General features: G+C 36.3%; 2 protein-coding genes across 10 annotated transcripts; both read right to left on the bottom strand.

Moving 5' to 3' along the window:
* Positions 1-11,455: 11,455 nt before the first annotated feature.
* Positions 11,456-12,615, bottom strand: LOC137814377 (uncharacterized). The gene is made up of 4 exons (XM_068617081.1): positions 12,435-12,615; positions 11,987-12,202; positions 11,753-11,903; positions 11,456-11,618 (listed from the first exon to the last, which is right to left on the bottom strand). The coding sequence occupies exons 1-4, from the start codon at positions 12,613-12,615 to the stop codon at positions 11,456-11,458; spliced, it is 711 nt and encodes a 236-aa protein (XP_068473182.1).
* A 3,584-nt stretch (positions 12,616-16,199) lies between these two features.
* On the bottom strand, positions 16,200-43,554 carry LOC137818510 (solute carrier family 40 member 2). Of its 9 annotated transcripts, XM_068621977.2 has the most exons (9): positions 43,216-43,554; positions 42,571-42,721; positions 41,789-41,985; positions 41,021-41,500; positions 40,597-40,768; positions 40,264-40,401; positions 40,010-40,120; positions 24,313-24,376; positions 16,200-16,718 (listed from the first exon to the last, which is right to left on the bottom strand). In XM_068621977.2, exons 1-9 carry the CDS (start codon positions 43,329-43,331, stop codon positions 16,615-16,617), a joined length of 1,533 nt encoding a protein of 510 aa, XP_068478078.1. In that variant the 5' UTR covers positions 43,332-43,554; the 3' UTR covers positions 16,200-16,614. The 9 variants fall into 9 exon arrangements, with proteins under 9 accessions (XP_068478078.1, XP_068478080.1, XP_090152769.1 ...); XM_068621979.2 differs by lacking the exon at positions 24,313-24,376 and having other exon boundaries at positions 43,216-43,534; XM_090296643.1 differs by lacking the exon at positions 43,216-43,554 and having other exon boundaries at positions 41,814-41,985.
* Between the last annotated feature and the right edge of the window lie 19,098 nt (positions 43,555-62,652).

The raw sequence follows: 62,652 nt of genomic DNA, 5'->3' as shown, positions 1-62,652 counted from the left end.
TTATCGAATTTGGCAATGAAGTTGTTGATCGTATGGTAATAGCGCTAGAGGAGGGGCTCCCTCACCTCGAATTTGCCTCTGACTTGGGCGACTACCAATTGGGAGTCGCTTTTACATGTGACCTTGCGCGCCCCGAGGTCATGAGCTAAACTGAGGTCGGCCAGGATGACTTCATATTTGGCCTGGTTGTTTGTTGCCTTGAAGGCAAATTGCAATGCTTGCTCAATCAGCAGGTCGCCCGGTCCCTCCAAGACGACACTTGTGTCGCACGAGGTTTTGTTGGATGACCCATCAACATATATCGTCCATGTCGTAGGGGCGTCAAGCTGTGGTGGCAGCTCTGCCGAGAAGTTCGCTAAACACTGGGATTTGATGGCGCCTCTCGGTTCGTACCAAATGTCGAATTCTGAGAGTTCGACCGACCATCTTATCATTTGCCCTACAAGATCGGGTTTATACAATATTCTATATATTGGATAGTTGGTCTTTACCATGATGGCGTGATTTTGAATGTATGGTCGCATCCTCTTCGGCATTAGGACCAGTGCTAGTGCCATCTTTTCTATCAACTGGTATCTAGTTTCGATCGCGTGGAGCGTGCGGCTAACAAAGTACACTGGATGTTCTTCATAATTGATGTCCTATACGAGGGCGGCGTTGACCGCCTCTTCTGATACGACTAGGTAGACCATGATCGACAGATCGGGTATTGGCTTCTGAATGACGGTCGGTGATGACAAAAATTCCTTGAGCTGGGTGAAGATGCTTTTGCATGCCTCATTCCAGCTAAACTTTGCAGTTTTGCAAAGCATTTGCGCCATGGGTCTCATACCTCTGGCTAGGCGGGGGACGAACCTAGACAACGCTCTCAACCGACCGAGTAGCTGCTGAATCTCCTTCAAATTCTTTGGGCTTCTCATCTCAGTTATCGTCTTGCATTTGTCAGGGTTGGCCACGATTCCTCTATGAGTCAGCATGAATCCCAAAAACTTTCCCCCCTCAACCCCGAACGCGCACTTCTCGGGATTGAGGTGCATGTTGGTCCTCTGAAGAGTATCAAAGACTTCTTGCAAGTCCTTAATGTGTTGGTCGCACGAGTCGGATTTGACAACGATGTCGTCCATGTAGACCTCCACGCTTCTGCCGATCATTCCCTTGAAAATCTTTTCCATCAACCTCTTATACGTTGCCCCAACGTTCTTCAGGCCAAACGACATTACCTCGTAGAAGTAGTTTCCACCATCATTTGTGAAGATTGTTTTCTCCTTCTCTCTCGGGTGCATGCTTATCTGGTTAATACCTTGTGTCCTGTCACCCCATCGACGAGCCGGTCGATGTTAAGCAGTGGGTATGAGTCTTTAGGGCATGCCTTGTTTAGATCTTTATAGTCGACGCACATTCACCATTTGTCGTTCGACTTGGTCACCATTACCACATTGGCTAACCAGGTAGAGTATCGGGCCTCACGAATGAACCCGACCTTCAGGCACTTCTCGGCCTTGACTCTGGTCGCGAGTCTCTTCTCTTCACTGTGGTTTCTTTTCATTTGCGCGACAGGACGTGTTTCCTTGTATACTGAAATTCGATGTGTGATGATCTCGGGATTGACGCCTGGGACGTCAGCGGCCGTCCACACGAAAAGATCCACATTTCTCTTTAGGGCTTGATGGATGAGTTCGGCATCAGCGGTTGCCATTGTTGTGCCGATACTCGTGTACCGCCCCTCATCAATGAGGGGGACGCTACGTAGCTCGTCCTTTGCTTCGAGTCTCGGCTCAACCTCTCACGGGTCGAAGTCGACCATAGCGACCGCATGCTCGGCCGGTTGCGCATGTCTTCGAGGGACCTTCCTCGTCCAGGCATTTTGCGCCTGGGTGAGTGACTGTTGGTGACCTTCTGCAAAGTGGGTTCCACTTGCAGGCATAACACTCCCTTGCTATCTTTTGATCCACGTGAATGGTCAAAATATGGCCCGACAGGGAGGGGAACTTCATCGCGAGGTGTGGGGTGGAGACGATCGCCCCGAGTTTGTTGAGGCCGAAGGTGGTGTACAACTCGATGTACCCCTTCGTGCCGACTCGTTCTCCCGAGAAACCGACCACGTGGTCGTCATAGGGCATCATTTCTTCTATTTGAATCCTCATTGCTTTGAAGGTCTTCTAGTAAAGAATGTCGACTGAGCTTCCCCGATCTACCAGGGTCTTCATGATGGTGAAGTTATCGATGTCGACCGATATCACCATCAGATCGTCTTGGGAGGGGTCTATCCCTTTGAAGTCATCATCTGTAAATGTTATGGGTGGCATCCTTGGTTGGATGGCCACGAAGTTCACTTGATGGACAACACGCAGGTGCTTCTTCCGCACACTATTCGTGCTCCCACCCCCGGCAAACCCGTCGGCGATGGTGTTTCTGACCTCGCGGCCTCATCTACGGTCGTCTTTGGGAGGATCGTCCCTCCTCCCGCGGCGTTCCCGGAAACGATCATCCTCCCTCGGCCTTGGAGGGGTGCGGTCTCTCTTCCTTGGTGCTTCCTCTCTACAAGGGGAACACCTGGTGGTGCGACCGACTTTCACAAAGCGACGCAAGTGCCCTGCCTAAATCAACTCCTCTATTTTTTCCTTCAAGGCCTGGTACTCCTTGGTCGAATGACCGGTGTTCTTATGGTACCAACACTTCTTGCTACGGTCGGCATTATCAGGGCTCAAAGCCCTTATGGGTGACAGGATCAGCTCGCGCTAAGGGCTTCTTACAATATTTTCCCTCTATCGGTGTTGAGGGGTGTGTATCGTGAGAACCGAGGCCCAAAATTGTCTCATTTGGGATCACCTCGTCCAGACCCGAACCTTCCCTGCCGCTCCTTCTCATCCTTCTTCTTGCCACTCGCCTCTGCTCGAGCCTGGTTCTTGAACTGGCGTAGCTCTTCCAACTGCATAGACTTGGCGGCTCGGCGCCTAAGTTTGTCCAAGCTTTTCGTAGGCTGCATGCACAAGCTGTCTGCGAAAGGACCCGGTCGAAGGACAGTCAGCATATGATGCATTGCCACCTCAGGACTGAGGTTCCGAATGCTCATGGCGACCTTTTCGAACTGGTCGATGAACTTTATCAGAGATTCTCCCTTCTCCTGGCGGATGCTGACTAGGGCAATGGACGTTAGGTGATGGGGTCGGCTCGTTGCAAATTGGACATCGAACTTGGCCACTAGCGTTTCAAAACAATCCACTGAGTTTGGAGGGAGCTTTATGAACCAGCTCAAAGCTCCTCCCTTCAAAGAAGTTGGGAAGACTCAACATAAGACCGCTTTATACAAACTCATATGAGTGGTATACACATCCATGTGCTCATCAGGATCAGTCGTCCCATCATATCGATCTCTATTGAATCCCTTCCACTTGTCTGGTAGAGGAGCCTCCATGACAAAGTCAGTGAAAGGATGACGACGGTCGGTTGCAGAAGTATTGGTTGTGTTCATCATCTTGTTGGGATGGGACTCACCATCCATCTCTAGGGTGAGGTACTTGTTCTTCGACTCCCTCTCGATCTGAGGGCCAACAGTAGTGGCGAAGGACCTGCCAACCTGGTTGGTCGGGACAAGGGACGATCCTCCTTCTACCAACTTCTTCATTTCTTGGTTCTCCTTTCAAGGGTTTTGATATCTTCTTCATCTCTGCCAGTTCCTTTTAGAGAGCCAACATCATTGCTGCTTGGTCTGCTTCGGACATTCTCTCTCTAGCCATATTGCGGGTTGATACCATCTACTACTGCTTATTCACACTATTCTCTCGGCCCCACGGTGGGCGCCAATTGTTCTCAAACGGGTTTGGGGCCTAGAGAACAATTGCTCCTGCCTCTACCTTCGGTCGGTCACTGATGCTCCAAGCTCTCTGCTTCACTTTCCTTCTTTCGATCGTTTGGCTCCACATGCGAGGGTGGTACCTGCAGAAGGCACTCCAACGCTCAAGTCAGTCGGGGTGTTAGCACTCAGGTGTCAAAGTACTGTAGATAATGACGTACCTTTCTCCTTGAAATGCGTGCTATTTATATTACCTTGATGAGCCTTCATTGGTGGGCCGGATTAGGAAGTTGGTTCATGTTTAGGGTTGCACTAAACAACTCTTAACTATGGATTAACCCTGCTGACTTAGTCAACCCTTGACTCGTTGCCAAGGGTCCGTCAGTCACGTGTCGTCATGTGACCTTTACGCCATGGGTAGATGGTTAGTTGGTATGAGTGATGGCCGACTCACTGAGTCATCCGATTATACCGGTACAGTTTTTAATTTATTAAACTAAAAAATTGTGATATGACAAAACAACCCAGCTTGGGAATTTTCTTTTAGCATTTTATGGAAGAACAAATTTTCGTAATATTATCAAATACAGTTGAATATAACTGTTCATATTTTTTTGTTTGTTTTAAACATGATTACATTTTGATTTTTTGTTTGTTTTAAACATGATTACATTTTGAGAGAATATAGGTGAAGAAAAGAAAAAATGTGTATTTTAGATATTGTTTCGCACTAGGCTTTATGAAGCCAACTCAAAGTATTATATAAAAAAATTCAGCACCTTATACAAATCATATCCTGAAAGTGTAAATTTCCAACCATATTAATCCAAAAGTAAAAAAAGGAAGACACGAGACTAATGCTTTTCCCAAGTAAATTAACATTTAAAAAACTTATTTGACATTTTAAAAAATTATTTAATATTTTTTAATTTCATATACTAGAATCACATTTATGTTTTGTTTGGATTAGAGGGTGCGAGGAGTGGAAGTGTGGAGATTTGTGAAGAAAGTTGAGGGTGTTTGGATTGAGGTATGCTAGAGTGGATGTGTGAGGAAAGTTTATTCAAATATGTGAGTGATGTGATGGTTGCAAGGATATTTTGAATTATTTTGAATTGTGTAGATTGTAAGATTACAAATTTACCCTTGTATATAAAAGAAGAAGAAATAAATTATAATTAATTTTGTGCGCATTATATTTAATTAAAAGAAATTAAATTTTTAATTATAAATAAAAGAAAAAATATTTTAAAATTCAAAGAAATAAATAAATAATTTTATATATTTAAATATAATTTTATTATTTTCCATTTTATTAATTTAAATTAATTTTGTTAATTAAGTTAATTTATTTAGATAATTTTAATATTATTTATGTTTCTTGAAAACATGTTATGTTATATATATATATATATATTTATATATATATATATATATATATATATTTATATACAAAATTATTATTAATAAGGATTTTCATTATTATCATTATCAAAATAAATATATTATAAAAAGTAAATGGTTATTTAGAACATAACATTAATATTAAGGAGTTCTCAAAATATAATATAAAGTTATTATATTTTATCCGGAAAGAGATAAACACATGTTCATTTGACTTATATAGATGTCACATATTAGTACATTATGGTCGAATGTGTAGTGAAATCTATTACATTTAACATATACTTATGATCATACCTTGATCAAGTCATTCCAAACTTCGTCCTCCGCTTCAAAACGTTTGGTGGTTTGGTTCCATGCGAAACCACTCAATCCACCAAACAAATCATTGACTTCCCTCCACCCGTCCTTCAGACTTTTTTGACGATTATTTACATGGCTTTTCTTAAGACCCGATAATCTAGCCTCATGTAGAGCCATAACAATGTTAGTATAACCCTGACTGGTCCAGCTACCGTCAATTCTGCATCCTCGACTTACCTCTTCAATCATTGAATTTAGCATAATTATATCCATGTCTGTTGTCCTGATGGTATTGAGCTCTTCTCTTTTGTGAATTTTGGGTGGTTTGCGGAAGCTTTGTGGTTTGTTGATGGAACAAGGCCCTCCTAGGAAATTCAAAAGAAAGTGGAGGGAAATTCAAATGAATTCCCTCCCAAAAATGGAGCCTAAATGAGCACATGGGGAGGGGTGTGTCTAGTTTGTATGCTCACCCCCTCCATGGGCTTTCTAGACCGGCCTTGGTAAATTTAGAGGTTTTTTTAGAAACTCTAAGTTTACCTAGGTTGGTGTTTTAGGTGCCAAAATTAATTCGAAGAAAAATTACAAATAAAGTTCCTATGCTAATTTTGACAAGAAATTAAAGTCTACTCTACACTAGAGTTTATGGCATTTGAACATGTAAAAGAACGACTTCTTGGATCCTCTTGGCCATAACTCTAGGGTTGGCCCAAATCTACCCTTTGGTGGGCTTGCATGTGGGCTTGTGCTTGGGCCTCTTCCATCATCCCCTCCCTCTTGAAAAGGATTTGTCCTCAAATCCAATGCTTCTTCTTCTTCAATGTTAGGGGGATGAATGTGGCTGGATGGTGTCCATCATCTCCTCCTTCTTGAGAAGATCTATCCTCAGATCTACAGGGTCAATCTCGAATAGCAGCCTCTTGCTTTGACAACTATGCTCGTCCTCCTGGATCAAACGTCCATTTATGGGAATCATCAAACAAAGCAAATGAGTTAGTTTGAGCAGTTGTATAAAAATCAATTTTATGAAGTTGCTATTCTTTTTGTTTTTCTATTGGCAACTTTTTACGATATTTCTTTAGGGAGGAGTTCATAATTTTCTTTTCTTTCAAAAGCTCAAGAGTTTGATTAACTCCAAAATGACTTATGAATCCTCCTTCATGTGACTCATTCACAAGGAGTTTTCTATGTGTTATTTGGGGTATGCAAAGTTTTTCTTCTTTAAATAAGTACCCCTCATAAACATAAAACCCTCCATGTGCTCTATGTTGATACTTAGCAAAAGTGGTTGCAAAATCTTGATAAAGTTTAGGTATGTTATCAAATCCAAGAATTTGGGCTCCAAGTTTTAAAAATAGGGCATGTTTCCTTGATAGAGCATCCACCAAAATATTTGTTTTGTCCTTCTTGTATTTGATAACATATGGAATTTGGTCAAGAAATCCCATCCACTTTGCATGTATTTTTAACTTGTGTTGACTCTTTAAAGATTTTAAAGACTCATGCAGGGCCCTCACAAGTGTATAGAGCTCTTTGTTATAGATGGGGTAGTTGAGGGTTGAACCATGAATTTTTTCAATAAAATATGCAATTGGGTGCCCACCTTGCAAAAACCCAACACCTATTCCTACTCCCAATGCATCACACTCTAGCTCAAAAGTTTTTACAAAGTTTGGTAAAACTAGAATGGGTGCATTGGTGAGTTGAGCTTTCAACCTTTGAAAGGCTTGCTCATGCTTCTCCATCCAACAAAATGGAGTGTCTTTCTTCACTAACTCATTGAATGGTGAAGCTAGACTTGAGAAGTTAGGATCAATTCTCCTATAATAACTTGCTAGACCATGACAACTCCTAACATCTCCTACATTTTGTTGTGTTGGCCATTCTTGGATGGCTTTGATTTTCTCGGGGTCAACATGTACCCCATTTTTGTTAGCTATAAAACCCAAAGACACTACACTATCAACATAGAAGGTACATTTATCACTATTAGCAAACAAACTATTAGTTCTAAACACTAAGAAAACCTCCCTAAGGTGGCTTAGGTAATCATAAACTACTATATATTTACATATGCATTCCCCTTTTAAGGGTTCTTTTTTTACTATCCTTGTAAGGGATGTTGTAAAATATTCCTCATTCTTTCTAGATTGACACAACCCCTCACTTGGCTTTTCTATTTCTTTCTTCTTCCTTTTCTCATTTTCTTCACTCTCACTAGTTTCTTTTTCTTGGCTACTATATTCATCTTTGTTCCTTAAGATCATAGATCTTTCATTGGAACAATGAGATGCTAATTGATCATTACCAAGGTATGTAAAACATGGAATTTTTCTAACTTGAGTGTGTGAGATATGCTTGGATAGGTTTTGGGAAAGTTCTAGAGATGTTTCTTTTATATGTTCTTCCCCTCTATGGAACTCATCCTTGTCATAAGATACATAGTATGAACTTTGTTTTCGACTTGATTGTTTTCTCAAAATTTGTTTTTCAACTTTAATGCTAAGTTGAATCAAGTCATTTAAATCTCTATAAGGTAAAAGTTCAACTTTGTTTCTTATCTCAAGTTTGAGACCACTTAAAAACCTAGCTATGGTGGTATGGTTGTCTTCGTTAATCCTTGCCCTCTTAATATATGACATCATCTTCTGCCAATATTCTTCTACACTCATATCTCTTTGATGAAGTCTTTGGAGCTTGTCCATCAACTTCCTATTGTAAAGTGAGGGAATATGGCGACATCTCAAGGCTCCCCTAAGGTCATTCCAATATGTAATGGGAGGGTCCTCGTGGAGATGTCTCTCTCTTTTTAGGGCATTCCACCAATACATAGCATCACCTTGAAAACTTAAGGTAGCTAAAGGTACTTTCTTTTCTTCACTCACATGGTTGTAAGCAAACAATTGCTCTACCCTCATTTCCCAATATAGATATGTTTCTACATAATCTTTTCCATAGAAATGAGGTAGCTCTACCTTAACCTCCTTTAGGTTTTCTTGTCTCTCTTTTCTAGCTCTCCTAGGGGATGGTTGATGATATTCATTAATCCTAAGACTTTCTTCCCCAAAAGAATCATAAACTTGAGAGTTATATGCATGAGAATGTAATTTTTTTGAAATTTGAGATTTCTCATCCTTTGCTTTAGTTAATTCATTAGTTTTGGCCTCATTCTCCAATTGTTTAGATGAAATTGATTGAATATCCTTGGAAAGTTGTTTTAAAAGAGATTTCAAGGATTTCACATCACTTTTAAGAGATTTAGAGGAGTGAGAAGACATGACTAAAACTTTGTGTTTAGAAATGCTTTACTTTAAGAAAGAAGAGGAAAGTTAATGAAGGTAGCTTCCCAGGTAAGAGAGGTGAGTCACAAAGGACTACTTAAATACCAAGTCTTGCCTTAGCCAAAAACTATCCCTCAAAATCTTCACACAATTCTTTCTTTAGGTAAATCACTTAGAACACAATGAGGATGGAGAAATCAAATTTTATGCAAGAAAACAATGCAAAGCTATCTAACAACTAAAGCAATTTATCAAAGCTTTAAACAAGGCTAAGCAAAAGCAATTAAGCGAAACTAAGCAAAACAGTTGGCGTAAGTTAAAGCAATTAACAAATGCTAAACTAGAAAGCTTAAACTAGTCGATCCTAGGTGAGGCTTCTTAGACACTTTGAGCCTTGAAGACACACTCACCGTCTAATTGCGTGATTAATCCACTAATTAACAAGAGTGAAATGTAATTACAATTCAAGAAATGCAAATAAATTAAATTGCAAAAATTAAATTTCAGCAAGGCACTCTTTTGACTTGTTGTTACTCTTATTGGTTGTGCCCTTCAAGGTGTATGGTGTATTTTGGTATTGTGTTTGTTGCTGCCCCTTGCCTTGATCCTCTTTGATTTAAGGAATTAAATTCTTCAATACAATACCTATTAAGTAAAGCTAGACTCTCCTCAAGTCAAATCCCACTCAACAAGCACCAATTGATATTTATCCACCAACAAATTTAGAGGTCAAGAAAAGAAAGCAAGAAACAATTAAAATTTAAAAACAGCACCACTGCAATTGGATTTAATATTGTGACACAACTAGAAGGAGTTCAGAATGAATTGGACAAGCAAATAAAAATAGGCACTCAAATAATGGATGGCACACAAAAGGAACCTAAAGATTGGCACTAGAATTGATTTGAAAAACCAAAACAGCACCATTGAAAATATTGTGGTCCAGAAAGCGTGACTTAAATGATTTATGTTGAGTTGGATATTTTGTATTTGTTTCTGAAAATTTAAACACAATCAATTCAGTTTCTTAACAAACTATTGGCGTTGGTTTCACTCCAATCACATGCGCCAATTAATTATGATAATATTTCCCAAAACAGTGTCCAATTACCGTCAGGTATAGTGCCAGAATGCACACTTCTTTTGTATGATTTATCTTTTTTTTCTATTTTGTTTTTTCAACTGATTCTTTTTTTCTTTTTGTGCTAACACCTCAAACTATTGAAATCCAGAGGCTCATAATTTTCTTATGACGTATTTAATTTTCATAAAGCAAAACAGCCAAAACAGATTTGTGAAAACAGAGGATTCTGAAATCTGGAATCAAAACAAAAAGATATACTTCAAAAACACAATGGAATTAATGTGATGGAATTTGTGTGGATCTTTTACACAAATATGAACTCAAACTAAAAAGAAAAATGCACCAAAGGATCAAATCAAAACAGAATTCAGATTAGGCACTCAAAACAAAACAAGAAACAAATAAATCAAGAAAAGTACTACAAAGATTTGTTGACAAACTTTGGAATCACATGACTTGACAAAACTTATAGATTCAGAAAATAAAATGACTCAAACACATTAATATGAACCGAATAGAATTTAAATCAAGACTCAAGCAACCTAAAAAAAATCAAAAACAACAACACAATGTACCAAGAATCCTACACAAAATTGAAATAAGATGCTCAAGCACAATTTGAACAAAAACTACCGATTGAAATGCATAGAAAAGCATTCAAATCATATTAAAATATAAAAAACAGCAAGACAAGATGAACAATATGAATATAAGAAGAACTCAAGAAGAAAAATACGAAGAAATACTTATCTCTTGAAGACCATAACTCTGATACCAAATGATGGTATTGAGCTCTTCTCTTTTGTGAATTTTGGATGGTTTGCGGAAGCTTTGTGGTTTGTTGATGGAACAAGGCCCTCCTAGGAGGTGTGGCTGCCTTGAAGGTGCATGAAGATTAGGGAATTTAGGGAGGTTCGGCCAGCCCCTTTGGAAGGTGAAAGGATTGAAGATTAAGACCTAAATTCTAGGCAAGGGAGAAAAGTATGGCTCAAGTTTGGCAGCATAACAATACTTAATTTAATCTTACAAAATGAGAGCCAAACACCTCAATTTATAGTGTTTAGAGGGCTGGAAATTCAAAAGAAAGTGGAGGGAAATTCAAATGAATTCCCTCCCAAAAGTGGAGCCTAAATGAGCACATGGGGAGGGGTGTGTCTAGTTTGTATGCTCACCCCCTCCATGAGCTTTCTAGATAGGCCTTGGTAAATTTAGAGGTTTTTTTAGAAAATCTAAGTTTACCTAGGTTGGTGTTTTAGGTGCCAAAATTAATTCTAAGAAAAATTACAAACAAAGTTCCTATGCTAATTTTGACAAAAGTCTACTCTACACTAGAGTTTATGACATTTGAACATGTAAAAAAACGACTTCTTGGATCCTCTTAGCCATAACTCTAGGGTTGGCCCAAATCTACTCTTTGGTGGGCTTGCATGTGGGCTTGTGCTTGGGTCTCTTCCATCATGTCCACTTAGTGAACTCTCTATAACCACCTGATGAATTTGGAGCAACATTCTTCCCACGATCCATCTAATTTACTTAAATAAAGTTAGGATGACAAACATTGGAAGAAAACAAAAAATATATTATTTCATCAAATTAATTGTTTACATAATCTTCCCACATTTTGTTTGCTATAGTGTCCCTAATATGACACCCTACCCTATAATCATGCTCATGGGCATGGCTAGGGGTTGGTTGTACATCTTCTTCTAACAATTCATGATCTACTTCTTCAATTAGAGACTCATCATTGTCGACCCTGCAAAGAAAGTTATGCAGAATACAACAACCTAAAACAATTTTTGTCATAGTATCGACATCATAATGTGGCTCAGTCCCATTGGCTATAATTGAAAATCGTTTTTTCAACACCCCAAATGTTCTCTCAATTACATTTCTAAGTGATGATGTCGAAGATTAAACAACTCTTTAGCATTTTTTGGCCCTCTTCGCGAATATTCTTTCAAATGGTATCTAACTCCACAATAAGGTGTTATTATATTTGGTTTTAACATAAAACATGCATCACCAAGATAGTATTTTCCTACAAAGATAGTGGAAAGTTGCGTTAGTATATACTACTATAACCTATTTATTGTTCTGCACACCCAATCCCCTAAAACTAACCTTCTAGAATAACCAAAGGATCGTCTCGTACCAAAGCGCCTTTTAATATCCTTGAATCCGAGGCTATTCCTTCCCAACCAGCCAGGACATATGTGAACTTCATGTTAAAGTCACAAGCTGCAAATATGTTTTGAGTTGGCCAATCTTTTCTCCCTCGAAAATGAGGTGCATCAACACGTGAAACCTTAACACGTACATGAGTTCCATCTATTGCTCCTAAACAATCCCAATGTAAACCAAATTTCATAAGTTTTATTAAACACAAAATAAATTAAACATTATACGTGATTTAAAATAATATTATCATAAACAAACCTTAAAGTAGGTGTAAAATCGACTGTTGTTAAGGATGTGCGGTTCTACAACCGTTCCATTAATATTGCACTCAAAACATTATGAAAGTGACGAGAAACTGTTTTTCCAGACCGATGAGATAAGAATGACACACTTCGATTCTTCACATTTTGCCCAATAATGTGCAGAAATTTCGCAACTTGTTCTTCCACGGTTGATCGGTATGCATCTTTAACAAGTCCAATTCCCCGTATTCGTTGACATAATTGAAGGAAAGCTTCTGGTCCCATGCGAATAATATTACGACATTGTTCAGTGTGAACCAAGTACTCCATTAATTCTTGTCTACGACGCTCTTTTTGTGGTTAGAACTGACTCATACAGTTCCTTCTAGTACGCACCGTACGTAACAAATTCAATCCAAAACCAATCATACAAAGGATCATCATTGAAGCCCCTTCAGTATTTTGTTTTTTAATTTGTTCTTGTATTTGTGAAATTAAATTCATGTTCGCCACAACAAGGTCATCATAAATTGCAACCGTTTCCTCAAAATGTACCATCTCTGCCTCATCGTAATGGCTACCCGAATTCATAATGTTATCCACGTAATCTTGAACTTTGATCCAGAACCATGATTATGGATAAGTGTCAATACAACATATTGAATGCGGTTACCGTTTCGATGTAAAACTACACCAATATAGTGACCCTAATATCTAATTTTAAATAATTATGATAAACATTCTATTGTAAATGACTCTATCATTTAATTTATCTAATATAACAAAATAAATATAGAATAACAAAATTATAATTTAATCAATCAACAAATAAATATATCTTCACTTAACTTTTTTTTTTAGGGTTTTAGTACAATAATATTTATAATATTTTAAATTACATTTACATTCAGTAACAATAAAAAATTCTATAATATCATTAATTTTTTTAATTATATTTCCATTATGTAACAATAAAACTTTCTATAACATTATTAATTTCTATAAAAACTTCTGTAACATTAACATTTATTATTTATAACATGTCAAATTTGCATTTATGCATTCTGTCAAAATATTAGCTATAAATAAATAAATGTATTATTTATAAAGAATTAAATTTTTAAAAATATAAAAATAACATTTCAAATTTTTATTTGTATTCTGTAAAAATAATAATTTCAAATAAATAAATCTATTTTTTATAAAAAATTTCATGTTAAAAAAATATTAACTATGTACACATATTATTAAAAATTCTAATTTATTATGTAACCTTTTTCTGTTTTTGTTTTTTAAATCACTAAAATATTTGATTTCATTTTTTAATAATAATATTAACAATTTATGTAAATGATGAAAAATAAATTATATATATTTCATAACATTATGGTATATCTATGTAAAATGTAAAAAAATAAAAAATATAACATTAAAAATTTGTATTTCCATTCAATAAAAATAATAATTTTCAAATAAATAAATATTTTTTTATAAAGCATTAAATGTTAAAAAAATATTAACTATCTACACATATTATTATTAAAAAATCAAATTTATTATGTAATCTTTTTCTATTCTTTTTAATTACTACAATATTTGTTTTAATTTTTTCATAATAACATTAAAAATTTATGTAAATTATGAGAAATAAATTATATGTATTTCATATACATTATGGTATGTGTATGTAAAATGTCCAAAAATATAAAATATAGCATTTAAAATTTCTATTTCCAGTAAAAATAATCATTTCAAATAAATAAATCTATTTTTTTATAAAGAATTAAATGTTCAAAAAATATTAACCATGTACACATATTATTAAAAATTATAATTTATTATGTAATTTTTTTTCTGTTTTTTTTAATTAATACAACATTTGTTTTAAAAAATAACATTAAAAATTTATATTTACATTCTGTAAAAATAATAATTTCAAAAAAATAATCTATTCTGTAAATATAAATCAAAAAATTTATTTATTAACAGCTTCAAAGTTAAAAAAAAAATAATTACTATGTACACATTCATAAATTTATTTATTAACATTGTTAAATGTTAAAAAAATCTTCTGTATATTTGGTTTTTCTGTTTTTAAATTACTGTAACAAATTTTATAATCTTTTTAATAATAATATTTAAAAAAACAGATTCAGATCTCTAATTTCAATCTATAAATTCAATTCAACTCATGTCACAAAAATAAAATATTCAAATTTAATGAAATTTTTCCATTAACAATATACAATTTTAATTTCAGATAATCAACTTAACACAATATTTAATTTATTACTAATATAACTATTTTAGTTTTCCTAAACATTCACATCTAATTAAAATCTAATTAACAAGTATTTTAAAATAATTTAAACAAATTAAATTCAAAATAAAAATAAACATCAAAACACAATTTAAAAAAAACACACATACCTCAATAGAGCAGGACGAAACCACAACACAATACAAGTCTAAGAAGATGAAACTGTGCCTGAACAAAAAATCATTCAAAAATTAAATAAAAAAACTCAAAATAAAAAATCTGGAAAATTAATAAACATAACCGATTATCACTTCCGTTTAAAACAACACATAATCGATTATCCAAAAATTTATGCCACATAATCGATTATGCATGCAGTTCAAAAACCAACATAATCGATTATGGTCATACATAATCGATTAAGTTCAATTTTGCATAGTCCCAGTAATCGATTATGTCACGAAAATATTTACAGATAATCGATTATGTCATTATCAACTATTTTTTTAAAATAATCGATTATGTGATACATTCATTTTTAGTGCTAATCGGTTATGCATAAAACAAAATTGACACAAAGTTCACATGAGGTCAGAGACGAAGAACCAAGCGCACTCTCCTACCACTATGCTTACTCACGACCCCTCTCCAAGCTCTCTATAATGTTGTCTGTGCTTTGTGAAGAACTGCTTGTGCTTTGTGAGGTTGGGAACCAACTATATAGTGCTGCATCACTCTCTTTATTACGGTCATCCACTCTCTCACCAACTTAGCTATGCATTCATTGAGCATTGAAGTTGGTCAAAGAGATTCTTGAACCATGGTCAAGAATCTCATGCGCTTGCTGAAAAGCTTTCTCATAGACCACCGTGCATGCATGTTTCCACGTTGCTGAAAAGCCATCCCATATACGTCCACAATTCACACAATACTGAGGGCACAAATGACTTTGCACTCATCCTACCTGACATTCACTCCCTCACCCTCTCTTTTTTCTCTTCACTTCTCAAAGATCCCTCATTTTGGCCAACTTTTCCCTCACCCTCACCCTCCACATATCTAAACGGGGTGACACCTCTCATCCGTTTGCGGCTATAGTGTCACTCCCAATTCAAACACAATGTTAGGGACTAAAATGATTGATCACTCATTTCATTCAAATATTAACTTTTGACTCAACCCTTTTGCTGATTTCAATAGCTGGAGTTCTCTCAGTTGACGTTACTATAAACTTTTGAACCGAACCAAAGGAAGCGTTTGGGTGTGAATTGTTCAAAATATCCAACAGCCACAATGGAAAAGGACCACTCTCCAGCTTCTTGCACCTCCGTACGTAGAAAACGTATTTGTCATTTTTTTTTTTCATTTTTAATTCTAAAATTTCAAACTCTAAAATTGTATTATTGTAAAGTTTGAAAGATATTTTTCAAATTTCAAAATACATTTAAAATTCTAAAATTTGGAATACAAAATTGTATTATGAATTCAAGAGACTGAAATATATTTTTTGGATTTGAAAATAATTTCCGAATTCTTGAATTAAAAAAAAAATGTATTCCAAATTCTAAAATGAAAATAAAAATAAAAATCCTGCATCTTATGCCAAAGGGTAATTTTAAAATTAAAATATTTAAGGAGGTGCAGAAAGAAACTACGTGAATGAAGAAATTTCCTTTCAAGTTTTGTAAATGCTTCCTTATGAGCTGAATTGTACAGTGTTTGACTCTTACAAGACTCATTCTTCTGAACGTGATCACAATATCAAACAATCTGTATTGCATCACTTACGTTGCATTTGGCATGAGATTTGCTTGAAAAGGTGAATCAACTGAAGTATTTTAGATGATGACAATGATAATAATCTTATTATCTATGAGGTGCAAATATGATACAGACATTATTTACAAGAAGAGAAGTTGTTCTTTAGGCTTAAAACCTTCATTTATGTGAACAATTCCACTCATTAGAGATCACAATTGTATATATTTCTTCAAAACGGCACAGAACTTTATCCCAATCTCAAAACCTTTGTAGCCTAAGATGCCCTTCCAAACCTTAACTTTAGACGATCAAAGTGAAAGATGTGCTTCCGCACATGGTACACATGGATGCAGTAGAGGAGTGCAGCTAATGTGACTGCTAGAAAGGATAACAAAGTCAACTTCCAAAATTCCTGAAAAGTCAAACAGATAGAAAGAAGCATGATCAACATATTTGAGATTTTGATAAGCATTAGATTCAAAGTAATACCCATGTTTTGACGATGAAAATGATAAGAAGAAAAGCTCTATCCGACTAGTTGAAGTAGGCTACAGCACCAGATGATGCTATTGAGTATGGTAACAGATCAAATCTTCAAATGAAATTCGAGGTTGGCTACAATAGCCATCTTTTAATAAATGAATTTTTTTCATTAAGTTTACACTACGGAGTTTACTAAAAAGAAATAAATTATAGCCAAAGTTATATTATTGTGATGTTGTGGGAAATCAAGTTTGTTTGGAAAATATGCTACTTTGTGGCATGAATTTTCAACCAAAGGCATTGATGTGAATGAACTTGGCTTGTTTTAGCCTTGTCATAGCTAAGCATGCATTTTATCAGTGCAGCAGACCAATTAGAAGACAATATTTCACACAGCATAAAATGTTGAAAAGGGACATTAGTAAATAAGAGATCATGTGTGTTGAGTTGTGGTTTATCCATCCAGAAAATGAACTAGATTCTATTGCATCGTTATTGTCGGAAATATGCCTTAGATGTTGTGCAATTTCTATTAATCATTGTTAGATTAGATGATATTTAAATCACAAATAAGACATTCAATCTAAATTCTATTATGCAATTAAACTGTCTATCACGAACAATCTATCAGACGGTTTGTCATGAACAAAAGTTGTAGATGCTCACAGGGTCTACTACATACTGTAGCTACGCAACATTATTAAATAATCAAAATCACAAATAAAATGATCGGCTTGAATTTTATTCTCTTATGCAATGAACAAGTCTTATCAGATCGTCTATCATGAACACGTACTATAGACACTTAAAGAGTTTACTGAATATTGTAGTTGTAGAAATATTGTTTAGAACACTCAAGATACAAGTAAAAAATTCAATTAGTTTTAGTTATCATCAAAACATATACTTCATGTATGATTTTATGGTTATCAGAGTGTTTAATGGGTCATAGATTGTCTAATTGGTCAAGAGATCATTTAGAGTCTCAACAGTTATTTTCATTCAATAAAAGTTTTATACTTGTAATTAAAAATATTTTATAGGGTTACATACGTTTTCCGTCCATGTACCAAGAATATATTTTTGTCCCTAGTCTAAATTTTAGACCTCTTGATACTTGTAGTAAGGAAACTATTGGAATAAGTCATTACTAATGTTGTTTTTACGTAACAAACAAATTTCAAACGTGGATTGTATTATAATATTATAACATCCATGTCAGCGATGAGTCAACATGAAATAACTTAACATCCTAGTCCACATTGAAAATTTGTTTATCACGTAAAAAAAACTGGCTTCCTTACTACAAGTACCTAGGAGGTTTAAAGTTTGGACTAGGAACGAGGTTTAAAGTTTGGACTAGGAACGAAAACCAATTTTTCATGAAAGTACAGGGACGAAAAACATATTTAATCCTATTTTATATTGTTTCTCCAATTAATTGTTTTTCTTTTATCCTTATACAAAAACCAATAATTGGTATCAAATTGTTTCTCTTCTTGAGGGACCATTTGAAAATTGTTGGAGATCTCACATCAACTCGAGATAAGACCAATTTAAACCATATAAGTGGGGCAAAGCTCATCTTACTTTAGTGAAGATGAGTTAGACTTAAATTTCACTATCTTAATATGGTATCAGAATCATTAAGAATTTAGCCTAATCGTGATCCATCGACTAAAGATAATGCCAAACTATAATATATAAGTGAGGCCAAACTATTGAGACCCTAGACAATCTTATGTCAATAGACCATCTATGAAGTTTTGATGATAAAAAACACTACATGTGTTTAAATATATTTACTTTATCTAAACATTATAACATATGTTTTGTTGCGGCTGATGGATATGGTAGACCATCTTGTATCTATAACAAGTATCACGATCGACGGTCTAATAGACCACATGGAATGTCAATATGGATTAAGTCATAATAAAAGTCGTAACAATCAAATTATCTCTAGATAAATATTAAGAGTTTGAAATGATTTCCAACTACTATAAAATCTATAATTAAAGGTGATTTTATGATCAATGGTCTAAAAGTTAGTTTTATAAGGAAACAAACAAGTGTATGCAATTTGATTTTAATCACAATTAACTATCATATATACGAATTTGTTTGATTTGTTTCCTTAAGCAGAACAAAGGCAAGAGCGCATGAAAGAATCAAATCAAGACTTTCTGAATCAAGCATCCAAGCTAATAATGTTGAAGATACACATTGAAGTTAGCAGAATCAAAGATTAACATGTAGATAACTTCAACAGTCATCTTTAATAATCTACATAAAGGGATCAAGAAGATGAAGAACACACAAGTGCAATAGACAAGTTGTAAAGATACCAGACAATCTATTACCCATCAGATTGAGAGTCTAAAAGTTTTGATGATAACAAAATACTATAAGATATGTTATGAAGATGAAAAAAGAACATAGACGCTAGACAATGTAATAAAATACAAGCGTTAAACCATACAATGCACGCAGATGATAACAAGTATAAACTTAACATTAGATGGAAGTGACAAACGACGGTCATACCATGCAAGAGCTATATTAAAAGGTCTCATAAAGATGGTAGACGATGTCTATAGAAGAACTCACTAGACTATGTTATCAAGCATAACACTTGACAAACGATGAGAGAATCAACAACACATCAGATGATGATCAAGTCAAACACATGGCAGATGATGATGCACAAATGAACAAGGAAGTTTCCAAACTAAGAATTCTCATTCTATATACTGTTCAAATGATTCTTATATGTTTTCAATACTCGTTTTGATATTATGAATTCTTTGAAAATGTTTTTGAGACTGTTTTGCAACCTAATTAAAGAAAGAAATAATAGGCAATGAAAGCCAGAAATAATGAGTGTTTAAAGCTGTACAAATCAAATAAAATCAAATTACTAACAAATTTGTCCTAATAAATATAAAATGGAATCTGCACTTTATTATAACATAATTCTCCTGATTATGCAACACTCCCCCTCAAGTTGGTGAATGTATATCTATCATTCCCAACTTGCAAGTAAGATCTTCGAATTGTTTTGTGGGAAGTCCCTTAGTAAACATATCTGCCAATTGGAGTCTTGAAGGGATGTACTCAGTGGCTATAAGACCATCATCCAACTTCTCTTTAATAAAGTGGCGGTCTATCTCTACATGCTTTGTTCGATCATGTTGAATCGGATTGTGTGCAATACTGATAGCGGACTTATTATCACATGCCAAACCCATAGGAGCTTCATATTTTACTTTTAGGTCATCAAGTATGATCTTCATCCATAAGAGTTCACACACCCCTTGAGCCATGGCTCTAAATTCTGCCTCTGCACTTGATCTTGCAACTACATTTTGCTTCTTGCTCCTCCATGTCACCAGATTTCCACCCAAGAACATGCAGTAGCCTGTGGTGGATCTCCTATCAACAATCGATCCTGCATAGTCAGCATCAGTATATACTTTCATGGATAAGTTTTCCCCCTTTTTGAATAACAATCATTTTCTTGGAGAGGCTTTTAAGTACTGAATAATTTTATCTACTGCCTGCAAATGTCTTTCTCTTAGATCATGCATAAATTGACTAACCACACTAACTGCATAGGCTATATCTGGCCTAGTGTGTGAAAGATAAATGAGTTTTCCCACAAGTCTTTGATATTGTGTCTTCTCCACTTTTGGGTTTTCCTCATCATTCTCAATCCTATGATTTTGCTCTATTGGCACTCCAGTGGGCTTACAACCCAACTTACCAATCTCTTTGAGAAGATCAAGGATGTATTTCCTTTGAGAAATAAAGATGCCCTGTCTCGAGTAAGCAACCTCTATCCCAAGGAAGTACTTCAGCTTCCCAAGATCCTTCATTTCAAATTGAGCAGCTAGTCTCTCCCTCAAATTTTGTTTTTCAATCTCATCATCACCTGTAATAATCATATCATCTACATAGACCAAAAGTAGAGTGAGTTTACCATTCTGAGAATGTTTTATAAACAGAGTATGGTCACCTTGGCTTTGTCGGTACCCCAAAGATACCATAGCTTGAGTAAACCTTCCAAACCAAGCACGAGGTGATTTTTTAAGACCATATAGGGCCTTCTTAAGTATGCACGCCTTATTCCCTTCATTAACAATACCATAACCAGGTGGAATCTCCATGTATACTTCTTCCTCCAAGCTTCCATGCAAGAAGGCATTTTTAACATCAAATTGATGCATTGCCCAACCAAAGTGTGCTGCCAGGGAGAGAATAATCCTGACGGTATTCATTTTTGCCACTGGAGCAAAAGTCTCCTCATAATCGATCCCATAGGTTTGAGTGTACCCTTTTGCAACCAACCTTGCTTTATACCGATCTAGTGTGCCATCAGACTTATACTTAACTGTGTATATCCACCTACAACCCACTGCTTTCTTATCTTTTGGTCTCTCTACAATCTCCCAAGTCTCATTCCTTTCTAACGCGCTCATTTCTTCATTCATGGCTCGAATCCAGTTCTCATCTTTTAAGGCTTCTTGTACCGATGTAGGGATTTTGATAGAATCAATAGCTGAAAGAAAACTCTGGTGCACAAGATCTTTCTTCTTTTCTCAAGGCAATAGGTAAATCATTTAGGTTAGGTTCAAAAGCAGTATTTAAGGTGTCCTCAAGAGTCTCACTGGTATGAGTTCTTACCTCCGGTTTAAACAATTGAAGTTGTTGTTCGACCAGGACGGGTTCTTGTTGCCTTCGCTGATATTGTTTTCCAAAATATTTGTCTTCATTATTCTTCTCTGGTAATGATGTTGGTGCAGGGTCTTTGTCATCCTCCCTAAGAACGAAATCCTGCAACAAAGGAAAAGGTGGCAACTCAAGGTCCTCAGCTTCTTGAATACTCTCCCCCTGAAGCTGAGAACTAGGAAAGAAAGACTCTGTTTCATGGAAGGTGACATCTTTGGAAATATAAACTTTACGACTTTGAGGATGATAACATTTGTACCCCTTTTTGTTGGGGGCATAACTGATGAAGACACATTTGATGGCACAAGGATCTAACTTACCCCAATAAGGACTATGAGCATGGACAAAAGCAGGACAACCAAAGACACGATTCTGAAGACTATTCAACATGGGAATAGAAGGATAGAATGTGGTTATAACCTGAATAGGAGTAACACCCTCTAGAACCCGAGAGGGTAATCTATTAATCAAATAAGTGGCAGTCAGGACTGCTTCCCCCCAGTAAGATCTAGGAACAGATGTTTGGAAAAGTAAAGCTCGAGTAACCTCAAGGAGATGACGATTTTTCCTTTCAGCAACCCCATTTTGTTAAGGAGTGTCCACACAGGTTAATTCATGAACAACTCCATTTTCCTCAAGGAACTTGGAAAGGTTTTGGTTCACATATTCTCTTCCATTATCAGAACGCAATCTCTTAATTGGACTTTCAAATTGTATTTGAATCATTCTGTAAAACTTTACAAACAAGTGAAAAACTTCAGACTTATCTTTCATGAGGAATATCCAAGTAACCCGAGTACAATCATCAATAAATGAAACAAACCATTTGCACCCGAGATATTAGGAATAGGTGAAGGGCCCCATACATCTGAATGAATAAGATCAAAAGGTTTAGAACTTTTATTACCATTGGGAGGAAAAGTTGTCGGATGGTGTTTAGCAAACTGACAAACATCACAATGAAATGACTCAGCAGACACTTTTGTAAATAAAACAGGAAATAAGGACTTTAGGGTACTAAATGGAGGATGACCAAGACGTCTGTGTTGAAGCCATATCTGAGAGGATGACCAAGAATCACGACCTTGCTGAAGATTAGAGGTGTGTGCCTGTAGTCTAGCACCCTTTTTACTTTCTTCATGCTGTAAATAATATAACCCGCCCTACTCTTTAGCAATTCCAATAGTCTTCCCCGTGGCAAGATCCTGAAAAACACAATGGGAAGGGAAAAATACCACTGCACAATTTAAATCTTGGGTAATCTTTTGAATAGACAAGAGGTTATTGGATAGTTTGGGAACATGAAGCACATTTTTTAAAGGAAATGAAGGTTGAAGGTGAATGTTACCACAACCATTAATGGGGGTAGTGGAACCATTAGCAACAGTAATATATGGCTTACCGGATAAAGTAGTGTAGGATGAAAAAGAAGAGGAATGAGGTGTCATATGATCAGTAGCACCAGAGTCTATAATCCAGATATTTTCAGTACTAGAAGCATTAAAGGATAAAAAACTAGAACTCTTACCACTCATAGTGAAGGAACAATAGCTAGATGGCTTACTACGGGAGTCCATGAGAGTTCAAAACCAATTGAGTTTTTCAGATTGGCAAAATTTGATCCTGTTCACAAAAAAAAAAAAAAAAATCCGCCGGAAAAATTTTTCGGTGGCGGTTTCCGGCGGCCGGCGGCAGTTTCCGGCGAGCAGTGGCAGTTCTGGCGAGCGGTGCAGTTTCCGGCGAGCGACGACAGTGGTGGTCGGCGGTGGTCAATGGCGGTGGCAGTAACGGTCAATGGTGCAAGGTGGTGGTGGTGGTCAATGGAGAAAGGATAAGGAAAATAGAAAGTTGCAGCAATGAAGGCTGTCCAAAAAAAAAAAAAATTGCAGCAATGAAGGCTATCAAGGAAAATGATTACAGCAATGAAGGCTGTCAAGGAAAATGATTAAGCAATGAAGGCTAAAAATAAATAAATTGCGGAAGCAGAGTCTCCTAGATCAGGAGCTCTGATACCAAGTGGAAAGAAATAGATGAAATATATTTCTGAGATATCTTACAAATGTGATTACAGTCTCTATTTATAGACTGTTTTACAACCTAATTAAAGAAAGAAATAATAGGCAATGAAAGCCAGAAATAATGAGTGTTTAAAGCTGTACAAATCAAATCAAATTAAATCACCAACAAATTTGTCCTAATAAATATAAAATGGAATCTGCACTTAATTATAACATAATTCTCCTGATTATGCAACAGTTTTTAATCAAAACGAATAATTGAAACATAAAATACAATATGTTTTCAGTATTAACATATGACACAATTGCTTTCATTGAATATACTGTGCTTTAATGATTTAGAAAAGACAAATTGATTTTGAATACAATTGTACTATTATTGATTGAATCAAAATCTGTATGAGAAAATTTTAGAAAAACATAAAGTATATATGATAATACTTTAAAGGTGTTTCGAAACATTTTATGTAATATATTCAAGAGGAATTGGACTTACACTTGAAAATATTTAATTTGAGTATGAACTTGAATATATTATTGCTCTTAAACTAAATTTGAGATTAGAAAGTGTTTATAATATTTCTGAATGTGTATATGAGAATGGAAAGATGTAATAATTCAGAAATAATCTAAGTTATTGTTTTCAATAGTAAACATGCTTTGATATAGAAATTATATTGATTGATGAGTCTCACAAAATGTTTCTAAATGTATTTTAGGATCATAAAAAACGCACATAAGTCAAATCTAGACTTTACATACTTAATGTTTTACCTTGAGAAACCACGAAGTTGACAAGCAAGATTAATGTAATCAAGCAGCGACAACCAATCATTGCCTAGAGAAAGCACGTGCAAAAAAAATCCAATTTAAAGATTTATCACAAGGCAAAGAAGCATTCAAAGCTTGTAACAGAACATTCCAAATTCAACGTCTGATACACTGAAGATTCAATACAGCGTTCTTATTCAGTTGTTTAAGGAAATTATCCAACGAAGAAGTACGTGATGATGAAGTGAAGAACAAAATCCAAGCATTGCCATATATACTCTATCAACGTTCTCACATATACAAGTATGGAAAGAAATCTCAAGTACAAAGACGTGCAAATATTTATAAGGTCAAAGTTTCCATATCAAGCGTTCAGTACACTTTGAAGATACAACGTGATAAAGATATGATTGAAGAAACAATCACACATATTAAAGGAAACAATTCAAATTATTTCACATGCTCAAGGACACACAAAATATAATAAAAGCAGAAGTTGATATATTCGCGTTTGATATGAAGAAGATGATGAACAATACACAATGATGAGGGATATAACATCAAATACTCAAGATCACAATAGTGAAGTATCAATGTTCACATTAAAGACTAAAGAAGAAACAATTCAAACTACAATTAAAGTCCAAGACGCATAAAAGTCAATCAAAGCAAGAGTTTATATATCCAGCATCCAACGAATATGTGAACAAAAAGAAGAATCAAAGCCTCAATGGTCACAATCTGAAACTTATATAAAGACCTTGAAGGTGAAGAAGACCACACAACAATTACACGAGAAAAAGCTTACAAAGCCAATTTACATTTTGAGTGTGTATAGTCTTTCTGAGAGAATATTTCTTATTTGCTTTTTAATGCATTCATATTTTGGGGAGTGAGCTACTCTCTGATCCAGAGTGTTTTCTCAGTTGTTGAGAGGTATTAGTCTTAAAGGTTTAAAATACTTGTTTCCTGGTGAGGTGTAGAATACTTGTTACCTGAAGTGATGTAGTCTTAAATGGTTTATTTAGGGTTTAGGGTTTAAGATGACTGAACATAGCCTTGTGATTGGATGAACCAGTATAAAACTCTATGCACATTTCTCTTTATCTCTTTAAAGAAATACATGGAATGTATTTCTGATGTGTTTACAAATGTGATTACAATCTAAATTTATAGACTATTTACAACCTAATTAAGGAAAGAAATAATAGGTAATTAAAGCTATACAAATCAAATCAAATCACTAAAAGATATCAAATTTGTCCTAATAAATAGAGATTGGAATCTACACTTAATTACAGAATGTATATCTATAAAGTTGGTGAATGTATATCTATCATTCCAGCTTGCAAGTAAGATCTTTGAACTGTTTTATGGGAATTGCCTTAGTAAACATATATGCCAATTGGAGTCTTGAAAGGATGTACTTTATGGCTATAAGACCATTATCCAATTTCTCCATAATGAAATGTAGATCTATCTTTACATGTTTTGTTCAATCATGTTGAAATAGATTGTGTACAATACTGATAGTAGACTTATTATCACATGCCAAATCCATAGGAGCTTCATATTTTATTTTGAGGTCATCGAGTATGATCTTCATCCATAATAGTTCAGAAACCCCTTGAGCCATGACTCTGAATTTTGCCTCTGCACTTGATCTTTGAGACAAACCGACAGATGACTAAGGACACAACAAACACTTCCCAAAAGGGTCAGTCATCTCAAGATACAAAGTCATGCCCCACCAAGCCTCGAGAAAGAATCAACAAAAGAAGAAGAAGCTATAAACCAAAATATCAGATGTTCTTCCTTTTGGTTTTCTTAAAAAATAGAATATGTTTGTAAATAATTTGGGCTCACTTTAGGGGTCCAAATAGCAAATATAGGCTAGAATAAGGTACCTTTAGCATAATAGGGGGTGTGGGTAGCATTTTAACTTGTTCCTTGGGAGATATTTTGACCTAGGTTTTAGAAGGACAAGCCTAGGATGCGGGTTTGACTTAGTCAAACCCTAAGGCTGCCCATTTTTTCCCTTTTCCCATCCTACCCCTTTAGCTTGTTCTCCAATGCTCCTTCACCTATAAATAGGAGGCCTACCTAGTGTATTTTACAAGTTGAAATTAATAGAAGAAGAGTTACTTTCCACAAATTGTGTGAGGTGTTAATGAGGTTTGAATTCCTCTTAACATTAAAGTCTTATCTTGTGAGTATTGAGAGCTCTCAAGTGGCGACTATCTTCACTTATCTTGGAGGCCAATCACACTCCAAGTGGCGTGTTCCACTTCTCAAATCCATCACATAAGTTTTGTCCTTCCTTCATCTTTTCTTCCATTGTCATTCCATTTGTACTCTTTGTATCATGTTCTTGTTTGGTTTTCCTTGTTTCCATTGGGAAATCTATTTTGGTTTCTTTTCCTTGTTCTTTAATTCCGCACCTTTTAGCATCAATTTTACCTTATAATTGTCTTTTCCTTTTGCCTTTGTAAAATGAACCTTCACATCTACTTAACCACTTGGTTAAGTTAATGTCCAATGTGAACAAACTAACTATGTTATCTGTAGGAGTTCTGAATTCGAGGTCGAATTCTCTTGAACTTGGGGGGCATGATACAACCCAAATAGCTACGAAGATGACCAAGGAAGCAAAAGACAAAGCACATGGTGAACTATCATCTTAGCGACCAATTCATAAACCCACCAAGGATCACATGAACCTCACCAAAGGAGCTGAGCATAAACCATCACACCACCAACTATTCTTCCTTTTGGTCTTCTTATAAGATACAAATATGTTGTAAATAATTGGCTCACTTTTGGGGTCCAAATAGAAAATATAGGCTAGAATAAGGTACCTTTAGCATAATATGGGGTGTGGTTAGCCATTTAGCTTGTTCCTAGCCCTTTTGGAAGCATTTTGACCTTGTTTCCAGAAAGACAAGCCTAGGATGCGGGATTGACTTAGTCAAACCCTAAGGCTGCCCATTTTTTCCCTTTTTCCATCCTACCCCTTTAGCTTGTTCTCAAAGGCTCCTTTACCTATAAATAGAAGGCTTACCTAGTGTATTTTACAAGTTGAATGAAATAGAGAAAAGTTACTCTGCACATTTTGTGTGAGATGCTAGTGAGGCTTGTCCTCTTAGTCTTTTAGTCTTATCTTGTGAGAATTTGAGAGCTTTCAAGTGGCAGCTTCCAACACTTATCTTGGAGTCATTTCATCATCTAAGTGGCGTGTTCATCATCTCAAACTCCATTTCTCATAAGCTTCCTTTTTCCTTCATCTTTTCCTTCCATTGTCATTCCATTCAATTCATAAATATGTTATTGTTTTGCTTCCTTATATGTATTCGGTCATTTCCTTTTGTTATTATTTTCATTGATTAATTTCGCACTATATCTTGTCATCATCTTCACCTTATAATTGTGTTTTCCTTTTGTCTTTGTGAAATGAACATTCACATCTACTTAACCACTTGGTTAAGTTAATGTCCAGTAGGGATTTTCCTTAGGTTTTCACTCTTAATTTCCTTAAAAATCTCAATCATAAATCTAAAGTGTGACCTAAATGAACAATCCTAAAATCAACTGACATCAACAAGCTAGAACTTTTACTACTTATGGTTAAAGAACAAGAGCTAGAAGTCTTACTAAGAGAATTCATGAGAGCTCGTAAACGTTCTAACTCTTCTTTACTAAGAGTTGGGACCTCCTCTACTACTTGAGGGAAAGGTAGGGCTGATGCACTTTCAGATTCATACTAGGCTTGATTTGCATGCCTTTGTATGGTACCTTTGAATCCTCTGGTACGTTCAAAGAACTTGTCATTTCCATGAAGTTTGAAGCACCTTTCCTTAGTATGATCCTTCTTCTTACGATAGCTGCACCAGCGATCATCAAGATTAGCCTTTGTGGGAGGCTTTCCAAATGAAGGGAATGGACCTCTTATAGGACCATTGCTAGTAGACAAAGTTGAACTATCAACAGAATTGCCCCTATCCAACATTGTTAACCTCTAAGTTTCTTCCCCTCGTACAATGTGAAAAATTTCTAAGAAAGAAGGAAGTTTTTCCATACCCAAAATTTGAATCCGAATTGGATCAAATTCAAAGTTTAGTCCAAACGAAATTTAAATATTCATACCCTTTTAAGGAACTGTGCTAGTGTGATAGAGTCATTTGTGCATTTCATTTTCAAATTATAATATTGATCTAATTCGATCCATAAGCCATTCAACATACCATATTAGTTTGTAATTGAAAGGATCCCTTCGCCTGTATTGAAGATCTTGTTTTCTATCTCGTAACATGTTGCAATATCCTTTTTCATAGAGTACGTTTGACAAAGGTTTTCCCAAATCTCCTTAGCATTGGAGAGGAACATACAATTTCGACTGATCTCTGGTTTCATAGAAGGCCATAACCAGGTCATGATAGAGAGTCTTCATCGTTCCAATCTTCATATTTAGGATTGTTATTTGCTGGAAGGTTCCCTTCTAGGTGATTCAATATCATCCTTCCCTTGAGGATAACATGAACCAATTGGGCCCATTGCAGGTAATTGCTTCCATCAAGATGATAGTTACTTTGCAACACCTGCAGATCATTGGAGCTAGGAGGGGTTGTCTTTTTATCCGACATCAGTAAGAGTTGACGATGATGAGACAAAATCGACTGGATTGCAGATCGACAAAAATCTGGTGGTGGTCCTATTCAAAAAAAACATTCGTTGGAAAATTTTTCTAGCGGTGGTGGTCAGTGGAGGTTGACGACAACGGTGAGCGACAGTGGTGGTTGGCGGTCAACAATGGTGCTCGGCTACCAGCGGTGGGAGTGGAGGTCAATGATACAAAGTGGTGGTCAACAGAGAAAAAACAAAACCTTTGCAAAAATGAAAGCTGCCGAGAAAAATAATTGCAACAATGAAGCCTAGAAAAAAAATTCCAAAAGCAGAGTCTCACAGATCGGGAGCTCTGATACCAAGTTGAAGAAATAGATGAAATGTATTTTTGAGATGTGTTTACAAATGTGATTACATCTAAATTTATAGACTATTTACAACCTAATTAAAAGAAAAAAAAATAATAGGTAACTAAAGCTATACAGATCAAATCAAATCACTGAAAGATATCACATTTGTCCTAATAAATATATAATGAAATTTGTACTTAATTACAAATTAATTATCTCCTAATTATGGAACATCTTGCTTATTTTAGTTTGTATTTTATTGTGTTAAAAATAAGTGAATTGAGTTCAAGCACCATTCAACAACCCCCTCCCCTTCTGGATCCAATTGTACCTACACAAATTTTATCAAGCTTATTGAAAACTATGTGTTCTTTGTGGGTGTGAGTTATAGCCTTGTAATTCTTCACTTTGTAAAGTTTATCCTTTGAGCTTAATTTTTACTCTCTTTTAGAGTGTTTATTGCTTTTGAGAGTTCTTAATCTCAAGGGGAGATTAAGAAAGTTAAACCATAAGTGATTGGTGTACTCGTTGTAATCATTCAAGTGGGAACCACTTAAGTTGTTTGCTTAAGGGAGAACTTAACGTTGTCCATGGGTTTGGGTGAATCAGTATAAATCTTTGTTGTGTTGTTTGCTTTGTGTGATCCTAGATAGTCTAGTTTAATTTACTGCGAAAAAAATGTCTAAGGCTTTATGCAACCCCTCCTTGTAGAGTCAATTGTTCCAACACAAACCTCAACTTATTAGGTTGTTTTTGTGAGTTAAGTTAGTCCTAAACACACTTACTAAGATGGCAAACATTCAGAGTCTATTCTAGTCAAGATTTGGGCATATCCTATCATCCGCTATCAGACCCCCTCGATTCCTATGCTCGATGTGCTCGGCATGAACACATGATGTCCTTAGTATGAGGGGATGTGTTGGAAACCCCACATTGGTTAGAGATAAAACCAATTTATAGTATTTAAGTGAGGGAAAACCTCATCTTACTGAACCTGTTTTGTAAGGTTGAATCAAATTTCTAACAATTTAATAGAGCAAACTATGATCACTAGGTTGTAAAATGGAGGTTTATTTAGAGGCTTTGGATCTTTTGGAATTTTTTTAAAAGTATTATGAAGTACTTAATCCCACCCATGGCCCAAATAAAAACCATGAGAAAAAAACTTGGAAAGCAATGGACAATCATGTCTCTTTGTTGGTGTTTCAACAACCATATTCACTAAGATCACGACTTTAAGAACACCAAAAGAAATATGGGACTATTTAAAGGGAGAATATTCGAGACATGTAAGTGCTGAACATGGAAGAGGGAATTTGATCTCCAAAGGATAAAAGATTTGAAATAATTAAAGAGTACTCAAACAAGGTATTGCTAACAAGGTAAGATTACTTGAGACCAACTTTTATGATTCAAGAATTATCAAAAAATTCTTGAAACAATGCTAAAAAGATATGAGGCACCCATAACCACTTTGGAGAATACAAAGGATCTAACCAAAATCACTCTGTAGAAGAATTACATGCCTTGTAGACCTAAGAGAAACAAAGGCTTATGAGACAGGGTCATACTATGGAAGGTGCTCTACTGGCTAAGAACCAACAAGCTAGAACATGGAAAAAGAAAAACTACAAGAAGAATCTTTCAGGTAGCAGTGAGAGCAGAGCAAATAATTACAACAAAGGTAAAGGTGAAAAGAAAAGTTACCCACATTGTCGGAGGCACAAAGCTATTATTTATAGAAACAATGATAAACCACATGTTGAAGGGTCAAAGGTTGCCAACAATAAACAACCGTATGTGAAGAGGCTAAGGTTGTTGATCAAGAGGAGGAGGATTATTTGTTTTCTGCCACATGGTTCTCCAAGATGGATCATGTCATAATTGACTTATTAATTGTAGTTGTACTAACCACATGACAAATAACAAGGATCTATTCAAGGAACTAAGCATTGCAAAGGAAAAATAGCAATCTCAACCTACTCAGTCACAAAGTTCATTTATGATGTGTTTTATGTTCCTATAATGGATAAACATTTATTGAGTGTTGCACAACTAGTTGAATGGGTTATAAAGTGTTGTTTGAAAACAAAATCCTGCACAATTAAAAATGCTATGGCAAAGATATTTTTCAAGTTAAAATGAAGAAATTTTTTGCTTTAAATCCATTAGAGGAGGAGCAAATTGTTTTTTCAATAAAAGAAGATATAACTAAATTTTGGCACAAGAAAGAAGAAAATGAAGAAGAAGAAAACAAGCTGGTTCTATAATAGCAGCCCCCAACTCTAGAAGTAGTGTTACTGAAGCAAGGTTGGTAGTAGTAAAGGAACAAGCTTACTCTGCTCAAGAGGAGTCGGAGGAGTGGAAGAGGAAGTATGATTTTGTCATTAGAGAAGCAAAATCTGCTTTAGAGAAAGTTGAAAAGGTAGAGTACGATGAGAAGTGTCTAACTTGAATTTAGAGTTGAAGGCTCAGAAACAAGGATAAGAAGTTCTGATATAGAATGTTTTCACTAATACATTAAAGAGTTGATATCATCATATCTACTGTGTGCACGACATCTCCAGCAACATCGCCTCTGCGCATGGTCGAATCCCCTCCCTCTCCCAATCCCAGTCTCAAGTCAAGCTCCATTCCCAATTCTGAGTCTGGATCTACGGCGGGACGGTTGAAGTACCTCACCGACACGCCCGAGAACATTTGGGGCTTCCTTGACAAAGGATAAATAGATATTGATTCCACTCGCCTTGCGGTAAGCTTGCTATGTGAATGTGACCTAACCGCTACCATTACTGTGATATCTCTCCAACGAACCGCCACCACCCTGTGACCTAACCGCTACCACCGCGCGACCGCTCTGCTCGATTGCCACCACCCTGCGACCTAATCGCTACCACTGCGCGACCGCTCTGCTCAATCGCCACCATCGCCGCACTCGTTCGGAGAAGACGCACCACCTCCGCGCACTCCATAGAAGACGCAAAGTTAATCTAAAAAGAAAATGAAGCGCGAAACCTAAAGAATGGAGGGAAGCAGAGCAAACGTCATGGTGAGACGCGGAGGCCATGGCCCTGGCCGTAAGTCCCCTGGGATGTCAAATGACTTCACAACATTTTTCTTCTCCAACTTCCCCAACGGATTTGGAGAGATGGATATGCTAAAAATATTCCAAAGATGAAGGGTGAAAAATGTTTTCATCTCGCGCAGACTGAATAGGTGGGGTAGAAGATTCAGATTTGTGAGGTTCTTTGATGTAAGGAATGTGGGGAAACTGGAGAGGGAGCTTGATCAAATTTATGTAGGGAATAGAAAACTCAATGTGAATGTTCCGAAATATCGTCGGCACCAAGTACGACCCAGGGTGGAGAGAATGGATGCTCGTCATCTGAACATGGAAAGGCCCAAGTATGAGCAGATGAAGACAACGGTTACAAGTGAAAACATACGTAAGAAAGGGAAGAAGGTCTGGGTGGATAACAGGGAGAAAAAATCGTTTACGGACGTTGTTCGAGGCCTTGAACGAAGGGACTGGAAGGAAGTAGGCTTTAAAACACAGACCCTAACCTTGCCTTGGATGAAGAGTAGTGTAGTTGGCCATTGCATTGCGGGTTTGGGTTTCGAACAGCTGGAAGAAGAATTTGTAAGAGGAGGGTTGAATATGGTTAGAGTGAGATCCTTGGGGGATAAGCTAGCACTCCTAACACCTAGAGAAGGAGAAAACATGGAGGAGCTAATCAAGGTGAATAGAGAGTGGTTTGATAGTCTCTATGAAAGTATCGAACCTTGGACTATGTCAAGGGTAGCGGGCGACAAAGAAGTGTGGGTAAGGTGCTATGGGTTACCGATCTCCCTATGGAATAAAGATTGCTTTGCACGAGTGGTCGGTGATGCAACCACTCTCATCTCTATCGACAATGCCACACTGTTGTGGGAAAATTTACAGTTTGCTCATCTGAAAGTTCGTTTAGGGATTGAACGTTATATAAGGGTGGCAAATAAGACGAAGATTAACGATTAGTTGCTTAGTATTTCTATTGTAGAGGAGCTTCCACTCTCCACAGTAGACCATTGCAAGGGTTGCCATCACCTCTATGAGTCTTCTGATAGTATCTCCTCATCAGATACCTATGTTGAAGAATATATCTTTTCTGTGGAAAGTGGTAAGGAAGAGCACAATCACAAGGCTGGGGAGGATTTCCGATTAAACGGAAATGAGGTCGGAAAAGGGAAAGGGGTTGGTGAAGAAAAGAATAAGTCAAAGGTTTTAAAGGAGGAGACTTCTTCTTGCAACAGGGTGTGTTAGCGGAAAGGTGATAAATCTGTCATGGATGAGGAAATGCAGAAGCAGAAGGCTTATGAGGAACCTGGGCTTGTCAACTCCTTTTATCAAACCTGCGGTTTTACCTCTTACATACCCTGTACCCATGCTGACCTGGCATGGGTTGTGGTGGACTTAGAAAACATGAATACTTTCAGAGTAAATGACACGATTTTGGGCCTAAGTAAGAAATTGGAGGCCCATGAAGTGGAGGGGCAGTCGGAAGCGAGACCTGGTGGATCCGAGTCAGGGACAAAGCTGTTGGATTATGAATCGAAGAGTGACGAAGGTAACTGTTCGGATGGTAATGGTGGTTCGCAAGGAGGGTCGAGTGTGAAGTCCTTATAGGAGGAGCGAAACGAAATGAAGAAGAGAAGCAACTCTGGTAACACTGGAATGGTGAGTGGGATGGTGAAGAAGTGCTTGACACATACAATGATAAAAAACTGCGGGAAACCCAGCGAAGACGTGGAAGACGCAATAGGGCCAGTGATGATGTGCGAAGGAGGAGCTCTCTCGCCAAGCCCAATAGAGGGTGAAGCGTCAGTGGGAAAATTCTCAAGAACCTATCAACGTCGACCCAAATTGAAAGGTCGGATGGAATTGGGAGTACCAAACTCTCATCCTAGGCGCTCTGCAAGACTACATGCAAAAATCTCGCAGGCTGGTAGCTCTATTCTGTTCAGGCAAGGTATGTCCTCTGCGTCTTTATCTGATGGGGATATTGACAACTGTAACCAATGGTTGTTTGTATCTGACCCGGTGGTGGAACCGTCAAAATTCTGGGAGATCAGTAATCGGCTAGGGATCAGGTGTCGTGGGGATCAACATGAGGTTGTCAAGGAATACTCGTGTATGGAAACAAGAGACTTGGAGTTTATGGGAATTGTCGAGGAGGGTAAGAAGGATGGGCCTTTATGATTATAGTAAACTTAAACATTAGAGGTTTGGGGAGAGGCACAAAGGCACGATATATGAGACATATTATAGGAAGGGAGGGAGCAGATTTTGTCTGTGTGCTAAATCTAAAGAACTCTCAGATGCAAGAGGCTTTTCTCTATGGGGTGATAATAAGGTGGGGTGGATGCATAACAAAGGAGACAAAGGAAATGGAAGCTTGTTGTCTATGTGGAATAAAGAAGCCTTTGAATACAAAAATCATTTGATGGGAACAGGCTTTATTATCATCTTTGGCCATTACATAAAATCTTCCTCTAGGTGTGTGGTGGTAAACGTCTACTCTCCATGCACACTGAATGGTAAAAAGAGTTTGTGGGAGGACCTTACTAAAGTAAAAATGGCTCGCCATGAACCAGCTTGGTGCTTTTGTGGGGATTTCAACGCGGTAAGAGGCAGAAGTGAAAGGAAAGGCGTTAGAGGTAGGGGAGAGTAGACAAGTGAGTTAATTGGCTATAATAGTTTCATTGACTCCATCTTTCTACTAGAGTTACCTCTAGTAGGTAAGAAGTTTACGTGGTTTAAACCTGATGGAATGGCAAAGAGTAGAATTGATAAAGTGTTTGTAAATGAAGAGTGGTTGCAGCTTTGGCCCATGAGTAAGCAATATGCATTAAGAAGGGACGTGTCAGACCACTGTGCTATGGTGGTTAAGTCTGTAGAGAAAGACTGGGGTCCCAAACCCTTCAGAACCATTGATGCTTGGTTCCTGGAGAGAGGTTTCAGCAGGATGGTGCAAGACAAATGGCGGTCCTACTCGGTGCAGGGGTATGGCTTGACAAAGATTAAAGAAAAGCTAAAACTCCTCAAATCAGATCTGAAGTCCTGGAACAGGGATGTTTTTGGCAACCTTGACACTACCAAGAGGATATTACAGGATCTGGAGGCTCTAGATTGTCAAGATTGCTCGGGGGGTTTAGTGGAAAACGATAGATTGAAAAGATTGGAGTTGGTTAGTCGCTTGAAAGAGAATGATAAGAAAATTGAATCTCTCAGTTGCCAGAAGGCGAGAGCTAACTGGTTCAAGAATGGTGATTCCTGTACTAGGTTCTTTCATTCCTCCTTGAGGTGGAGAAGGCTCAGAAACGAAGTGAAAGGCGTCCAGGTGGGGGACCATTGGTGTGAGGAACCAAGCACTGTCTGTTCAGAAGCAAAGAAGCTTTTTGAAGCTAGATTCAAAGCAACGAAAGATTTAAGGGTTAGATTGGATGAAGTTGAATTCAAGTCGCTATCTTCGACTGATAACAAGGGTCTCCTAGCATCTTTCTCTGAGAAAGAGATTAGGGATGCAGTGTGGCAGTGTGAAGGTACAGAAAGTCCGGGCCCAAATGGTTATAACTTCAACTTCATCAAAAAGAACAGGGAGTTGCTAAAAGAAGATTTTGTGGCAGCGCTGTCCCTGTTTCATGAGACGGGAAGTATCCCGAAGGGCTGTAACGCCTCTTTCATAGCTTTGGTTCCTAAAGTTAGGGACCCGTCCAAGCTTGAGCAATATAGACCCATCTCATTAGTTGGAGCTATGTACAAGATTATTTCGAAGGTTTTAGCTAGTAGAATGAAGAAGGTGTTGCCCTCTTTGATAGATGAATGCCAATCAGCCTTTGTGAAAGGAAGAGGGATCTTAGACAGTGTTCTTATGGCCAATGAAGTTGTTGAGGATTTAAGGAGAAGTGGGAGAAGAGGGTTGAGCCTAAAGGTGGACTTCGAAAAAGCATATGACTCGGTTAGATAGGCGTTCTTATATGATATGCTATCCAGGATGGGGTTTCACAACCTCTGGATCGCATGGATTAAAGGATGTCTGGAATCCGCCATTGTGTCTGTGTTAATCAATGGGAGCCCTACGGAGGAATTCAAGCAGACTAGAGGGTTAAGGCAAGGAGACCCACTTGCACCCTTCCTTTTCCTAGTTGTAGCTGAAGGCCTTGTTGGGATAGTTAGAAGTGCTAGAAAACCACTTTGCTGACAGGCCTCAAGTTTGGAAGGAAGGAGATTGAGGTGTGCATCCTCCAGTTTGCGGATGACACTATTTTTCTTTGTGAAGACTCCTTCAACAACGTGGTAACCTTGAAGGCCATCTTAAGGGGGTTTGAATTAGCCTCAGGGTTGAAGATCAACTTCCATAAGTCAAAGCTTGCAGGCATCAATGTTCAAAGTAGTGATGTAGCATGTTATACAAAGACGTTGAACTGCAAACAAATGGGAGTACCGTTTAAATATCTGGGCCTTGAAGTGGGAGGTAACCCCAGGAAGAAGCAGTTCTGGGAACCGGTCGTTAACAAGTTAAAAGCGAAGCTCAATGTGTGGAAAGGGAGATTTTTATCCATGGCAGGGAGAATTTGTCTTATCAACTCTGTCATATCTGCTATACCTCTATATTATCTCTCCCTTTTCAAAGCCCCTGACTTAGTCTATAAGAGGATTACCTCTATCCAAAGGAGATTCTTGTGGAGTTGGGGGAAAGAAAGCAAGCCAATTTGTTGGGTTAGTTGGGAAGATGTGTGCAAACCTAAAGAGGAGGGAGGATTGGGTTCAAGAGAAATACGAAAGTTTAACCATGCTCTCCTTGCTAAATGGAGATGGCGTTGTATCTCTCAAGAGGAGGGAAGGTGGAAGGAGTTATTGGACTCAAAGTATGGGTTGGAGCCTGGAAGCGTCCATACACTAGTCAAACTCCAATCTTGGTGGTGGAAAGATCTCTATAAAGCATGCATGGAGGGAGGAGGAAAATAATGGTTTCAAGAAGAACTAAGCTAGAAACTAGGGTGTGGAGACAAAGTAAAGTTCTGGGAGGAGGTGTGGGTTGGGAGCTCTGATCTCAAATCCTTGTTTCCTAGACTGTTCTCCCTATCCTTAAACCAGGGGCAAACAGTGGGTGAAGATGGCGTGTGGATTAATTCGGATTGGAGATGGAGGCTGACATGGAGGCGTGCCAGATTTGAGTGGGAATCATCACTGGAAGCAGACCTCTTTACACTGCTATCAGGGGCACTAATGAGAAGGAATGACGTGGATGTGCAGGTGTGGGGGAAGGAAGAACCAGGCCTTTTTTCTGTGAATTTTGCTTATGAGTGTCTTGCCAAGCAGTCTCGCGGAACCCAATCCGATGTGTTTAATCTCCTTTGGAAGACTAAGGCATTCCCAAATGTGATCGTGACAGCTTGGAGAGTGTTGCTGGATAGAATCCCAACAAGGGTGAGTTTGAGTAGGAGAGGGGTGATGAAGGAATCTACGCTATGTGCAATGTGTCAGCTTAAGGAGGAGTCTTGTCAACATATCTTCTTGGAGTGTAAATACGCACAAAGGGTATGGTCCTTGTGCTTCAAATGGATAGGTATCTCTTCTATTCAACAAAATGATTTAAAGTTGCACTTTATGAGTTTTTTTCTGAGCAATGCTAGCAAGAAGCAAAACCTGGTATGGAAAGGTGTTTGGGCATCTGTTATTAGGTGTATCTGGGACCAAAGGAACCTGATTGTATTCAAAAAAGGGCTAGTAGATGCGGAGGAGGTGTCTCAGAAGGCTCAACTCAAATCCTGGCTTTGGATGAAGCACAAGGTGCATTCCTTTACTTATTCTTTCGTAGAATGGATTCTTAATCCAATGCTTTGCATTAGAAGTTATAATTAGGACTCTCAGATGCCAAGAGTTTTAAGACTACGGCCTATACTGGATTTATAGTTGGTTGGAGGTGTTGGTGGGTTTGTCACGGCCTGCAGCTGGTGCAAGATGGAAAGGACATATGTGCTTGTATGCAAGGGAGTCAAAAGGAATTTTAAGGACATGATGGAGGATTCTGTTTTGATGTGTCTTTTAACAGACCAATAGAGGCAGGGTGTATGCTGGTTCAGGGTTCTGTGTAAGTTGAAGTTGAAAACTCCAACCAATCTAAGTGCGAGATGGACCCTGGCAAGTAGGAAGTTGGTTTCTGATAAAAGTGAGCTTAAAAGGAGCAAACAGGGGGAAGCCAAAGTCCAAAAATGAGCGAATGGAAGATGTTGCATTGAAGTGATTAATTCTGTGACAAGTGCTACAATCGTGCCACTGCAAGCTGGGTAGAAGGAATGTCAATGAGGTGGTGGAGAAAACCAATATTTTGGTGTATTTTGATGGTTTTGTAGCTGCAGTTTGCAGTGCTTATAGCATTCCAATACGAGCACGGTGCTAGCTGGAATAGGATGTCTAGCTTATGCAGCAAACATTATCTATCTATTGCTTCTGGGTTCATATGTGCTTGTATGCCAGGGAGTCAAAAGGAATGTTAAGGACATGATGGAGGATTCTGTTTTGATGTGTCTTATAACAGACCAATAGAGGCAGGGTGTATTGATGGTTTTGTAGCTGCAGTTTGCTGTGCTTATAGCATTCCAATACGAGCACGGTGCTAGCTGGAATAGGATGTCTAGCTTATGCAGCAAACATTATCTATCTATTGCTTCTGAGGTGTTTGTTCATCTCTTTTTTCTTGGAGATTGTTAATGTGATTTGGTTTATGTAAAAGGGTTGGGATACCCCTTTTGTATCCCTCTTAACTTAATTTCATTCTTTGTTGATAAAAAAAAAAATCTATCTATTGCTTCTGGGGTGTCTGTTCATATCTTTATTCTTGGAGATTCTTAATGTGGTTTGGTTTATATAAAAGGGTTGGGATACCCCTTTTGTATCCCTCTTAATTTAATTTCATTCTTTGTTGATAAAATAAAAAACATTAAAGAGTTGATTGAGAAGTTAAAAGTTGAAAGTCCGAACATCCAATTATATCAAAGGGAAGCGATTGTATTTCAACAGGAGAAACCAAATCATTCTAAATCAGCAGGTTAAATTTTTGAGGGAGAAACTAAGAGTTTGCATCCTCCAATGCAAGGAGGAGTGTTGGTAACGTGCCTTAGATGCTATCAAAGCAGTTTTAATTTTAATTTTGAATAAGTCAATTATTAAATTTATAAGAATATGTTACTTGTTTCTAGTTGTTAGAATAACTAGTTTCATATTTTATTATTCAGCTATCAGTAGCAACTCCTAAAATCATGGAGCCAGATTTCTATTAAGTTATTTCAGTGAATAGAAGCCAGATTCAATAAAAGCTTTAGGCTTTTTCCAATTCAAAATACTTTATACTGTTTCCTGGCTCTATTGTTTTTCTTCTATCCTTAAACAAAAAACAACAGTTATATGGTGCAAAAGAAAGTTTGGGAGTGTTCTAATAATGGAGATGCTTCTGACAAATTTGTTGTCTAAAGAGTAAATTTTCAACTGTAATAATTAGAATAATAAATAGGGGTACTTTTGTTAGATCTAATTTGATGTTAGTGAAATTAGAATAATTCTGTCAGAAGTTGAAATTTGACGAGATACTCAAAGTCTTTTATGACAGACCTAAAGGGAAATTTTCAGGTAGCAAGTATATATATAAAAAAAAATCTTTTGGGTAGGACATGGATGTTTAAAAACTCACCCGTGGATCAGATATTACGATTCCCATTACATAGGCCAATAAATCCATCAAAGACTGAAGTGAGTTCTGAACACCCCCAACAATCAAACGATCAGATTCAGGAACAAGATCCTGTACGAAAAAAGTTAATGAAACAAAAGTCAGGCCAAGATGATTATTAAGAAAGATAACTTCAGTGATTGATCATAGACATTTTGTTAAAAAAAGATTTAGGAAAATTTAAGTAACTTCAGGTAATAAGGGTAATTTCTTGCCTGCATTTGTTGAAGCAGAGACAAATCAAACATCCACAATCCAAGCCGAGAAATGGCTACACTTCCCATAAGAATATATGATGATAGACAGCCACTTTGGATCCATATTGCAGCTATACATGGAAGGAGGCAAGTCCACTGCAATTGAATGCACAACATACATGAACAAGGACAACACAGATCGTTAGAAATAACCCATTTAATCAAACAACCTATATACTAATGTCATATCAATAATACATTTTTTTTCAGTTCACAGAAAATTGAGTATTTGACTGGTACTCATGTCATTTATACAGAACATTCTAGAGCCATTCATTACTAAATTTATACCTGAGACCATACAGACCAAAGTCCTGTTCTAATAGTTGATATTTGAGACTGTAGCACAGGATATGCAACTGTTGCAGCAATTCCAATCGCAGCACTTATTCCTCTTGCTATTCCAATAACATATGCAGGTATGCCTTCCCATTCTAAGTTGGCTGTCATCAAAGTTCCAAAGCTGAGGCAAAAATTGAAGTTTTATCAATGACTCTTATTAGAATTTTAAAAGAGAAAAAATATATTTATCTTGATTCTAACAACTCTTCATGCCCGACAAACAGCAAAAAAAATAAAATGCAAGACATGTTTCTGACCTGCTTCATAAATAAACTGGATATTTTAAGCATTAGTGGGAAAGGCTAATTCTGGTTAGTCTTTTTTTTTTTTCGTGTAATATTTACTTGCTACACTTTTTTTTGTAGGCTTTCACCTGAGTACAGTGAAAAATAGCAAAGCCAGAGCTAGTCCAGGAAGGGCAACTTCTTGCTTTAGATAAACTTTCCACGCAGCAACATAAGGAATTTCTGAAATCTTCTCACAAAGTTTTTTACTGCTTTTTCTATCCACCATTTCTGAGCTACCACCAATAACAGAAAGCAAGCTATCTTCCTCCAAAGTTGGATTGTTTTTATGTTGATCACTTTGTGAAAGTCTTGCCATCCTCCTCTGGCTACTTTGGCCTAATGCTGGAATCCCATTATATGCAGATGTAAAAAGCCAATACTCCACCCAAACGGACACAGTATTCCACAGTACTAATGTTATGGCAGATGCTTTTAGTGATACAAAGCTTATTATAAACCCAGTAATAACAGGAGCAAGAAGCTTGCAAGTTAGATCAATGCGTCTTATAACTGAATTCATCTTTGTCAGCAATTCTGGGGGTTGACCTTCTGCTATAACTAACAACCTGTATAATAGAAACAAGAATAACATCATGTTCTTGACAAAAATATTTTTCTCCAGTTAATTAAGCATCCCTCATGATTCAGTTAAATTTAAGACATTAGATTATGTAACATAAGCAAAGGCATTACATTCTGAAGTGACATAATAGAGGTGCTAATCATGCTTTGAAATACCATTTTTCCTTTACTGTGCACAATTAAACTACTTGAAAACCAGAAAAAAGTTGGAATAAATAATATTCTTCTGAGTTGCAAATTTGAGACATAGTAAAGACAACAACTAATTTTACCATTCTCTTTCAATCAAGATTGTACCAGCAAGAGTAGAAAGCACACCAATTCCACCACAGATATTGATGGTCCATGACAGTAATATGAAAGCTGAAAAATTTGTAAACTTCAAAGATGAGTTGACAAGTAAAACAATTACAGCTGTCCCAGCAATAACAAAAGAGAGATTTTGTGTCACCAGCCACAACCGCAAAACCTGCCAATAAAGTATGCTGACAGAGTTACTTCACCAAAGACACCTTGATATTCATAATAAAATAATTAAGAACCAAATTTAAATAACTAAAGCTACCTGTGTCAGATATTGCTATATACTTTTTTATCTTTGAATTTTGTTCATCTCTTATTCTTTAGATAATTCTTGAAATGATTTTGGCATTTCACATGCATATGCTGGTAGAATCTAAGGACTTAAACAAAGAATCTGATGGATAGAGGAAGTCCAAAAGCAGAATGAACCAACGGTTTAAGCAAAGACTTCACATCTTGATCAAAATTTTATGGCATCAGATTTATAAGCAGTTTCACTTATATAATCCTCTCTTTACCCATTTCTTTCCGTTTTTTGGGCCTCTTCATTCATACCCACATAAAAGTAAAGGGGAAAAAAGATAGACCTGTCAATAATGGACCCATAATTCTATGAAGACAAGTAGAATAGAAAAGATCTGAAGTTATCGTTTAGCTTTTAGCAAAAGGACAGAAAGCTTTACAGGTCAGAAGCACTAGTAGCCTTTGCATAAAAGCAGATAAAATAATTAGCAAGACTTTGGTCTCACACCTTCACATAAGACAACTTATCAACCCATCTTCCAATTATGGGGCCAAACAGTGCAATGGAGGCAGATTCAACGGCACCATATATTGCTGCATACAACAAAGAGTCTGGCCATATGTTGACCATATATAAACCAACAGAGAACTCCCACATCCTGAAAACACAGAGGCACAGTGAATTAAACCAGTAAAACCCAAACCAAACAAAATAGTGCAACCCATTCCCTTGGAATCAGTGATTTTGAAAATCTCAACTCTCAAGCCAAGACAGAATGTTCCTAATTCATTAAGTAACTAACTCCCAGACACCTTCCATGCATGTATATTATATCTTATCTAATGTGGTATATTTCCCAGGATGGTACAATTAGGGGTAATTGATACAGTTAAATATCACATCCCACTAAAAAATTTCTCATTTCATAAGACAAACAACCATTTCAATTAATCCGTTTTGGTAATACGGCAGAAACCCATTCTCCTCCTATTCAGGGAGATTTTAAAAACTATAAAGAAGACAAAGGAAATTTTTCTTTGCATTCTTGTAAAAGTGAAATCAATTAAGCGCCGGAAACAATAGTGATTAGTGACCTATCAATAATATTTGAGTTAAAACAATTAAATCAATGGTGAGAGGTGAAAGAAAAACCTGGCATCCCATCTTGCTAAGAAGTGACCAATATACAAATGATTAATTAGAGAAGATGGAGTTTGTTGTTGTTCGGGAAGAAGAGGCTCTCTTGTCAATGTGATGCTTTCTTCCATATCAGATTCTTCCTTTTCATTCACTCCCTTAGACCATTAAACTCTTGAGCAAGAAACATGCAATTTTTGTTGTAATTGTCTCTAGATGATAATGATAGTCAATGTGATGCTTTCTTCCATAACAGATTCTTCCCTTTCTTTCACTCCCTTTGACCATTAAACTCTTGAGCAAGCAACATGCAGTTTTTGTTGTAATTGTCTCTAGATGATAATGCTAGTCAATGATACATCATCAACAATAATAATAATAATATCCATAACGATAATAATAATAATAATAATATTATTATTAATAATAATAATAATATTAATAATAATAATAGAATAATATATATTCGTGGAATAGCACATGAAAAATTAGAATTACGCAAATCTTTTAAAGAGGTATTTATGTGTGTTGAAATTTTTAGTTTTAAAACTTTAAAATATTTTAATGAAATTAATTGTTTTTATCTATAACAAGTGAGGTATAGGATTGGGTAGGGGTGACAAAGTGGAGCGGGCCATGCGGGTCGGTCCATGGCGCGCTGAAAAAAATGCAGGGTGGATTGTTTATTTGACAGTTTCTTTCTACACACCTACATTTTTCTTCCTGTACCCCCATAAGGTTGTGCAAAGACAAAACTATCCCTATATAAATTGTATATTTTTTTTTGTATTTCGGATTATGAAATCCGGTAAATTTTCAGATTCACGCTTCTGGTAAATTTTTGGATTGGCGCATCCGGTAATCTCCGGGATTGATGCTTCCGGTAGTACATGAATGATAGTGTTAATCCAAAATAAAAAAATGCAAAACATCCATAATTGAAAAAACCATTCCGGATCCGCAAATCCGTAATTCAAAATAAGCATTCCAGATTCAGAAATCCATAATTGAAAAAAATCATTCCGGATCTACCAATCCGTAATAGAAATTAGGCTTTCAGATTTAGCAATATGGAAATCAATTTATGCAAACTTTGCTTCCAGAACACCCCCCTTATCCGGAATGCAACATGATTCACTTCCAGATTGATGAACCGTAGCACACTCCCAGATCCCGAAATTGTGGGGTCAGATTCGGAATTTACAAAATTGTGGGGGTGCAGGAAGAAAAATGTAGGGGTACAGGAAGAAATTGCCTGTTTATTTCAATCCGCTGGCCCGTTTAGGCCCGCCCCACATAACCTGCAGTCTGCGCGGGCCAAGTGCGGGCGGGGCGGGTTGGCCCGCATAACTTTAAAATGTATATTTGTTTTTCTACACTCCCATATTTTCTTCATGTAGCCTCATATTTTACATTCTGAAATTTTTAATAACATCTTATAATGCATGTTTCATGAAAATAATATTATGACATCATTTACCTAATGCATCTAAATAAAAAAAAATCAAAATTTTGATTTAAAAAATTGTTTTTTAATAAATATTTCTTATGCGGACTGGCCCGCAGACCCGCGGGTCAACCCTTATGCGGAACGGGTTAGAAAAATCAACTCACAAATTTTATGCGGGACGGGCCAACCCGACCCGCTTTTTGCAGGCCAAATGCGAGACAGACCTATACGGGACGGGCCAGCCCGCATTGCCACCCAAAGTGAACAACATGTGTAATACCTTTATGAAAATAAGTGAATATTACACGTCATATGTCAACATTATAAGATGTCGTAAACTTTTTATTTAAAGAATGATACTTAAGTAAAAGAAGTTTATTATTATTATAATTATTTAAATGTATTTTAAAATTAAAATGCTAGATATAAGATGATGGATTTAACCATACTCTTCAATGTTTGTGAAGATTGGTTCAAAGCACTAATCTGATCGAGGTATTGAGTAAATGGTTAGACAATTAGATACTTTAAGTGACTTAACATAAAAAAAAATATATTTATATATAATATATATGATACATCCAAATTAACATTAAATTAACATTAAATTCTTTTATCATAACTACGGAAATACAAGCGATCTTCGCAATTTCTTTATTATTATTATTATACGTGTTTTTGTCGGTGATTTTTGACGGATTGAATGGACAAGATCTTTTTCTGATTTGTCTCCAATTAGTGTCTCGAGGTACTTGGTGTTCTAGTGGGACAAAAGAGGCTCTACCTGTTGATCACACCTCGACAATCAAGTCAGTGAGAGCATTTCAAAATATCAAATCAGTTTCAGTCTCAAGTATTCATAAACAACATACCTTTATTAGGGGTCTCAAGCTCTTTTATAGATATCCCTTCAACGGTTTTCTCCAATCTCAACTGAGCAAGATTTCAATAGGGAGAATATAATTTCAATAGAAAACATATAATCATAACAGAAGAACATATTGCTTACGTGCACCTTTATCTTCAGGTGCTTAACTACAATAAAACATTTTGTTCACATGCACATTTACTCTCGAGTGCTAACTACTTTATTCTCAATAACTTGTATTGGTATTTAATTAGCGTATGTATTATAAACAATCAAAATATTCCTTCTATTGTAATTATCTTTTTCGAGTAGTCTTCTAGCATCTGGATTGAGCTCATGACCCACCTTTTTAGGTCCATACTGGCCAAAAAACCGAGCTGACCTAAACGCTTGGACCGAGGTCCCCAACACTCATGGCCAATACAATACGTATATTATCATATGTGTATTTATATTTATTCAAATGAAATATAGGTCTTTTTGTATTGGTATAGTTTAAGTATCAAATTATCTATCTATCTATTTATCTATATCTATAGATATGTTTTAAAGAAGAAAAAAACATTAAATTCTTCTTTAAAATGAAGACCAAATAAAAATAAAAATGATATTCGAAATGTCTTTATGCGTATTATTCAAAAAAAATAAAAATTGTTAACGAATATTTTATTAATTAAATTATAACAATAATCAAATTGTATAAAACATATCATTCATAATTTTTTTAATTTTACAAATTTAAAATTTTATTTATTATTTTCTTATTTGCGTATTCTTATCGAGATTAAAAAAAAGTAGATTGTTAAGTATTATGATTTATTTGATCCTCATAAGAAAAATAAAAATTGAATTAAAAACGTGACATAAATAATAAAATTAAGAAAAAAGCATAATGAAAGGGAAAAAAGATAAGAGAGAAAGAAAAAAAGAAATTGCTTGCTGGTGATGCAATTTTTAAAACAAAGCTATAATATCTTCTTACTCGTTTGTAGTTTCAATGACTACAAACATATAACATTCTATCCTCTGATTCATGATGATGCCCATACAAAATTCATTTATATCGATTTCTCACATATAAAATTATTAAGAGAGTCTCCTGGATATTGATTTCTCGAATATTTATAAAATCTCTTCATCATTACGATTAGACATTTCAAATTTATTCCTAGCATTTGAATATGTTAATCATTATCATTTAGGTCAGATATTCAGAAGTACTTTCCAATAAAATTTAAGGATTAAAATCATGAATAGTTTCAAGCTTTGAGAATAAAATGATAATACCAATCATCAATCAAGAGCTAAATGTTTTAAATAAATAACACTTCAATACGTAAGAGTTTGAACATTTTACTCTCAATCCCAAAGGAAAGAATTAGTCTCTAAGGATCAAAATCATGAATGGTTCCGAGTTTTGAGAATAAAATGATAATACCAATCATCAATTAAGAATTGAATATTATAAATAAATATCACTTCATACATAAGAGTTTGTTGATTCAATTGGGAAAATTGGGATTGACGTTAATCCATATTACTCTTTTGTATTTTGAAAAGCATAATAATATTCTATCATTTGATTCATGATGATGCCCATATAAAATTCATTTATATCGATTTCTTGCATATAAAATTATTAAGAGAGTCTCCTAAATATTGATTTCTCGCATATTTATAAAAGCTCTTCATCATTAAGATTAGATGTTGATAGCAATTAAAATTTCAAATCTATTCCTAGCATTCAAATATGTGAAGCATTATCATTTAGGTCAGAAACATAGAAGTACTTTTAAGTCAAATCTAAGGATCAAAATCTTGAATAGTTTCAAGCTTTGAGAAAAGAACTGAATGTTATAAATAAATATCACTTCAATACATAAGAGTTTGAAGATATTACTCTCAATTCCAAAGGAAAGAATTGGGCACTCATATTGGCCATTACAAGCATGAAAAACAAGAAAATAAGATCCAGGGTGTTTCTCCTTGAAGGTTGGCTCCTCTAGAGTTTTGTATCTCTCCATATCCTCCCAATGGTGTATAGAGTTATGCCTCACACCTTTTATTTAACCTAATTGGGCTTGGGCTAAGTGACATCTCGCTTAAGCGAGATATTATTTGCTTAAATGAGTTTCACGAGAAAAAACCAACTTCACTAGAGTGAACTTGCTTAAGCGAGTCTTGGGCGAGTTTGAGCAATATAGATGAGTTTGAGCAGTTTGGACGAGTTTTCAATGTTCCAACTTTGTCTTTTCATCTTGTCTTTAACTTGTACATCCTCCTTTAGCTCTTTTTTCTCCATTTTTCCCTAAAATCTTGAAATCATCACAAATTTCGGAATAAATCGTTCACATTCATCTTATGATAAAAAAATAAGTAAAAAAATTCAAATTTCTAAATTAGGGGTTGAATTATAACTATTTTATCAATTAAAGTCCATAAGTGTCTATCTTTTTGTTTGAAATATTATTGAAAATGGCACTTATGAACTTCCCCCAACATAGAATCTTGTTTGTCCTTGTAATTAAATCATATTTGAGTTCAAATATCAAAACAACTTTATTTACTAAAGTACATATTGAATTAGAAACTTTTAATGCTTCAAACTTCAAATATAGCAAGATATAGATACAATTAACTTTCAGGATAATAACTAAAATAATAAAATGACAATTTACCAAGGATTTTATTCTCATATTCTCACAGGTAAGTGTTTCTCTCTATGTCCACTGAATTTAACAAATCACAGTTGTTTTTCATTTCATCTTTTATATAACAATCACATCATAAACATGAATCTTAAGGTCTTCTGCAGGGTTATAATGAAACCGGGCTTCCAAAAAAACATTGGTTTTCTAGATAAAAAAATGCACACTTAAAAGAAGAAGAAAATACATAGAATTCAAATACAATACATGTGTGCTATTTAATCACCAATTTCTATGACTTTAATACTTTCCCCCATTTTCTTTACTTATTCATGATTTCAACATGAACCTTTTTTTTTAATCAATGATAATAGAAATAGATTATTCCTGTTCCGGCCGGTTGACCTGGGACGTCTTTGTGCACAACCTCACCCGTCAGCTAGGGACTCCTTCCCACTGGTTACCTATGGATTCCTGCAAAGAAGGACAAAAGGGCGCCCTAGCGGCCGTTTGCACTCCGACGCTCAAGTCAGCTAGCAAGAAACACCAAAACTCTACCCCTCCGTATTGGAGCACCGTGAATGGCACTCTGAAGGTGGTCAAAAGAAACTGTGTATTGTGTATCTTTTCTCCCTCTGGCAAACAACCTCTCTCTCTCTAGTCCCTTGTCCGTAGTCTCAGGACTTGAGCAAGCAACTAGAGTGTACTCTGGGAAAGTCTGCCAAAAGTTCGAACCCCGTTTCCAACATTCAAGGCGCTATTTAAACTACTCCTGTATTCAAAGCACCTTAAAGCGCATTTAATTATAAAATGTCCAGCGCATTTAAGACGTTCAAACCGCTTGGGAGCATTTATAGTACCTTAAATGCTCGAAACGTAAACTGTGTTAAATAACTTTAATTACCTTGTACTTGACAAAATGACGTTTCTATTCTGACTTGGCTGTTGTACACGTGGAGGGCCTCACAGCGCCGTGACCCCATCTAGGGGTATCTCCTCGTGTGAGTCCTCCTACCTGGGAGTGCACCTGCGCAAGGGGTAACTTTTTGGGTGCCAACTCATGCCCCCAAACCTCTAGTCACTCACTTTGAGAGCGTATCTACCTTCCTCTCGTACCCTGCACCTGGCTGCCCCCGGGCGTGACCCTTCTCGTGAGTCGTAACTATCCCAAGGGCGTCTCTGGGGCGGCATGGGCACTTCACGAGTCAGATTGCTTTACACTGGCGCTATTACTATGGCCTTGAAGCCACCCTTCTCTTCTCTTTATTGCTACCCCGGGTTACCGGGGTTTGAGGCCTTCCCACAGTGTCGCTCCCTCCATGGTCTTTCCTACCCATGGGTATCGGGGAGCAACACTGTGATTGACTTGCTTTTGTGACATTTGACCTTGGCGACGCCCTAGCTGGGCGACGTCTTGACTTGGCGATGCCTTCACCTAGGCGACGCCTTACCTTGGCGACGCTTCCTCTCGGCGACGCCCTGCCTCGGCGATGCTTGCACTTGGCGTCTCCTCACCTAGGCGACGCCTTATGTTGACTTTGACCCCGACGTTGACTTTGACCTTGACTTTGTCAACGCCCGGATACGGGACGGTACAATTCCTATTTCCAACAAAATAAATTATTTAAACTTTTAAAACAACTAAAGCCAATCATCCCCTCTTCTATATATAGATTGCATCTATGTTCTTCTTCCTTAAACATGTCAATAGGTAGGAAAATATATAAGTTAAGATTTAGGGTGCAATAATAAAAAAAAAACATTCGCTAAAAAAGGGCTATCACAAAGATATAATCAATTTAAACAAAGGTTGGTTATTTGACCCTGATTTCTAATTAATACAAATGCCTTAGACAACAGTTTTGAAACCATAGTTTATTAGTATGTCATTTATACCTTTCACTTATAGATGACGACTCACAACTGTAATCTATAAGGCACTATAGTGGACACAAGCGTTGTCTATAGTATCTTATAGACATAGGTTGTGAACACAAGCGCAATATATTATGGTATTTTTTTAGTTTAAATTGTTTTATAACTTTTCTCCTCTTATTAACCTATTCCAGCTAGAGACAAATTCAGACACATACACATATTTTCAAACAATGAAATTATATATATATATATATATATATATATATATATATATTGATTAATCAATAACAAACACCAATATATATTCCTACCTATCTATTTTCCTATGCATTAGAAGCATGGTATATTACTTAAACCTATATACTATTAATTAGCTATCCTAAATTTATATAAATTATGAAGTATGTGGCCTAAGCATTTCTCACATAGTTCATTGCTTCCGAATGTAGTGGTTGAGCATCCGTAAAATACTGCAATACAAAATAAGTTCAAATCAGTGTTAAAGTACATATACTTTTATTATAAATAATAATTTAAATATCATTACATGCTCCCAGTTTCTTTAATGTTTATCCTTATATAATGGTAGTCATCCATTGCATAATGTAGTAGTCACGCTCATACTCTTTCGATTGTTTATTACACTACAATTTGATTAAAAGTTAATATTGATATTTTGACAAACAATAAAGAGAGGAAGATAGAAAATTACAAACCTTTAGGTTCAACACTATCAGCTTGTGATAATTTGCATTGGGTCGACCAATGAGTATGCTATATCCATGCCATGCCCTGATTAATAGAAAAAACCTTGTTAGTAGATCTTTAACTATTATACGCATGTTTGGTCGTGCGGTGGTTGTAATTTATTAATACTAATTAAATATGTTAGAATATATGGATGAAACAAAGACTGGTGTTAAATTGAAAAGTCCGGTGTTAAATTGAAAAGATCAATAAAATCAATCAATCTATTTACCTATTCAACTAGTTATTTAACAGATTAATAGTTCTATAAAAAAATGTAAACTTGTTGTTTGAACAAATCAACTCATTGTTTTATGCAAAATACACAATACAGAATATAAACAGTTTATCATACTAAGGAAGAGAGAATTCACACAGAAAAATTTATATTGGTTCACTCTTAACCAAGAACTACATCCAGTTCTCCACACCACTGAGAATTCACTATGTAATCAAAACCAGCTTACAAAACAGCCAAAAGTGTTAATCTTGAACCCTTCAAGAACACACAACACTCTCAATAAAAACACAGATTCCATAAACACTATTTGAAACTATTTTACAACTTAATACATAATAAAAGAATGAATTAGAATACACCAGGGCTTTATACAATTGAAGAATAGTAGAAGAAATAACTCAGAATCTGTTCCCGCCGGTTGACCTGGGTTGTCTTTATGCGAGGCTTGTCCTCACGAGCTAGGGCATCTTCGTTCTGCTCCGTCTGTGAATACCTGAAAAGAAGTGAACAAAGGGGCGCCCTCGCGGCCGTTTGCACTCCGACGATCAAGTCAGCTAGCGAAAAACATCAAAGGTGACGCACCTCCGTATCGGAACACCGTAAAGAATGCTCTGAAGGTGGTCGAGAAATAACTGAATGACTGAAACTGTGTGGCCCTAATCGTCTTGTGCACACAGTGGGTGCGCAGCAAAAACAACTAGGGTTTGTGCTTTGTGTAAAGCTACAAGAATTAGGTCAAAACTCGGATCCCCTTCAAATGTCCCAAGGTCCCTTTTTATACACCTTCTGCATTTAAAACGCGTTAAGCGCATTGAAAGCGTATAGAAATATTCCTTGGAACGTTCGAATCTTAACTGAATTAACGCGTACCTTAACGAACTTTTAGGAAAGCCTTGATGTTTACAGTGCTTATTGCCACGTGTTCTTCTTACTTGATCGTGACTCTTCGTGGAGGGCCCTACAGCGCTGTAACCCAACTTAGGGTTAATCCATCGTGCAAACCCTCCTTTCTCGAAGTGCATTTGGCGCAAGGGGGTGACTTTCTGGGTGCCAACTCATGCGCCCCAACTTCTAGTCACTCACCTTGGGAGTGTATCTACCTTTCTCTCGTACCATGCACGTGGTTCTCCCCTGGGCGTGGCCCCCTCATGGGTCGTATCTGTCCCAGGGTCTCCCAGCGGTGGCGTGGGTACTTCACGAGTCAGGTTACCCCCTACTGGTACTAGAACTTATGGCCTTGAAGCCACCTTTCTCTTATCTTCATTGCTGTTCTGAGCCATCGGGGCCCGAGACTTCCTCACGGTGTTGCCCCCTCCATGGTCTTTCCTACCCATGGGTATCGGGGGGTAACACCGTCGATGTCTTAACTTGACTATTTCTTAACTTGGTGACGCCTTAACCTGGCGATGCCTTAGCCTGGCGACGCCTTTCTTGGGCGACGCCTTTGCGAGGCGACGCCCTAACCTGGCGATGCCCCAAGCGGTCAACCTGTTGACTTTCTTTCCCTTCTTTGGGGCCCTCGAGCGGTCCCACCATGTGTTGACTTTGACTTTGACGTTTGGTCAACGCCCCGGGACGATACAGAATCCTATTTCACATAGTGGCAATGATCCAAGATGTCAAGTTTGATTCTAAAGGCTCTTTGATCTTCTCTCTTGAAAAACGTTTTCAGTAAACTCTCTTCTTGTTTTTAAAATGATCCAAAAGAAGTCTTTATATAGGCTTTAAAAGATGGTTAAAATGGTTTGATCATTTAGTGAAAATGTTTAAAGAATTTAAAAAGCAGTTTGAAAATCATAACAACATTTTGTTAAAATTACTTAATTGATTTTTAAAACAAACTGATTGTTTTCATTTTCTCTTAAAATCTTAACATGAAAAACTAGTTCATTTATCGAAATAACTGATTGATTTTACTTTACAGAAAAGAAAAAAAGAAAACAATCATTTTTAAATCCTTTTAAAAACCTTAAATGTTTTTCAATTGGTTGATGCGATAAATCAATTTGTTGAAAAACTTGTTATACTCACCAGACTTAAATAGAAGTTATTTCAACTTATTTAAAATATGAATCAATTAACTAAAATTAACACAGATTTGAAAAACAACACTTTCAAAGAGATTTCAAATCATACGAACTTGGATCATAACTATGTGTGAATTAACATCTCAAAATATATACATTTGCAGATTCTTCATACCAGATTTAGAAATCATCAAATCCATCTTGTTCAACAAAATACGTTAATATTAATTATTATATTTTATTAATATTAATTTCATCCTTAACTAAAATAATATTAATAATAAATCCTAAATTTTTTATAAAATAATATTAATGTATTTATAAACCCTGTACTGGACAGAGTGCTCAAGGCTTAGTGCTTGGATCTCGGTGCATGGTGTAAGCAGGTCAGCTCGACTGTTGGGCCAGTAAAATGGGCCATGTGGTTGGGCCCAGTTTGGTCAGTAAACCCGTCTTGGCAGATTTGAAATAACCTTTTATACGTTAATTTAAGGTTACTAGTAAAGATATTTTTGAACCTAAGGGTATGTTTCGTACATGTGGTGTCTAGGTCAAGTAAATGTTTCTTTTTAAAACCTAAGCTCATGTGTGCTAGGCATGGAGATGTTAGGTTGCATGTGTTTGAAAGATAACGTAGCACCACGTTGAGGGTGGCTACGTAAAAGAATTAGACCCCTGATGCTGGTACATGAGTTGGTACCCTGGTGGTTATTCTGTTATGATTTTATGCACTGCATGAAGGAAATATTATGTTCTGTTGTGACACCGTGAGGGTGTGCCCTTGAGCAAAATATTTTTCTGTTAAGTATGCTTTCAGTTGAGATTATATTCTCGTGATAGAAGGTTGTTACAAGAGGTAAACTATAAAAGAGACTTGAGATCCCAGGTTAAAGTACGTTGTTTATAAGACTGAAACTTACTACTTCTTAAACTCTTATAAGCCCTATACTGACTTGATCGTTGGAGTGTAATCAACAGGGAGGGCCCCCTCTGTTTCAACAGAGCTACTTTCCAGAGCAACAAGAGATAGGACGGATTCGTGAAGAAACAGAAGGAGCTAGAGCTTGTCATCAAAGTCAACCGGCGAGCAAGTCAACCGACAAAAACATTTGGCGCCCACCGTGGGGCCTGGTAAAACCTGATCCCATCCACAATTGTGTTTGAGTTTTCTAACGTAATGAGGAACACGAGGCATTGATAAGACAAGTAACTTCCAATGACCCCCATATCATCCATGAAAAGAGTTAGTAATATTTAAAACATGAAATAGTAATAATTGACGACTTATAATTAAACTTACTCATTAATATAAGGACATAAATAAATTTGTTTTCCCTTTTTTTTGTAGGGTGTTAATGATGTATGATTTGATTCAGTTGCCTTTGTTCCAGAGGGATTAGTATATGCGGGATCTAAGAATCCATACATATTTTCCTTCCCCTCAGTGAGAGAGACTCCATTCAAAAACCTACAAGTTATTAGTTAAAGCATAATCAATAATAATTTAACATAAAGTAAATTGAAATATAGGTAAAGATACTTACATCATAAAAAAATGAATTATATTTATATTGAGCTCCAGATCTCCAACTACAAATTCTAACAAATCTAACATGTATATGTACAATAACATATCAGTGTTTATTCAAAAAAAGTATCACCCCACGAAACTTCCAAAGGGTCTCAACCAATCTGTCTAGTAACTACAGCTAAGAAAGCTATAAGATCGTCAATCGGAACCTCGTGCTTCTTTTTCGAACTTGGTTTCGAACAAGGTTTCTACAAAATAAAGAACATTTGTATTAATTAGATGTAATATATAAATATAAATTAATATAATGAAATGAAATTATTACCGGAGGTTCTGGCATAATTCGAATGAGGTGTCTAGGCCAGGCTATGTATGTCTGAAATGCATCCGCCACAGTTGTTACCACATCTGAAGGTAGCAGAACACAAGCATCAGGTACTCGTAATCTTTCAACTGTTACCTTCGCCACATCAGGGGAGAGAGGAACATTATGTAAGGTGGTGGCCTCTTGATAGACTTTTCCAATGGCCACCACATGAGGAAGCATGTTTCCCTCTACCAGTAGCTCACATTGGTTCGTCTGGCCAATGATATCCTCCCTTGATGTTGTAGAAGCCGCACAACTCCCCTTTGTGCTCTTGGGAGCAGGACTAACAACCTCCTCAGCTGGCTCAATATAAGCTTATTGCGACATAAACTCCTATCGCAACTATAGCCGCATCCGATCAACCTCCTTTCTCATATCCTCCAACAATTCTTGACGTATCTTACTCGTCATTTCTGCTTTGGTCTCAGTGGTGGGGGGAAGAAGGATGAGTGTCGTGGTGCAGCTCTAAAATATAGTTTAATTTCAACCCCTTTTCTACCTGCACGAACACGATCACACTGCTCAGGTCATCCAATTGCTTCAACAAGGATATCTTGATGACCTTCAGGCACAAAATTACCTTGGGAGCTTTGCTCAACCAAGGAATCCTGCAAGAGACCAAAATCATGTAAGTTTTTAATATAATTAATGCTTTAAACCCATAGTAGAAAAAAAGGATAAAAATAACTTACAATTTTTTCTGATATTATTTTTCCTCTGGAAGCATATCCTTCAACAACTGAAGCAATTCTGCGAAGCTTTTATTAGTCCATTCATTTATTACCTTCAAATTCATCAATCTGAACATCTTCGAGAAATGTGTGAAGTTAGTTGATCCAAGATACAATGGAGTCTCTGCATCGCTTGACATACTTCCATATCCATGCGCTTCTACAAAATACTCAGATCCCATATCACGAATCATGTCCTCCAATCGATCATCATCTACATCATCATGTACTGCATCATCCATGGTGGATCCCACATATTCTTCAGTTATGGAAACACGTGGTAAATTTAATAATTCACCATGCCATGTCCAAGTTGTATAAGATAGAAGAAACCCATCACATTGAAGGTGCTTCCTGATTTTCTTAACATCCAGTATCCTTCCATTCAAACACTTAACGCACGACCACCTAATCCTTGCTCCATCATGACCACTATTGTTCGTGTTATGTTGTGCAAATTGTATAAATTATTCTACTTCTCTTTGGTACTCATCACTTATGCGCACATAATTAATTCAATTTCGATCCAATATATTCTGTAATAGTCATCCAGGTATTTTCTAATGAGTGCTCTATCTCACGTTTGTCGAGGGTCAAACACCCCCAAACTCAATACCAACACGTATCAATTGTTGAGCATCGAACACCCTCAGACTCAATACCAACACGATAATTCTATTCTAAATTAACAACTAACATAATACAAATTATAATAAATACTAAATATACAAATTTAAAATCATTAAATTAATTATAAATATTAAATAATATAAATCTATCTACCATCTAATAATTTAATAATTCTATTCTAACCCAAAAACAAAAATAATATAAATTTTAAAAGATACAAATTCTATTAAATAGAAAATAAACAAATTCATAACATTAAAAAAAGTTCAAAAAAATTTAAAACACTATCAACCTTGTGCGTGAAGACAATAGTGGTGGTGAAGAGTGGCGCGGGACCAACAACAGCGGTGGCAGGAGCGGCAGAGCAAAGCAAAAACCCAAACAAGCAGCGACAAAGGCAATGAAACAGTGGTACTTCGAGCAATGCAAGAAAACAAATAAGAGAAATGAAAAAAAAATTATAAACCATTGGTGAAGAAGAAAGAGAGATGATCGAAACGAACTTACAATGGCACGAGAAGACAATGAAGCTCGTAGAAGAAGATAAGAACACTAAAGCAGAAATAGAGAGAAAACGCAAAGCGCCAAAGAAGAAAGCAAGTATGAAAGCATAAGTGGCGTGCTTCAGAGTTAGGGTAAAAATGATTTAAGAATGCGACTATTCATAGCCGCATTTGTAAATGAAGTTAATTTAAAAATGCCATTGCGTTTTGAATGACAACGTCTGACCGTAAAAACGCATTAAATAAATAGTTGTTGTTTTTACATTTTGCACTAGTTTGAAGAATAAAAATTCAAGCTTTAAGCATAAAAGGAAAATAACAATATCAAATAAGAGCATAATGTTATAGATAAATATCACCTCAATACATTGGAGTTTGAAAAGATTACATTCCCAAATGAAAGGGATTGACCACGCATAATAGCCTTTATATGCACCAAAAGATGATTGAAAGTAAAAGAAGAAGATTCAGAACATTTCTCCTTGACAGCTTCTGTTGAACCAACCTATTAGTGTCTAAGTTCAAGAGGGGAGGGGTGAATTGAGCTTATAAAATTTTCGCAAGAACACACAATTTTTCAGTATTCCAGAGGCAAAAAGAACAGATTGTTTTTACATGAAACAGATTGATTCTTCAGAGCAGTCTTGGCACAATTTGAATTTTGTTCAATGTAAAATTGTGATCAACAGAGAATTGTAACAGAACCAGATCAGCTTCATATTGTGAGGATGAAGGATACAGCTATGCTTAGAAATCAACCAAAATTACACAACACAAGATTTCAAGAAGAATGATCCTTTTTCAGGTTTTAATGAATGGACAGTTTGTTCACAATTCACTTAAACCATTTATGCAGCAACCTTGTTTATGATCAGAAAACTTTAAGAAATCAGGAAGAACAGTTTTCACTTAAACCCAGAATTAACAAATTCAATTTCAAAAGAACAGATTTAGTTATTGACAGAATTAAGCAAAAACCAGAAATGAGTGCAGGGATGAGAATACAAGGTACACACGTTTTTATACTGGTTCACTCATACAGAGCTACATCCAGTCTCACCTTACCCTAAGGTGGAATTCACTAAAAACAGTACCAATCACTTACAAACACAACAGTTCTTGAACACTACAAGAACAACACACACAATGCTGAAAAACCCTATTTCAGCACACCTTGCACTCCAAGAAACCCTATCAAGGAGTGACTAACACTTACACCTTTACAAAACAGAATAAAGGAAAGATTACACCTGAAAAGAAGATGCAAGAACTCAAAACCAGTAGTTCAATTTGCTGCAGAACTGCACCAGCACCTTCACCAAGATCAAAGGTTTCCTAGAACAAGCACACTTGAAAATCTCTTTGGAAAACCTTTCAAAAATCTTTCAATCCTTCTTCTCACATGGAAATTGTTTGATCTCTGTCAAAAACGTAATTTCTCAGCACTAATTCATGTGAGAGAGACTTTTCTTTATATAGAAAACAGTTTCTAACTTCTTTTCAAAAAACAGTTGAAAAGCAGTTAAGAAAACAACAGATTCATTTTTGAACTTAACAGATTTCTTTTGTGAAAACTGCTAACTCAGCTAACAGAAATAACTGTCTGAGTTGTACCTTTGGTGCCCTAACTAACTTGTGAAAAACCTTTCAGCAGACCAAAGAATAAACCTGTTCTTTCACAGTAAAACAGATTAAAATATAACAAACAGGCCAGCTCAGCTTAACTGAAATAACGAACTGAGCTTTCCCTTGGTGCCCTAACAGAAATTTAGAAAAGCCTTTTAACAGAGAAGAAATAAACAGATTCTTTCTCCATAAAACAGATTTATTTGTGTACTGATTTAAAACTTTTAAAATCATTTTAAAAAGCTTTTCAAAAACCATTTAATCACATCATGTGCTTGATCTAGACTTGGTTAGGCATCTAGGATAGGTTATACAGCAAAAGACAATCATACACACTTACAAGCCTAATTACAAATGAATCTAAAAACCTATTACAATCTTCAAAGCACTCAAGCCATTTTCTTCATCAAACACACATCAAGCCTTGGTAGGGAAGAAGCTTCCTCCAGCTTCAACAGAACCAAGTGGTGTTCAAGCTTTGAAGAATCCAAACCCTTTGAAGGATGTTGAAGCCTTGGCTGTGCTTGCTGTTGTTATGCTGTTTTAGTTTAGTTCTGGGGTAGTTTGAGTGTTGTAATCCACCCCTTGATTAAATCTAAAGCATAGGCATTCTCAATCTTTGTGAAAGAAAAATGTTTTTCAAACTAAGTTAAAACAACCGATTGTTTTGTCGAAACAACCTGTTTTTCTAATGGTTGAACTGTTAGAACCAAAACAACCGATTGATTCGAGGAAACAACTGATTGTTTGTTTTGGGACCATAACAGAAAAACTGTTTTATCTTTAACTGAGCTTTAAATGATTTAACTACTTACGCTCCAGTCATTAAATGCTTTGACCAATCATTAAATGCAATTTAAGAGTTTCTTAAGATTTGATAACAAACAACATCTTTGAATATATTCAGAAAAACAGATTTGAGTAACAAGATTTTTTAATAGAGTTTTTGATTTTTTCAAAGAGCTTAGATTGCTAAGAGTTTGTGATTGATCAAAGTGTGTGGAATAGGATTCTGCTTGTATTGATTTCAGATTATCTTCTTTAACAAGTGTAATCCTTGTACTCTGCTGAACAAGTTTCGTTTCTGTGTTTGCTGAGATTGGCTGTGTGTTCTTGAGGGGATCAAGATCAACAATCTTAGTGTTGGTTTTTTGGCCAAGAAGAGTGTGTGTCTTGAGGTGTTCAAGGTCACTTTCTTGGTTGTGGTGTAAATGATCAAGGTGTGATTAGTGGATTTCCTCAGGGTTTCTGAGACGACTGGATGTAGCTCTGGATTTGGAGTGAACCAGTATAAACATCTGTGTGCAATCTCTCTATCTCTAACTCTTTAAATTCAATTTTGTTTGTTGTTTGCTGGTAGAAACAACCAATTGTTTTTCTGATACTGTTGTTTTTTATTGCTGTTTTGGCAAACTGAATTTCTTATCAATTGTTTCTTGAGATAATTTCATTCTTATTTTAAAAGTTTGCGAAAACTCTCTTTAAACAATTCATCCCCCCTCTAGTTTAAAGCCATCCATTCTAACAATTGGCATCAAGAGCTTGGTTCTTGAAAGTTATTCAAGTTGATCCTAAAACTGTTTTTAAAATGACTGATAGACTACCTTTTGGGGAAGGTGCTTCAATTAACAGACCACCTCTGTTTTGTGGTTTGAACTACCAATTTTGGAAAGTGAGAATGAAAATATTTATGGAATCACTTGACAAAGGAATTTGGGTTGCAATTGAAAATGGTCCTTTTGTCCCAAAGTTTGAAAAAGATGGATCTCTCATTGAGAAGCCATGGTCTCAATGGACTGATGCAGAAAGCAAAAAGGCCAAATTCGATTGCATTGCCAAAAATATTATAACCTCTGCTTTAATTCTTATGAGTTTTTCAGGGTCTCTCAATGCAAATCATCAAAAGAAATGTGGGACACCTTGGAAGTCACTCATGAAGGAAAAAATGAGGTGAAGAGAGCTAGGAAGCATGCTCTAATCCAAGAGTATGAGATGTTCAGAATGCTTAAAGGAGAAACAATTGCTGAGGTGTAGAAAAGATTCACGCACATCATCAATCATCTCATGAGTCTTGACAAGTCCTTTGATAAGGAAGAGCTGAACATCAAGATCTTGAAATGTCTTGATAGAGCATGGCAACCCAAGGTAACTGCTATTTTCGAATCTAAAGATCTAACATCATTAAATGTTGCTTCTTTGTTTGGAAAGCTTAGGGAACATGAGTTAGAGATGAATAGACTCAATGTTCAAGAGAGTGAAGACAAGCACACAAGGAGCATAGCCTTAAAAGCTTCCAAGCACAAAGGAAAACAAGAATCCAGGGATGATAGTGATGAGGAAAACCTTAGCTTGCTGTCAAGAAAGTTCAGCAAATTCCTAAAGAGAAACCGCAACAAAGACAACAACAAAGATAGGTATGGAAACAAGAAATCCAATGATTTTAATTCCAATAACTATACTTGTTTTGGTTGTGGTGAGCAATGTCATATAAAGGCAGATTGTCCAAACAAGAGCAAGGAGAAAAAGTCTAGCTACAAGGAAAAGAAAGGCAAGACAAAGAAAGCCTACATAGCTTGGGATGAAAGTAAGGTGTCATCATCAAGTTCTTCATCAAGTGAAGATGAGAAAGCAAATATCTGCTTGGTTGCTAAAGATGATGATGAATCCTACAACTCAAGTAAGGTAAGTTCATGTGCTTCCTTGAATGAACAAAATTACAGTGAATTACTTGAAGCTTTTCAAGAAACTCATGATGAAGCTAATTGATTGGTTCTTTCAAACAACCGATTGAAAGAACGTAACAACTGGATGGAAAAGAGAGTGAAATCACTTGAAGATGAGATTGAAAAATCTAAAAATGATTTCAAAAATCTGGAAAACCATTTAAAAAATGCTTCTTGCAAGTGTGACACTCTCATTTGCGAAAATTGTGAAAATCTTGAGAAAAAAGTTCACTATCTTGTTGAAACTGTGGACAAGCTTTCAAAAGGGAAATCTAACTTTGCGAATGTTTTGGCATCTCAAAGTTGTGTTTTTGGAAAGGCTGGTTTGGGTTACAATCCACAGAACCAACAAGATAAGTTTTCAAAAAAAATTTCAAGAAAGCCAGTGAAACAAGCGATTGTTAAATCGAAACAACCGGTTGTTACATGCTTTTATTGCATGAAAAAGGGCCATTCGGTTAGATTCTGCAAAATAAGAAAATTCTTTGTTCCTAGAGGCTACATGAAATGGATTCTGAAAGGATGTGAGGTTCCAAATGAGAAAAAGAAATCTATTGGACCCACATTTGTGAAGGGACCAAATCTTGTTGCTTGAACTCATGCTTATGCAGGATTTCTAAAAGAAGTATGAAGAACTAAGTCATGTGATCAAGTTTTTGGAAGAAAAAGACAATCATTGAAGCTGAATCAATGTTCTACATCTATCAAAGGTCCTCAACAATGAAAAGAGGCTTCTTGATCATAAAACACATGGCTCATTGAAGAATTAACATAAGGATAAGACCTTCCTTTCTCTGTTCTTAATTTCTATTTTAAAAAAAAGTTATTTCACATGGTTAAAAAATCTTTTTAATATGCTTAATGTCATCTGCTTTGAACTCTTTCTGCTCATGGTTAAAATTCAAAATCAGTTTAACTGTTGCAGAAAAACAACCGATTGTTTTGGGTCTGACAATAATATGAAGAAATCTTTTTAATTGCTATTTTGAATTTCTATCCGTTGCAGATCAATTCAAAGAGAGAATCTTGGTCAAAGAACCAGTGATTGAAAGTTGATCACGTTCAGAGAGAAGTTACAACTGTCATAAAGGAATATATTCCAAAATCTTGGAAATTCAAGAGCCTTAATGACTAGTCAAAGAGCCTTAATGACATCGTGAGCTTGATCTTACTACCTTGATTTGACATCTAGGATGGGTCATGCAGCAAAAGGCAACCTTGAATACACACAACCTTAAAGGACGAGATCATCTAAGACATACAGCAACCTACAAAGCAACCTAGCTAACATCTACATCAAACACACTAAGACTAGATAGAGATGAGCTTCATCCATCTTCAACAATCTCCCCCTGTTTGATGGAGACAAAAATCCCTTTGCTTTGCATACTTTGATGATCAAAACCTGCACTATATTAACTGCCAAAACCTGCACAACAGCATTTAGAAATAAAACCAGAATATAGCAGTGTGTGAGTTTTG

Source organism: Phaseolus vulgaris, chromosome 10 (genome assembly GCF_051622355.1).
Source record: "Phaseolus vulgaris cultivar YP4 chromosome 10, ASM5162235v1, whole genome shotgun sequence".
Lineage (NCBI taxonomy): Eukaryota > Viridiplantae > Streptophyta > Magnoliopsida > Fabales > Fabaceae > Phaseolus > Phaseolus vulgaris.
The sequence above is the reverse complement of the archived record's forward strand: the minus strand, read 5'-3'. Positions and strand labels throughout refer to the sequence as shown.

Excerpts from the sequence above, each read along its gene's own strand:
- LOC137814377 (XM_068617081.1), bottom strand. The coding sequence starts at position 12,615 with ATGGAGTACTTGGTTCACACTGAACAATGTCGTAATATTATTCGCATG. Across the intron at positions 12,203-12,434 it reads GCAAAATGTGAAGAATCGAA|GAGCAATAGATGGAACTCAT; the intron begins GTGTGTCATTCT and ends GGGATTGTTTAG. Across the intron at positions 11,619-11,752 it reads CGACATCATCACTTAGAAAT|GGTCGACAATGATGAGTCTC; the intron begins GTAATTGAGAGA and ends CTTTCTTTGCAG.
- LOC137818510 (XM_068621977.2), bottom strand. The coding sequence starts at position 43,331 with ATGGAAGAAAGCATCACATTGACAAGAGAGCCTCTTCTTCCCGAACAA. Across the intron at positions 40,121-40,263 it reads CTCTGCTTCAACAAATGCAG|GATCTTGTTCCTGAATCTGA; the intron begins GCAAGAAATTAC and ends TTTTTCGTACAG. Across the intron at positions 16,719-24,312 it reads CAACTTCGTGGTTTCTCAAG|GAATTTTGGAAGTTGACTTT; the intron begins GTAAAACATTAA and ends TTGACTTTTCAG.